We start from the raw sequence: 72,089 nt of genomic DNA on the forward strand, positions 1-72,089 counted from the left end.
TGAATGACAAGAAAAGCCAAATGATGGGATAAAAGTCAGTTCATGAATGATGATGTGGTAGCCTATATTGGGCTGCTAGCAGATTTGTATGTGAGACTTGGGCTCCAATGTATGTCTTATGTGGGCCCTAAGGACCATCTACGTGCAAGTTATTTTATGTTGTGCATTTAGGGCAGAAGCATGTATGGTACATGGCATGTTATGTTACTACATTGGCATGATAACACATGAAGTGTAAGGAAACTTCTAGTTTAGGTTTAATGCATTTCTTCTTGCACTTGCTGAGTCTTGTGACTCACCCTTGCTGCTACATTATTCCAAGTGTATGTGCAAAAAAGAGCCCAAGGGCCTAAGGGGGCTTATGTATAGGTGTTGCGTACACGACTGTGAAGATTCTGGGGATGTGTTGGACTAAGGGGTCTAATGTTGTAATCCTCACTATGAGTTTTTGATTGAAGTATGTAAGAGAGCAACCATGTTGTAATCGTTGCGCTCTTGTTATGTAAAAGAATAGTGAGGAAAATGAAAGGTATTTTGATTTAAATTTTTAGTTGCGGCCTCTCGAAAGAGAGGTCGTGACAATTCAAATCCCACAAGCTCGTAATCCTATCTAGATTCTTGCCTAAATGATGACTTAGAGAATCTCTTAAGTCTTTGGGAGACTTAGTCGCATGATGAAGGGAATCTTGAGATGTTAGATGCATTCATGAATTTGGAGGCAGAGGACCCTACTCCAGTTGCTGAGAACGTGTATTTGTCCTCTCTTTAAGTTATGGGGTTGTTGGCTGATGTTGATACTACTAACCTTTCCTCATCCTTGGTTTCTTTCAATATCCTTTCTTCGTCCTCTACGCCTCAGGTGGAGATTCCTAATAATTTTTATTTTCTTGATATATTTTTTCTTTTTGTATACATTGTGCTCCTTTATATTTATTTGTGTTTACTAGTGTTAAACCTGTGCAATGCATGGGAAATGTAATTAAAATAGATTTATAAATTTAAAAATAAAAAAATAAACTTATTATTTTAAATGACTCTAGCAGAACTGATAATTATTGTTTTTTTTTAATACTCAGCCTTTTATCAAAATTTAAGTTTAATTAATTATTCACTATTTAATGTATTAATAGAGAATATTCTTAATTCAATGTACCGCTATTCAATGTATTAAAGAATAGTCACATTTTCTCGCTTGTCCTTTCACAAGATTCTTGGCACTTAGTATTGTTTTTGTTAACAACTTGTCCAATTATATCTTTAATAAAATTGAAAAAGAATGTCAATTATAAGGGCATAAATAATTGCATAATCAATTATATACTTACCAAACAATTCATTTTCATCAAGTTTAACTGCACTCAAAATATTAACAAATGATCTAAAGATAAAATTTTGTATTAGAAAACTTTCATCCATAACATCTACAATAGTAGTCTTTGACATTAAGTTTAGCTTGTACTTGTGATTTGTAGTCTTGTATTTCATATTGTTGTATCTAAGTATAAAATTAGACATAAAATACAATTGTTCTTCACAAATCAATATTTTGAAAGATCGAACCAACTAACGCTTGATTGTTGCATGGATCCTTCCACCCTATAAATTTGATAGCAAAATCTATATAAATAATTAACAATAAATTTGTAAGGGTAAAAAAAGACATATTCATTCATGAAAATTATCTCAATGACAACGCTATAAGTTTCTAACTTATCTTCAAAGGATGGAATCTTTTACAGTCTCACGACTCGAACCTTCAAAGTCTATTGCGTTTTGCTAGCGTTGATTTAATTAACTAAATCAACATTTTCTTCCATATTTTGAAAAGTTATTTTAAATATTTTTTATTAAATTGTACAGCGTTATATAAAATAAAAAAAAATTATATGAACTTCCTATTTATATATAAAAACTATTACATTGGAACAACAAATTAATAAATATTTACATTAAATTAAAAGTAGTGATTAATTAATTGTTAAAGTAAAATCAATTATTATATTATATATTTATTTATAAATTATAAATATAAATTAAAACTCCTAAACGTAAAGAAATATAGGTTTTTCTGAAATTTTTAATTTTTACTCTTGAAAGTTAATTTCTGCAATGATAACAAAACATTGAAAATATGAATTTTGATTTATTTTTCTTTCACAATGTATTAATTTTCTTCTATAATTTTGAAATATGATATATTAAATCTTAATTAGCATTGAAAAACTCATACATTACTCTTAAAAATGTGATATCTTAAATCTTAATTAACATGAAAAAACTCATGTATTAGTCTTTCATTAAATTAAAGGTAATGATTAATTAATTATTAAAGTAAAATTATTTATTATATTATATATTTATTTATAAATTATAAATATAAATATAAATATAAATTAAAACTTCTAAACGTATAGAAACATGAATTTTTCAATGCTAATAAAAAATTTCTTAAAATTTTTAATTTCTAATTTTGAAATTTAATTTTTACAATGATAACAAAACTTTAAAAATATAGATTTTGACTTATTTTTCTTTCACTATGCATTAATTTTCTTCCATAGTTTTAAAATTGTGATATCTTAAATCCTAATTAATATTGAAAAACCCATGCATTAGTTTTAAAAATGTTATATCTTAAATCTTAATTAGTATTGAAAAATTCATGTAGTAGTCTTGTATTAAATTAAAGGTAGTGATTAATTAATTATCAAAGTAAAACTATTTATTATATTATATATTTAATTAAAAATTAGAAATATAATATAAATTAAAACTCATAAATGTGAGGAAACATGTGTTTTCTAATGCTAATAAAAAATTCTATTGAAATTTTTAATTTTTGATATTGTAATTTAATTTCTGCAATGATAACAAAACTTCAAAAATATATATTTTAACTTATAAATATAAATTAAAACTCCTAAACATGAGGAAGCATGCGTTTTCCAATGCTAACTAAAAATTCTATTAAAATTTTTAATTTCTGATCTTGAAATTTAATTTCTGCAATGATAACAAAACTTTGAAAATATGGAATTTGACTTATTTTTCTTTCACTATGCATTAATTTTCTTTCATAGTCTTGATAATGTGATTTTTAAATCTTAATTAATATTAAAAAATCCATGCATTAGTCTTGAAAATGTGATATCTTAAATCTTAATTAGTATTGAAAAACTCATGCATTAGTCTTGAAAATGGAGGAAAAACAGTTCATATTTTTAAGGCTATAGAAGAAAATTAATGCATAGTTATTGATTCATTTAACTATGAAAGTTTTCTCACGGAATTATTACCATGCAATGCATGAGTTTGTAGTAGGTTCATCAATGCTAATTAAGATATATTACATTTTCAAGACTAATGCATGGGTTTTTCAATACTAATATATTTATAAGTAAATATAATATAATAAATGATTTTATTTTTGTAATATCCCAAATTTTCTAAAGGGCTCAAGAGTAATTTTAACATGGGCCATAGGTGAAATTATCAAAAGATTAAGGACTTAAATATAATTTCTTATAGTTATAAGTACCGAATCGACTGCAGGTGATAAGTGTTTTTTATACACTTATTTTGGTCTATAAACTTAGCATTTATACATTTAATGAGCATGATTTCTACTTGATTTGGTTCTATATGTGGTTATGTAGATGTGAAGCATGTGTTGAAGATAATTAGAGAACAAAAGTGAAGAAGTTGTCACATTTTTGGAACTAAAATGGCATTAAAGGCAAGTTCAAAGGTCCACTCGAGGCTGAGGTTGATGAGGTCGCAAAGCACTGGAAGAATGGCGTCATTGGTGAAGTATTGGAAATCAAGGAGAAACGACTCACGGTGTTGTCATGCGAAGCATTGCGTGGTAGGGTCGTGGTAAGACTTACTTTCTGTGGCTCACGAGCTTACCGCGGAAAGCATTCTATGATATAGAGTCGTGGCTGAAGAAGTATTATGTGGCTCATGACCTTACCGCAAAAAGCATTCTGTGGTAGGCCCTGTGGCTCACGACCTTACCGTGGAAAGCATTTGGTGTAAGGTCGTGGTAGGGCACAGAGCATTATGAAAACAACAATATGGGCTTGTTTTCTTCCAAATCAAGTGGGGGATGGACTCTCTCAAGGGGCACGACTTTGAAGACCTAAAAAGCACTATATAAAGAAGGATTCTTGATAGATTGAGGAGCTTTTTAAGGGGGAGAAGACGGCAAGTCGAGAAAGAAGAATGAGATTTTCTTGAAGATCTTCAATTTTGGTTGTATCTTTCTATTCTTTCTTCTCTCTAACATCAAGAACTCCGTTTTTATTATTCTTTCATTGGTTGAAACTATGTTAGGCTAAGTACTTTGTGGCTAGGGTGATTGATGAAACCTAGTTCAATGATGGTTTAATTAAAGTATTTGGGTTTTATTATATTCTTATCTTTCAGGTTGATCGTTTATTATGCATTAATTCTATTTTGATGCTTAACCGCTATTATAACATGTTTGTGATTTATATTGCTTTTGAAAGATTCAATATAGATTAGAACTTGGTAATAAACAACATAAGGTTTAATAACAGGTAGAGATACCGTTATGTCTTGTGAAATCTTATTTAGATGATCAATGTGAATAAATGCATGTTTGTATATTTGCAAATTAATTAGAGATAATTGATCTCATATGTAAGCATAGATTCGATTCACCATCGATAGAGGCTTTTGATTAATTTAGGATCATCGATTTTCAGCTCAAAGCAAGAATTATAAAACCCGATCACTACAAGATTAAACCAATTGAAGAACTACGGTGGATTCATGAACCCTAGTGCATTAGATTTTTGCATTCAAAAACCCAAAGAATTATTTTATGTTTTCCATTTAGTGAGTTAGTTTTAGTTAATATAAAACTTCCAGTGAGTATTCTTCTAATTGTGTGTGGTTTATTAAAGCTAATAGTGGTTAAAGTAGGCATCAAAAGCTAATCCTCGTGGGAATGATACTTTATTCATCATTATATTACTTGTTACGATTTCATTCACTTGCGGGAAAGAATACGCGAACAAGTTTTTGGCACCATTATCGGGGATTGGTTCTTTTGATTACTACTTTAATTAAGATTAGCTTTAATACTTGTGTTGCTTCCTTTAATTTTTAACGCTAAACTATTTCAGTTTTTACTGTGTTAGGATTAAAATAGTGCATGAGGCGTTCAGAACGTCTTGATCTTATTGATTTTGATCCGGAGATTGAACAAACCTTTCATCAAAGATGTCGTGAACAAAGAGAAAAAAAGGAACAACAGCAAAGCACTATGGACGACAACGGAAATTAGCTTGTTCAAGTGGAGCGTACTGTTGAGATCAATGAGAGGGATATCCTGATTGGAGATTTCATTATGCCCCCTGTCGTTAAGAACCAGTCTAGCATAGTCTATCCTCCATATGGGCATGATAACTTCCAGTTGAGACCGGATGTGATTAATTTATTCTCTAACAACATTCTGTTCTATGGAAGAAGTGATGAAAATCCTCAGTATCACCTAGCTCGCTTTTTGGAGTATTGTGGCAATTTTAAATATCAAGGCATCAATGAAGAAGCATTGAGGATGCGACTTTTTCCTCGTACTCTGAATTTATTTTTCATTTTTTTTTTTTTTTTGCGTGAGCCACTGCCCTTTCTGCCGCTCACGCCCAAGCCGCGAAAAGCATGCCGCAGTAGTGGCATGAGCTACTACCCTCTCTGTGGCTCACGCCGAAGCTGCGACAAGCATGTCACGACAGTGGCGTGAGCCACTGCGCCCGCTGCACTGCATTAAGGGCATTCTTCCCCCCTTCCCCTTTCTAAACATCACTCTCTCTCTCTCCCTCACTCTCTCTTTTCCTCCCTGCCTCTCTATCCACAATATCAATCTAAAAACAAGAGTCTGAAGTAGTAGGAAATTTGAGTGCTTCAAACACGTTAAAAGTGATTTGCTCCTCATTCAGCCTTAACATGAGTTGTCCTTTCTACACATCAATAAGCGCTCGTCTGGTAGCTAGAAAAGGTCACCCCAAAATAAAGGGAATGTCCCTATCTTCAACCATATCCAAAATAACGAAATGTACTAGAAATATGAACTTGCCCACTTTTACCAAAATATCTTTAACAATTCCATGTGGATGTTTCACTGACCGATCTGCTAGTTGTAATGATACCCTTGTAGGCTTCACTTCGCCTAGCCCAAGCTTTTGAATGATAGAAAACGGCATCAAATTAATGCTAGCACCCAGATCGCATAAAGACCGTTCAAAATATAGGCTGCCAATGGTGCAAGGGATGGTGAAACTTCCTGGGTCTTTCAACTTTTGTGGTAATTTATTCTGTAAAATGGCACTTCATTCCTCTGTTAGCATCATAGTTTCATGCTCCTCAAGTTTCCTCTTGTTCAATAGAATCTCCTTCATAAATTTTGCATAGCTGGGCATTTGAGACAAAGCTTCAGCAAATAGTTTATTGATATGTAGCTTCTTGAATACCTCCAAAAATTTCTCAAATTGCTTATCCAACTTGTTCTTACGCAACCTTTGAGGAAACAGAATAGGTGGAACATAAGGCTTGACTGGTGATGGAACCACTTCATCTTGTTCAGCCATGTCTTCGGGCTCCTTAGTCTTAGCTATTGTCTCTTTTTCAGTATCTGTTTTCTTTTCCACACTTGGTCTTTTAACATGAATCTCTGGTAATTGCACCCCGCTCCTTGTAGTTATTGCATTTGCTTGCTCCTTGAGATTAACTTCGGTATTGCTTAGCCGTGTGCCCTGTTGCCTCTCAGTAAGAATTTTAGCTAGCTGCCAAATTTGAGTCTCTAGATTCTTGATGGCTGCATCGGTCCGTTCACTTCGTTCTTGAAGTTTTGAGATTGCTTCTTTCCATCCTCCTTTTTCCTCATGTGGTCTCCCTTGTTTTAGTGGGTTTTGAATTTCCTGATTGTTGCCATATGAAAAATTAGGATGGTTTCTCCAGCCGGGATTGTATGTTGGAGAAAATAGATTATTCTGTGGACATTGGAAATTTTGTTAACATGGAAAGTTTTACGCATAAGTAGCCTACTCTGTGAGTGAATGATACCTAGCAGTCAATGGGCATTCAGATGACAGATGGTTTGCCCCACAAGTTACACAAACTGAAAGAGATCCTTGCACCATACTAACTGATGGAGAGTATTTTAATGTTTCCATCTGTTTTGATAGAGCATCAATCATAGCCAACATCAATGTATTCATATCCACTTCATGTACTCCAATTTCTCTCCTTTGCGAACTCCTATCTAGCCACATTACAAATTGTTCACTCATTGTTTCATAAAGATCATGTAGCTCCCCAGCTGATTTGTTTCGAATGGAACCACCTACTGTAGAATCAATTATGGAACGGCTGTAAAGAGTTAACTCGGCATAGAAATAGTGATTTTGAGCTTATAAAGAGAACCCATGATTCGGACACTTCCTTAGCAACTCTTTATACAGTTCCCATGCTTCATGAAAATTCTCAGTCTCAGCTTGCTGGAAAGTCGAAATTTCATGCTTTAATTTGTTCATCTTGGCTGGTGGAAAATACTTCAAAGTGAACTTGTGAATCAAATCAACTCATGTAGTGATGCTTCCAGGTGGGAGTGAATCCAACCATTCCCGAGCTTTGTCTTTCAGAGTATGAGGAAAAAGTCGCATCCTCAGTGCTTCTTCATTGATGCCTTGATATTTAAAATTACCACAATACTCCAAAAAGCGAGCTAGGTGATACTGAGGATTTTCATCACTTCTTCCATAAAATAGAATGTTGTTAGACAATAAATTAAACACATCCAGTCTCAACTGGAAGTTATCATGCCCATATGAAGGATAGACTATGCTAGACCGGTTCTCAACGACAGGGGCATCATGAAATCTCCCATCAGGATATCCCTCACATTGATCTCAATAGTACACTTCACTTGAACAAGCTGATTTTTGTTATCGTCTATAATGCTTTTCTATTGTTCCCTTTTTGCTCTTTGTTCACGACGTCTTTGATGGAAGATTCGTTCAATCTCTGGATCAAACTAAACAAAATCAAGACGTTCTGAACGTCGCATGCACTATTTCAATCCTAACACAGCAAAAACTAAAATAGTTTAGTGTCAAAAATTAAAGGAAGCAACACAAATATTAAAGCTAATCTTAATTAAAGTAGTAATCAAAAGAACCAATCCCCAACAACAGTGCCAAAAACTTGTTCGCGTATTTTTTCCCGCAAGTGAACGGAATCGTAACAAGTAATATAATGATGAATAAAGTATCGCTCCCACGAGGATTAACTTTTGATCCTTACTTTAACCACTATTAACTTTAATAAACCACACACAATTAAAATAACACTCACTGGAAGTTTTATATTAATTAAAACTAGCTCACTAAATGGTAAACACAAAATAATTCTTTAGGTTTTTTAATGCAGAAATCTAATGTACTAGGGTTCATGAATCCACCATAGTTCTTTAATTAGTTTAATCTTGCAGTGATTGGGTTTTATAATTCTTGCTTTGAGCTGAAAATCAATGATCCTAAGTTAATCAAAAGCCTCTCTCGATGGTCAATCGAATCTATGCTTATATATGAGATTAATTATCTCTAATTAATCTGCAAATATACAAACATGCATTTATCCACAATGATCATCTAAATAAGATTTCAGAAGGCATAACAGTATCTCTACCTATTATTGAACCTTATGTTGTTTATTACAAAGTGCTAATCTATATTGAATCTCTCAAAAGAAATATAAATCACAAAAACGTTCTAATGGCGGCCAAGCATCAAAACGGAATTAGTGCATAACAAACAATCAACCTAAAAGACAAGAATATAATAAAACCCAAATACTTTTAATTAAACCATCATTGAACTAGGTTTCATCAATCATCCTAGCCACAAAGTACTTAGCCTAACATAGTTTTAACCAATGAAAGAATAATAAAAACGGAGTTCATGATGGTGGAGAGAAGAAAGAATAGAAAAATACAACCAAAACTGAAGATTTTCAAGAAAATCTCCTTCTTCTTCCTCTCTAGAAGCTCCTAAATCTATAAAGAATCATTCTTTATATAGTGTTTTTTAGGTCTTCAAAGTCATGCCCCTTGAGAGAGTTCATCCCCCACTTGATTTGGAAGAAAACGGGCCCATATTGTTGTTTTCGTAATGCTTTGTGCCCTACCATGGCCTTACCACAGAATGCTTTTCACGGTAAGGTCGTGAGCCACAAAATGTAAATTCTGTCACGGGCCTACCACATAATGCTTTCCGCAGTAAGGTCGTGAGCCACAAAATACTTCTGTAGCCATGACTTTATCACGGAATGCTTTCTGCGGTAAGGCCGTGAGCCATAGAAAGTAAGTCTTACCACGACCCTACCACGCAATGCTTTGCATGACAACATCGTGAGCCGTTTCTCCTTGATTTCCAACACATCACCAATGATGTCATTCTTCTAGTGCTTTGCGACCTCATCAACCTCGATCTCGAGTGGACCTTTGATCTTGCCTTTAATGCCATTTTAGTTCCAAAAATGTGACAACATCATCCCTTTTTGCTTCAATTATCTTCAACACATGCTCCACATCAACATAACCATATATAGAACCAAATCAAGTAGAAATCATGCTCATTGAATGTATAAATGCTAAGTTTATAAATCAAAATAAGTGTATAAAAGACACTTATTAGTAAGCTACATCAACCTCCTTTGATGTTTTTTACTAACAGACTGTGATCCCTAGTTCCAGAAATTACAATAACTTCCCTTCAATAACTCCACCAATCAACCATTAGTTAAGTGCATGGAGTATGCAATGCTAGTATACGGTTTTATGGAAATACTAAAGTTTTCTTGGAAAATTAAATAAAACTAAAGGGAAGGATCCCTTAGCCCACCAAATTTTTCTCAATAAGTCAGCACCATGGCAGCAGCATGTGGCACAACAACCACAACCCCCTCAGCCATTTCGTAGCTCTCCAGAAAAAGTTTAGGCATCAGACCACTAACACCATCAACCAACCATGCCTACCCTTTACCACTTGCCTCTGACCAAAATAACATGAACTGAAGCATTGCTGCCACCATACCCACAATTATGGCCACTAAACCAATCCCCCCAGTGGTGCCTCCTCTTTATCCGTCTATTCATCTAGTGAATATTGCCAAATCTAAGAAAATCAGACTCCTCAAGTCTATATAATGTTCAATCCTCTGAGATTGTTTCCTTGTTTGCTTTAGTTTGATCCTGTTGGTGCCTTGTAGTTTTGCAGAATAACCCATTGTATCGTGTATTTCTCTTATAAAATAGCTTTCCTACTACTAAAAAGAAAGAAAAAAAGGGGAAAAAGAAAGACTGATTAACCTTATCCCTAATTATTTTTTCAACAATAACAAGAAGAAAATTAGGGTTTAACTTTCCATAATCATAGTTTTAAACAATTTATTCTTTTCAGTGAGCATTACGATCATCAATTAATGAGGGAATTCAACTTGTCATTTCATTTGATAGAAATAGGACTTTGATTTAATTTTATAGATCTGGTAATACTAATGTTTGATGACAACACACCATGCCTTATTCCCACTAGGCGGGTTAGCTACATGGTTTCTACCTTACCAATCATTTCCATCAGTGACCATATTAATGTTTTGACTATACTGAATTAATACTACTAAGCTGAAAATCAATAAAATGAATGAACTTGGATTTGCTCTTCTCCTACATCTTAAGGTGCTTTTGGTGCTTCCCACTTTTCTCCATATGTGCTGAAAGTAAAGCAAGATCACTACAGGGCAAGCAACGTAGTTCAAAAATTTTGAACCTTACCCCAATCCCGGCGATTGGATCAACGTCGAAATTAAATCATTCACATACAAATAAAATAAATCTAACCTTTAGATTTTCAAGTCGTTCGCGGATTCGAGCCGTCCAAACGTCCGACCTCTAACTCGTGATGCGCGACACGCGTCCATTGGCAAAGAGAGCGGAATAAGAGTGCTAGCTCCTTCTCCTTTTTTCGGCTTGTGTATGGACGAAAAAAACGCTCACGTTTCAAATCGATGCCAAAAAGAAACGGGGAAGAATGAATGGCATTCGTTTTTCAACTCTTGAAAAACCACTGAACCAACCATTATTTTTGGTCAACTTATAAAGGGATATTTATAGAGAAAACATCATAGGGTTTCTTAAACCCTAGTGGATTGGGCTAGCCCATTAATCCTAGTTAAACTAGAATCTTAAGTGGGCTTATTCTAGTCCAATTAGAAATATAATTAAGTGGCTCAAATCCATTTATAAAATATTTAGCCCAAATCTAATTCAAGCCCAAATATTTATTATTTAATATTTGGTCCAAATCTAATTTAGCCCAAATATAATATTTAATATTTAGCACAAATCTAATTTAGTCCAAATATAATATTTAATTTAATATTTGGCCCAAATCTAATTCAGTCCAAATATTAACTTAAGCCCAAATATATTTTATTTCTTATTTGCCACTCTAACAAATAGAAAATTATTAAATTAGAAACTCCTTCCTAATTTAATCAATTGTCATTTTAGGAAACTCTTTCCATTATGACGACCCCTCGTCATATCGACGTCATTACATCTATTTGTTCTTTTTCCGTGAGAACCTACGACGACATAACTTCTTGTCGAAGTGTCCCACTTAACCATACGTCCGCTCTCTTGGTTTAAGCCAGGGACCGTGCCTATTGCGCATGACTCATTAGGCTTCCGAATATGTTGGTAATGTGTCGGTACAAACACATAAGACAAGATTGACCTCTAGCAAGGCATCATGCCTACCCAATTATTCAGAATGATTTATAATCCGCAAATAACCTTTCACGAGCATAGTTACCGTATAATTTGATCCTCTCGTCAATGTATCTTATGTGATCTCAAGTATGGCGATGTGTTTCTTGATAACGATCACATGAGTTTTCTTCAATCTTCCGGATATCTTCACTTAATTAGAAAGTAAATCAATAACTCCTTATTGATCTCTTTTACCATGGCCATGGATTTAAAGTGAATATCCACCAAAGGCACCTTAGATACATTATCCTCTATCGAGGGATAAAGCAGTCTCATCTTGGTTATACACCCATCTTCAGCCTCACAATATACACAATGATTGCCCACGTACAGCCTTTGTCTAGGCCCATCAAAACGATGTCAAAGCATACCGGTCTTCTTATGAGATGACCGTGACAACCTCAAGTCCAAGGATTAGTTACACCCACCTCGTATGAGAATTCCATCAACATATAACCAAAATGGATTCTCATGGCGAGCCATGTCCAGTGACATGTTCTCCAACATTGGTCACCTATGTACATGTCTAGACATCCCAATGCCTATGTGTGTGAGACCCCTATTGCTATCACATAGCACATACAAGTCTTACCACAATTGTCAATGTCCATTCTTGACATTGCTACTACTTGGGATGTTTAATGATGTCTAGAAACTGTGATTCATCATGTCACATCTTTATAGATTAATCACAGTATACATCATATGGACTTCTATCTAGTTTCATTTGGTTATTACAATAATAACAAGAAACTAATAGAATGACTTCTTGTGAATTTGAACAACTCCTTATTCAAATAATAAACATGATTACAATTGTCAGTGTACAACATGCCCAATCTGATTGGGTCTAGAGCACCTACACTAACATGTGCTTCATCCTAGTTAGCACAGCCTTTAGATCAATGCAATTTAAAGCCAACGACATTTTGTTCCCACTTTGCAGTAGGAAAATACATCCAATGCTTCTTTATCAATTAGCAAAACATGCAAGATTGACTTCATTTAGCAACCTAAATTTTAGTCTCTGGATGTTATAAATTGAAATTTAACCAATAGTCCCAATGCTTTCAAATACCGGGAGGGAGGCATGATATATTATCCATTAAGGCTCCTGAAATAAGATCACACGCATGTGTTAAGAGACAGATACCATCAGCTACAGTTTCTAGTTTTTTTTTTAGCCTAGGGTTGTGGTTAGTGCTTGTATGGCCATCATTTTAAGGTTACGTGGTGGCATGAGCACAATAATTGAGCTCTACTTCTATAAATCCAGCACCTTCCTTGGTGAAACCAAAAGGATTCCTGTAGGATTGGATAAACTGCACAAGTCAATCAGCAAGCAATCAGGGTTCCACAACCCAAAAACAATCTCCCTTTTAACGCCCCTGCCTCTATCTATTAAAGCTTGATATGTCGTATGTTGTGGTGTTGTTCGAGGAAACTCCCTTCTCAGTTAAGTATTGTTTTTTGCTCTTGGATGATTTTTTATAGGTATTAATCCCTTCAACAAGGCTCAATGTGCATCCTTTCTACAAGGTTCACCCCCTCGAAGCCATATATTTCTTATGATAAATAGATAGGGATTTAAATGGGGTCCCAATTAATCCCTTTACATACTTGTTATAATAAATTTTCAAATAAGCCTTACACCTATGCCATCATTTTTGTACTTATTTTAGTTTTAAATGGGGTTAATTGGGACCCATTTACATCCCTAGACAATATCTGCCTATCCATGAGAAAGAGAAAGACAGGGGTCCATTAGATTAATAGACTTTACCACTGAATGGATGTAGCATCTAGCATCGAGCGATAGAAATGACCATATCAACTTACCTTGATGGATCTACGCGAACTTTCTAGGGGTCACTCATCCTTGAGTTATCCTAGCTGAAGCACGCTCAACCTGGGAGTTCTTTATCCACATTCAACCCAAAAGGTATCTAGCTGGTGTTGTTTCCTTCCTTATTATCCTCAATACATATACTAGCTTTTCTAGAGTCCCTTTTTAAACCTGACATTGGGCTCTCAGGGTATTATTATGGCAGAGCATCATAGACAGCCTTTTACCTATCCCCTATAACATTTGAAAGAATCATCCCAACATATGGACATGGTCGTAGTTCTGATAAATCAAGTGAAAAGATGAAGGTATAATATCCTTTCATAATTTGGTTACTTTTAAAGATTTTTCCCTAAATCAATCGAGCATAAAAAGTGACACTACAAATTGATATGTTTCCCCCATAAGAGACAAACTCCAATTTTGGGTGGTGGGTGGGGGGTAATATAATTTCTAAATTGTATAGTACAAAACCTCAAGGGATGATGTAATTTAACCTTCACAAGGTATGGAAAGAATAAGTAGATAGGGCTGCAATTTACTATACAAGGCTAAGCTATGCGAAAACAAACTATCTGATAGGAATCAACTATAATGCAATTTACCTCATGGTAGGTATAGAAAAAGATTCCATCATGGCAATCACCAACGACAATTCTAGTAAAGTGAGCTATCAAAGTCATTATCATAAAACGTGTTCTTCCTACAGCCAATCTTCTCACCTTCTGTGAATTATCATTTGGAAAACCACAGACATAGAACTGAAGAAAATATGAGAAACCCATATAAGCAATGGCAACTCACCACTATTAAGTCTTGTAATCTTACTAGCATAAAGCAATTTGCTACTTACAGCATTACCAGCAGATGCTAAGAAATAACGATCAAGGTAAGGGCAGATAGTAAGTACCATTCCAGGCCATTTGGTTGAATAAGCCAATCTTAGATGTCATGCTTCAATTTCTTCAAGCCTAATCCCATCACAGCTACTATCATCTGGGCTACTGCAAAGACTACTGCTTGATAGCTGTTCAGCTGCATATCCCACAACTTCACGAAAAGGTGAAGTTCGTTTCGAACAAGATGTCATAAAGCACTATCTGAGTTTTGCATATGCTTAAGGCAGAGGACAATCAGACGGCCCCTACTACTACTGAAAACACAAACAATTAAGATACATGAAGAACATAATAGCTATCATGATCACCATAATAAAGTGTGTGTTTTTCACTAGCAAGGACTAAAAAAATTACCAGACATAAATTACATAGAATGAAGGCCAATGAGAAGCCATTGTTAGAGTTATGCCCCACAAGCCAATTATATTTACATGTAATTGATCATACTTTACATTTTGATTCTTTATCTTCAATCAATTGTTATTGCAAGGCATTATGTTTTTATTTATCATTGATGGTTGTCATCATTATTTATTGTAATCCATTCTTGACAAAGTTCATAGATCAAATAGGCTCATGGAATATAGTCGTGCATAGAGATGACGATCATGAAACATATTCCTTACAAGCCTTGATATTAAATGTTCCTAGTCAAAAAGTTATTAGGATAGACTAGCACATATGATGCATGCTCAATTAGGAGAATGTCTCGTTTCATGGACATTGGTGTGGGGACACTAGTGCATATATGTAGGTGCTTATTATAAGAATAAGTACACTGAACTGACCCGCTATAGAATTCCTAATAGTTATTTTTAATGTCGAATTGAAATTTCTATGTTGCAATAGTGCAGATTGATCCTTAGACTTGAGACATCATGGTAATCTTATATTTGACTGGTTACGCTTTGGTTCTTTTTGGATTCTAATAGAGTCATTAACAAATTATCACTGGGTGTAACCTTATCACATATGAAGGCTTGTGAATGTCGAAATATGATTCATCACTTATCGATAAGATGAGAAGATGTCATATGTATTCCAATGATTTTATAACTGAGGAAATCATTGGCCAAGGTGAGGTGGAAATCAAAAGGTGTTTTGATTTCACCTATCAAGTCATAAATCTGGAATGGATACATAGTTATTGAATGATTAGGGTTTCGTCATAAAACCATACCCTAAATTCAATCGAAACATAGATTGATTAAACGATTTTACTGTACAGAAATTGCAATTGAAAAAGTTCGTGTTTTTTCATCGTTGGCTAGGTATTCATGACATGTTGCTAGACGTTAACCATGACATGTAGGGTTTTAGAATTAATTTGATTAATTCTAAAACTATTAATTAAAGAGTTTAATTAAGAAGCCCATGAGATGTGTTAATTATGAAGCCCATAAGTTTAATTAAAGAGTTTAAATAATCTAATAAGTTGGGCCTTTATATAGCCGAATAGAGTTGACCCTACATCTAGCCCAATGGTGGACCTAAGGGGTCACACACTTAGGTCGAGCCTGTTCCACAATTTAAAAGAGAGATTCGGCCCAATTTGATTAAGGGCCGAGCCTAAATTGTTTAGCGGTTTTCCAAAGGCACAATTAGGGTTTTTTAACTCTATAAATATGCCACTTAAGAAGCTAAAAAAAAAAAAGAAATTCGGATCTCTCTCAAAAGGCGCCTAGGGTTGCTAGCACTACTCAAGGCATTCGTGGAAAGGGTCGATCGTGTGGACCGACTTAAAGGAGTTAACGCTTGCGACTCTACGAATTGAATAAGGCAGAATCAAAGCTTCACGATTGGCTAGTTTCTAACAGCCATAAACCTACACGAGCAACAAACCACCAATGTCACCAATTCACAGGAAACACACTAGCAGTAAGCTATCTAACTCAATTTCATCAACTTCTGAGTATAGGGATTTATAGATTGACCGAAAGTATGATTAGCTAAGTAAAATGACAGAAAAAAGGCCAACTTTACATGAAAAGAGTAAATCTGTTGTTGAAGTTATTTGAAGATAAAGAGAAGATGGGCTCTATATTAGGGCTATCAACAACAACTATTTATCAATTATCTATCACAACTAATATGTAAATTAGTATTTAAATATTGTAAAATCTATTTATAAAAAATAAGAGATAAGTAGGAGTTATTCTTGGAGATTATTTAAGAGATTTATTATATATATATTTCCTTAAACTAGTAAAACAACATACGGTGGAATAAGTTATCATTCCATACGAATTTTAGGATGATATCAGATCTTGGTACCTGTGACTTCTGAGCGTTGGAGCTCTAGTACATATCAGCCGCTTCCGATCGCAATATGGCAGAAAATCCATCAACCAGCACAGCTTCGAATCTTCTTCCGGCCACAACGAGGACCACCCAAGTTCCAACCTATCCGATGGCAACCGAGAGTCACTCGCTTCAAATCACCCAACACAAATTGTGTAACACTCAGCCTTACACGGGCGCGTCACTTATAAGGAAATTCCCAGGAATCTTTTTTTTTTAAAGTCTGTCAAACGCGGCGCCATGGAAACAATCTTCACATGCAGATGAAAAACCCCGAGAACCCCAGTCTTGCCCGTTTAACTAACAAGATCCATAGTCTCAACTAAACGAGTCATAACATACGCAGCGGAACATATTATCCAAACATAAATACCGTGGCCTACCACGATGTTCATACATTGTGAGATATGAAATACAACATAATGAAATGAAAATAACACTATCATGCGCTTGTTCGTACATATATCAAAATAAATTCCAATAACCAAAAATGATACATCAGCTAACACTCCCAACACCAATGGCCCTCAACCGGCCACATCTTTGTCCTTGTAGCAGTTCCTGGCTGGAACGTTGAATGTTCCAGGGGCATAACCCAAATTAGATGATAAAATCATCTAAGTGATGGCATGATACAGATTACCAAATGCATGAGTAACACAAGAATATGACATATAAGACAAAAATCACATGCAACATGTCTAACATGAGAAATCTCCCTGGCATACTCAACCTCCCGTGGAAAAATCCATTCCACACACCATTGGGGTTGACCTTGTCGCGACATACTTAATCCCTGAGTACCCTACCGTGTCACCCGATCACCGGGATTAACCTTGCCCCATTCTCAAGAAGACCCCATCCCGATAATAATTACACAAAATTAAAAAAAACCTCGGTGATATGAAAAGAAAAGCGTACCATGCACCAAATTTTTAAGAAATTAAACAGTCAATCCATTATTCCAATCGAACGGTATATACATAAGTAAACACCTATATGATGTATCCCAAGTTATGAAGGCGTAACTACTCACCTAAAGTTACAACCAACACATCAACACACGCTCAAACAATAGTAAGACTGGATTCGAACCTCTCACCTTAATTCAGAAAAAGCTGGTTTTTGCCTCGAAAAGCATGTTGCACCTTGAAAATCATGTAATTCCTTTCTTCTAATAGTCAAGTCGTCCCTTGATTGCCATTATGACTATAGAAATTAATATTTCTATTTTCCCATCCTTATCTCAATTTTTCTTATTTTTTTCTATTTTTTTCAAACATTTCCTTCCTTCGGAAATCAATAATAAATGCCAAACACCTATTTTCTCCAAATATTTTTGTATGAATATTCCTAAAATAATTTTACAAAAATATTAAAATTAATTTCAGAAACATACCGTGCGCCACGTGCCCTCACGCACCAAGCGAGTGGGCTGCGACTGAAGTCCGCGCGTGCTGGTCACGCGCCTCGTCTTCTCCGGCGACGGCAGTCTGCAACAACTTCAAACGGCCAAACAACTTATATGGCCTTGAAGCTCTTGAGAAGGCGATCCTAGGGGTACCCTCTATCGTTGGAAAAATCCACCGGAAAGGCCTCAAACGGCCGTTTACAGGGTCAGCTCCGGTGAAGCCCGATTTTCCAGCCAAGCTTCTGAAACCCCTTAAAACCTACACCAAAACCTCCCAAATTCTCCAGAAAAACTCCCTAGCACTCAAGGAACAAAGCCCCTTATTCCCAAGGCTCAATTCTTCCTGAAACACGACCAACCATCTTCGATTTTGTTTTGAAACCCTCGGCCATTCGAACCCTATTTATACCCGATTTCGACCGGTTCTTCAACCAATAGGAAGCTTTCCTACCTCCTAAGCTTCGAATATGATCATTAGAAGCCCCAAAATCAAACCAAATCGCGATGAAATTGCTTCGAAATTTTCGGTCAGATTCGATTTTTCTTTAAAAATTAATTCCCACCGATTTGCTATAGATCTCAGCCAATAGCTAGGTTCAATCGAACCATCATGGACTAGAGATCATTTTGATACCCTTTTCAAGTTCCAACGACGGCCGCCGCAAAGTTGGCCGGTGATTTGCAGGTTTCACACCCAACTTTCGATAATTGCACTTCCACCCCCTAAACTTTGATATTTCTCGATTTTGCCCATTTCACTCAAACCCTAGACTCCTCACCTATTCCATTAAACCCCTCAAGTTTAGAATGTGTCAATAAACCCTTAAAAGTCTAGAAAAATCCTCGTTTTGACCACCCTCCACAAATTTCTAGATTCTGCACTTTGGCCCGAATACCCCTAATTGCAAAATTTTAACCCAAAACCTTTGCAAATCCCTCGATTTTGACATCCCATAATTCTTTGAACATTTTTACCCTCCAAGTTTTGTCTTGGTTTTGTCTCTTGCCTTTTCGTTCAAGTTTTGAATATTACACATTGGTCCGAAACTTTGACCAATTTCATTTTGACCCAACAATTTCCAAAAATACGCTTAATATTAATTACTGGATATTACAAATTGGATGGAACCAACTTCAGAGAGTGATTCTAATCCTAGTTGTTGGTCATCTGCGAAAGGGGACGCGAAGGCTACCTGACAGGGGATATCCCAAAGCCCAACTCTGATGCAGCCAATTTCGGTGTGTGGGAGGCTGAGAATGCCATCATCATGGCATGGCTGATTAATTCCATGGAGCCTAACATCGGATAAACTTATTTGTTCTACAAATCAACAAGCGAGATATGGCAAGCAATTCAGGAGACTTACTCTGATTTAGAGAACACCTCCCAAAGCTTCCAAATCCGATCAAATATTCGAACCACCAAGCAAGGCTCTAATTCCATTACAGCGTACTTTAACATTCTAACAACCTTATGGCAGGAGATGGATCTCTTTTATGAGATCAAGTGGGAATGTTCAAAGGACGGCAGGAAGTATAGCGAGATGGTGGAGAAAGAGCGAGTCTTCGATTTCCTTCATGGCTTGAATCCGAAATTGGATGAAGTAAGAGGAAGATTGCTCGAGACAAAACTGTTTCCATCCCTGCGTGAGACCTTTGCTGAAGTAAGGCGTGAAGAAAGTAGGAGAAAGGTTATGTTATCAGCTTTTGTTTACTCAAACTATGAGGTAAATACTCAAAATTCTGCCCTAAACACTTATCAGATGAAGCCTACAGCATCTAAGGGTGAAATCTAGAAAGATAGGCAGTGGTGTGACCACTGCAACAAGCCCTATCATACTAGGGAAACCTGCTGAAAAATTCATGGTAAACCAGCAGGATGGAAACCAAGGAATCAAAGGCGAGGAGGACCAGCTACATATGCAACAGAGCTTGAAAAAGGGACGCCAACAAATATTTCTCTAACTGAAAACCAAATTGAAGCCTTACAACACCTACTCAATCAAACAAAAATGCAGAAAGCAGAAGATGAAAACCCCCCAGCTGTTTCCCTAACAAAAACAAGTAACAAAAGCTATTCTTTATTATCTCAAATGTCCAATTCAACCAGTTGGATTGTAGATACTGGAGCAACAGACCATATGTCAAGTTCTCTTAAACTTTTGTCTAATTTTGAACCAAGTGGTCGAGGAATAGTTGTAATTATGGTTGATGGTACAACCTCTATGGCTAAAGGAAGAGGGACTACATATATATCTGGATTAGTGTTACAATCAGTTCTATATGTCACCAATTTAACATGTAACCTACTGTCTGTGAGCAAAATAACAAGAGAAAGAGGTTGTGCATTGATTTTTTTCTCAATCTTCTTGTGTTTTTCAGGACCTATCATCAGGGAAGATGATTGGCAGTGTTGAGAAAAGCAAGGGGCTCTACCAGATCTCAAATCCTGGTCATTCTACTGGAACTAGGTCTTACTTTCAATTTTTTTTTAGCTAATTTTTCAGATTCGGACATTATGTTATAGCATCAAAGATTAGGACATCCTAGTTTTGAGTATCTTTGTTTTTTGTACCCATCAGTTTCCAACAATAAAATTCAGCATTTTAAGTGTGAGAATTCTATCCTTGCAAAACACACTAAGGGTGCATTTGATTGCAATGGTGGAATTTAAGTGGAAGAAAATGAATTCTAGGGAATTGAATTGCAGGGAAAATGAATTCCTAGAAATTGGAAGTTTAACCTGTTTGATTGGAATAATTTTTTACCTGGAAAATGATGTTATTTTCCATCTTTTAGTGTTTGATTGGTAATATTTTCCATAGAATTTGGCCATTTTTCATGCAATGGTGAAAATGTATTGAAAAATATTAAATTTTGTACAAAAAAATTAAATAATAATGTATTTTAAATTAATTAAATTATTTTCTCAAAGAAATAAAACTACAAAATTATTTTTTTTTTGTTTTCCAAAGAAATAATTTATATAAAATATTTTTTCTTTTTTCTTTTTACATATTTATATTTATTAATTATTAAAAATACAAAATATAAATAATTTGTAAACTCTCCCCACCCACCAGCCCTTCTCCCTCATCCCCCAACCGCCACCCACCCCTTATTTTCAATTGCTTAGAAAATTCCATCTCCTCCCCCCCCCCCCCCCAAGGAATTTGATTTCCATGATTTGAAGGAAAATGGCCTCACATGACCATTGCAAGGAAAATGATTTCTCTAAAAAAAAAATGGTTGTCAAACAATGCACAAGTAGGAAATTGGGTGGAAAATTTGCCTTTTCTATGGAAAAAATTGGCTATCAAACACGCCCTAAGAGTTCTCATCCGAATCACCTCTATAAACCCTCAAAACCATTTCATTTGATTCATAACGATGTGTGGGGGCCAGCTAGGGTTTCTAATCTCACTAACACTAGATGGTTCATTACATTCATAGATGACCATACTAGGGTTAGCTAGGTATTTCTCATGAAGGACAAATCCGAAGCCTACTCTTTATTCAAAAGTTTTCACCAAATGGTCCAAAATGCCTTTCAATCAGCTATACAAATCTTGCGGACTGATAATGGCTGAGAATATTTTTCAAATGAATTCAATCAATACCTCCTCGAGCATGGTATTATTCACCAAAGCTCTTGTCCATACAACCCTCAACAAAAGGGGGTAGCAGAACGAAAGAACTATCACCTCCTTGAGACAACAAGGACTTTGATGTTTACAAAATCAATTCCTTATACTTATTGGGGAGAAGCAGTTCTCACTACAACCTACCTCATTAATCGACTTCCTTCCAAAATTCTAAAATTTCAAACACCCTTGAATGTACTTCTTGAGAACTTTCCCAATCATACCATAATCTTGAACTCTCTTCCTCCTAAGATTTTTGGTTGCACTGTTTTCATACATCACAATCAACCTTAGTCAAAATTGGATCCTAAAGCCCTTAAGTGCATCTTTATTGGATACTCTCCAACACGACAAGGATATAAATGTTATCATCCTCCTACATGAAAATTCATTGTCACCTATGATGTTTCATTTGTCGAGCATCAATCATATTTCCCAAATAACCCCAAAGAGGTTAACTATAATTGCAATCCAGTCAGTCTCATACCTGCTACTCTACTTAATCTTCTGCCTAATACAGTTGATGGTTTCAGGTCTGATATATCTACCCTACACCATCAAGGGGGAGAGAAAGAAAGCACTATAGTTCCAACAACAGATCAGCCACCATTAAAAGTGTATTCACGCAAACCGCGTGATCCTCAGCATACCAAATCATCTGAACCACCGATGGTAAGTCTAGAAAACAACAATTCAATGATGTTTAAGTCCAAAATAGAGTGGAGCATGAAGAACATAATCCAGGTGATCCTGAACTACCAATTACCCTAAGGAAAGATATGAGATCCTGCACACAACACGCCATCTCTAATTTTTGGGGGTATTCAAAGTTGTCTCCAAAATTCAAATTGTTCACTACTAACCTGGATAATATAGCTATTCCAAGGGATATATATCATGCCTTACAGGATGATAGGTGGAATGCAACAGTTCTGGAAGAAATGCGGGCTTTGAAAAAAAATGGAACATAGGAAGTTGTGAACTTACCAGATGGCAAGCATACAATGGGCAGCAAATGGATATTTAGTGTAAAATACAAAGTTGATGGAAGTATTGATAGATTCAAGGCCAGACTTGTAGCTCAGGGATTCACTCAAACTCAAGGATTGGACTATGAGGAAACGTTTGCTCCTATGGCCAAGCTAAATACTATTCTGGTATTACTATCCTTGGAAGCCAACCTCGACAGGAAATTACATCAACTGGATGTAAAAAATGCATTCTTAAATGGTGAGCTAGAAGAAGAAATATACTTGAGAATACCTCCAAGCTTCGAAGAAAATTATGCTAAAGGCAAGGTATGCAAGTTGAAAAAATCAATGTATGGCCTCAAACAATCTCCTAAGGCGTGGTTCAAAAGATTCAGTGATACCTTACATCAACTAGGATACCAGCAAGGACAAGCAGATCATACTCTCTTTACAAAGGTAGAAAGTAATGGTAGAAGAACGATGTTGATAGTGTATGTTGATGACATTATCATCACTGGTGATAACCACCATGAGATAGAGAAATTGAAGCAACAACTGAGAGAAGCATTTGAAGTAAAAGATTTGGGAGAATTGAGATATTTCTTGGGCTTGGAAGTGGTGAGAAGTAAGGAAGGTAAATTTATAACTCACAAAAAATACACCTTAGATCTTTTAAAGGAAACAGGCAAAGTAGGGTGTAAACCTGCCAGCACTCCTCTAGAGCCAAATTGGAAGAATAAAGAAGGAAAAGAAGAGCATCCGGTTGATAAAGGAATGTACCAATGCTTAGTAGGGAAACTTATTTATTTATCTCATACAAGGTCAGACATTGCCTATGCTGTGAGTATTATTAGCCAATATATGCATCTCCCTACTAAGAGACATCTGGAAGCAGCTTATCACATTCTCAGGTATCTAAAATGAACACTAGGAAAAGGGCTATTCTTCAAGAAAAATCAGGATAGAAGTATTTGTGGTTTTACTGATTCTAATTGGGCATGATTTATTAAAGATAGTATATCAACATCAAGATATTGTACCAAGCTATGAGAGAACCTGGTAACTTGGAGAAGTAACAAACAACAGGTAGTTTCTCAAAGTAGTGTCGAGGCTGAATAACGTGCAATTGGTCAAAGTATTTGTGAGATAATATGGATAGAACGGTTAATGAAAGACCTATCTATGCTAGCAGCGTCTCCTAAATTTCTTTACAGTGACAGCAGATCGGCCATCAGTGTTGTGAATAATCCAGTGTAACACGATCGAATGAAGCATGTTAGGATCGATTGACACTTTGTCGAGCAAGAAATGGAACAAGGAGACATAAGACTCACATATGTACCAACAAAGAATTAAGAAGCTAATATATTAACCAAAGCCATGCAAAAATAGGGATTTGAAATACTCAGAGGCAAGCTGGGAATGATTGACATCTATCCACCAGCTTGAGGGGGAGTGTTGGAAGATAAAGAGAAGATGGGCTCTAGATAAGAGCTATCGACAACAACTATTTATCAATTATCTATCACAACTAATCTGTAAATTAGAATTTAAATATTGTAAAATATATTCCTAAAAAATAAGAGATAAGTAGGAGTTATAATTGGAGATTATTTAGGAGATTTATTGTATATATATTTCCTTAAACTAGTAAAACAACATACGATGGAATAAGTTATCATTCCATATGAATTTTAGCAGAAGTACCAACAGTGCAAAAAATTTAGAAAACAGAAAATGCTTTGTAGGAAATTATTACCTTTCAGCTTCACCACTGGGCATTATAGCTTGACCAGCAGACAGACTAGTTTCGATCACCAAAACTTGTTCATTTCCAACCCTCACTAACTCCATAGACTTTCTTGTTTCCCCAAGCTCAAGTCTAAAAGACGATAAAACTGGCCCACTCATAGGATCTATACAACATATATCAGATGAATATGAATCATGACTCAACTTAATCCTTATTACAAGCAACAATCTACTTTCACTATGGTATAAAACCTTCCGAGGAGTGCCTCCAAGATGAAACTTTTGCACCTTAAGCCTCTTAGTATGGACCATTTCCACCTAGCACACAGTTGTGGGGGGAAAAAAAAGGTCATTCAGAAATTTGCATGGAGATATATACAAAAGGAGCAGATCCATATTTGCAACAACTTAAATCCTAACAATAAAATGTTTCCTAAATGCCCCTTCCCAATCTTCAAAGCAATCCAATGGGTAGCAAAAAATGCAATTTTCTCAAGACTAGAAAGCCAGCCATCTTATTATAACACCTCAGGTTTGTAGCACAAGTATAGTCAAGTAACCTCTCAGTCTAAGACCATATTCCACTTAGCAGTTTCCTCTAATATTTGATTACGAAATATAGATATATCCTGCCAAAAAGAAAAAAGGGAAAAGAGGAACGAAAAAATAAGAAGATAAGGAAAAAAAATATCAACAAAATAAGTTTCAAAAATAAGCCATAATTAAGTGTTTGATTTAGTAAGTAAAAGAAATACCAAGTTCTTAGCAAATCATTTCTTTTCAAAATTGGCAAATTTCATAAGTCTCTCGAGAAAAAAACCCTAGAAAGGTATGTAACCATTGTATGATGTGTATCAAATAAGAAAAATGGAACAAAAAAGGAAGCAGGGGACGAGGAGTCACAAGAATAATACCCTATTAAATTACATTCATGGTACTTTATTGATCCTAACTACCTTGACTTTTTCTGTATTTATTATTCTCTTATATGTTCTCTAATGGGGGGCAAACAGCGGTGGATAATGTGTTTATCATTAATTTGAAATAAACAACCTAATAGATTGTAGTGTTTTATTGGATATCTAGTTCTTAGAAAGAATATAATTTTGGAAGTGTCTTGAATTCTTAAGTAACATATGCAAGTCTACCCCTATCTTACCACATTTTAAAACAATTGGGGGGCACCATGTTCCCCTTCTCATCTTACATTCCAAAACAATCCACTTTCCAAGCAATATATATTCCGATTAATCAAGAATGCATCAACAAAAGGGTTTGTCATCCCAATCACCAATAAAAAGAAGGAAAGAAAGAAAGGAAGCAAGAAAAGCAATTGCCAGTTCCTAAACCAGTGCTTGCATCCCTTCTTACTAATCAAATGCACCACATGCACATGTAGGAATGGCATAACAAGGTGTCAGCTTCCTCCTCTAAACTCTATCCCTCTGCAATAGCAAAGTATGCAAGCTGCATGTAAAGGAAGAAGCAACCCTCTAAACAATATCATAAATAAGATTTTGAATGCTCTCTAACTACCATATGGCAGATGACAAGGTGATTCGCTATGAGAAGCCATGTCATAACCAGACACCAGCTTGTGATAAATGTTTCTTGATCAATTATGACTTATGACAACACTAGACTAAGTGTTTATTAGTAGAAACAATCATAGGTGAATAAAAAGAAGAAATATAACATCTACAAAAACAAAATTCTTCCATGAGAAAGCATGAGGTAGTAACTAATAAGCAGAAAATAATCTTATAAACAAGATTAATATACGCCACATAACACTTCCTCACCAATGAACATAATAACCAAATTTTTCATTGTAATCAGTTGTGTTTAAACCTTATATGCTGAGCTATTTTCTAAAGGGCACCATGTCAAAGCAAGGATGTTATACAGTCATGACTCTTGACAACATCAGATTGTGTGATCATTTGGTAACAGATGCTAGGTGGAAACCACCACGTATAAAATAACAGAAACTATGAATGCAAAAAACATCTCAAAGAATGCAGAAAAAAATCAAATGTCCATGTCAAGACGCTCGACTCCTAGCAATGGAATTCTCCTCGCATGAGGGGAATTGGGGTTTAGAAAGAAAGGGAGAGAGAAGAGAACGAGAGAGAGAGAGAGAGAGAGACTGAACAGAAGAATCTAGGGAGAGAAATTGAAGAGAAAGACAAGGAATTGTATGCTTCTACAATGAATTTTGATACCTCTTTTATTGAATAGGGAAGCCTTTATATAGCCCCCTCTTCCTGCCACTCTTAACAGTCCAGTTGTTATTCTAATAATAGAACTAATGGCCCCTTTAACCATCTAACTGCCCAACAGCCTAAACCATCTAACCGTCACCTCACAGCCTAAACCAACTACTGTCACATCCTCAACCATTTTAACCATCTATTGTTACAATAACCATCTATCGTTACAACCATAGCAAGTAAAGATACAATTTTCCCCAGAAACTGTTGCGGAAAAACTCTTCAAAACAGAAAGGGTTAGTGCAATAACATCGAACCAGATTTAATCAAACATAACGACAATACACAAAGTACTGAAAACAACAACAAGAAGATGAACACAAAATACAAACTCCCTGTTTAAACACGTTCAAGGCTCAGATCTGAAGAGTCCATTCACCACTTTGGTAACGCCAATGAATAGGAACCAAAAGCCACAACGAAGCCCTCAAACCAGCCCACAAACCGAAAGCCCATAATGCCCCAATACCTCTCGACCGAACTCAACCGAAGCCCTCTCTCACCCAAACGATCAAAGCCACACACAGTAGGTTACCACAGGAGGTAGATCGGTCACAAAGACAGAGGGTAGAAAGCATAAAGCAAAGAGAAAAGCTTACTGAGAATGGATGATCGAGACCCCCTAAATGGGGCATGCAACACCAACAAATCGGCCAAGATCAACAAGGATAGATGTTATCTCTCAACATGGAAAGAAGCATCGGACTGACATGGAAACAGAGCCATCAAAGATCAGCCGCAAAAGGAAACCACGAAGGAAGCAATCAGCCAAGCAAGGAAACGAGAGAGAGAGAGAGAAAGAGAAAGAAGCTAGGGTTCGGCCGAGAGAGAAAGAGAAACACCAAGGAAAAGGGCCGCACATGGGCCTTTTATATGAGGGCTTTAGGGCTTAAAGATAATGGGCTTTTGGGCTCAGAATAGTGGGCTTCCCCCCCACTTGAGCAAATGGGCTAAGGCTCATTTCCCTCGAAAGTGGGAATAGGGCTTGTGGCCCGGCTTCTAAAATGGGCTACCTAAAAGTGGTGACGGACTTGGGTTCTTCAATCCCAAGCCAAAGCCTATGAAGATAAAATCCACCCAAAAAATCGTCACAGCCTTAGGCCTCATTAGGAAACACAAAACCAACAATCTCCACCTTGATTCCTAATGAGGCCAACACATATAGGCAACATGCAACAAATGCATAACATAGTAACAAATGCATATACTGGCAACAAAAGCACAATTTAAGCAACACATGCATGAATTAGGCACAAATGCCTAATCATGCAACAAAAGCCTAATCATCCACACAAGAAACAGCATGTAACAAATGCATAAGATATGCAACAAATGCTTAGACAAGCAACAAATGCATGAACTTGCAACAAGTGGATAATGCAACAAATGCATAAGATAGGCAACAAATGCTTAGACAAGCACCAAATGCATGAACTTGCAACAAATGCATATTATCCACATAGGAAATGCAACAAATGCATAAGATAGGCAACAAATGCTTAGACAAGCAACAAATGCTTAAACATGCAACAAATGCTTAAACATGCAACAAATGCATATAACATGAGCCAGCTCTCTCTCCATCCCACTCAGGCTAGGATTCACCTAGTCTAGGATCTACTTCATCCTCCCACATAGGGTAGGACTCTCCACCTTGCTCAAGGTGGTGGGAATAAGGATACTCAACCCTTCCCTAAAATGGAACAACAGACACATAGTCCTTGCGCACTAATTTTGCACTAGAATCTAGAAGCATGTATGCCTCACTAACCTCACTAGGGTCATAGGGGGTCACTACATTGGCTTCTTCTTTTTGTTTATCTTTCTTGGCATAACAATCCTTAATGAAATGTCCGATTTTCCCACAACCATAACACTTCTTACCCTTCCCTTGATTTTTGGATTTTGACCTACTCTTCCCTTTCTTGCTACCTTCCTCTTGATTCTTATTTCTACCCCTCATCATGTGGACCTCACCATATTTTCTCTCACTCCTTAATTCCAATTCCTTACTCCTAAGAGAATCTATGACAATTTCAGGTGTTAGTGTATCCCTACGATAGTTAATGGCATTTTTTACCTCCTTAAAGGCATCAGGAATGGCATTCAAAAGAATTACAACCTTATATTCCTCAGACACTTTTTCACCACAATTCGTGTTATCTTGAACTAACTTGTTAAAAACATCTAAGTTGTCATCTAGGTCCCGAGAGGGGTCAATCTTAAAACTAAAGAAACTTTCAAGCAAATAAAGCTTATTAGGAGTGGATTTCTTAACATATAAGTTTTCCAATTTTTCCCAAAGTTCTTTAGTTGTGTCAAGTTTTCCTACTTTCCTTAACACTGAATCAGATAGATGCAAGATTATAGAAGTACAGGCAAGTTCATCTACTTCTAATTTTCGTTCAACTGATGTAATTTTAGGATATTTGCCATCTATGGCTTTTAATACTTTTTGTTGAACTAAAATCCCTCTCATTTTCTATTGTCAAATAGAAAAATCACCCTTCCCATTGAACATCCCTATTTCAAAATGTGTAGCCATGTTCTCAAAGAATATGCTCAACACACAAATAAGTAGTGCAACCTATAAAACACTAATTTTTTTTCACACTGAATCCTAAACAATAGATTCAATCAAGGGTAGATTTTAAACAGGGATAATACTGATATACTAGGCACAATTTTTAAAGCATTAAGCAGTTAAAACAGTCACAAGTAAATCACACATAGAATATCAAAACAAACACTGGATATCCACTAAGAGTATAAAAAAATAGATATGCAACCTAAGGAGATTTTAAAAGAAAAACACAAAGTTTTAATTTAAACAAAACTTAGGTAGCAGATTCACAAAGAATCAAAAATCGATTAGAAATAGATTTTTAAGCACTTATAAATTCCAGTAATCACACAAATTAGCACAGGTAATCACAATTCTAGTAAAAAGCAATGGTTACCACCACAGGATAACCCCCAAAACCTAATGGCCACCCCCACACGATGACCTGCTAGATGCTGGAAAAGAAAATTATAGAATTTAAAACCACAGAGGTTACCAGTACAGATCTCAAGACTGAGATCTGTGAGTGATGCAGGATCATATCTGGAATAGAAGAAGGGCACCTCGGCCCCCACGCACTGCCTCACGCGCTGCTGGCCGGCAGGCGAGTGAGAAGCCACGTGCTGCTCGGGGAGATGACCCACGACTTGCTGGATCCGAATCTGGGGTCCTTTCAACCCAACTCATAACCTGAAAAGAATAATCAAACCGAGATCATATCTGATATGGAACGAACTCATCGTGAAATCAGATTTGAAAACGATAGGGTTTTTTCAGATCTGATTCGAACAAGCACTACCCAAGAGCCACACAAGGCTCTGATACCATTTGTTGCTGAAAAACTCTTCAAAATAGAAAGAGTTACTGCAATAACATCGAACCAGATTTAATTGAACATAACGATAATACACAAAGTACTGAAAACAGCAACAAGAAGATGAACACGAAGTACAAACTCCCTATTTAAACACATTCAAGGCTCAGATCTGAAGAGTCTGTTCACCACTTTGGTAACACTAACGAATAGGAACCACAAGCCACAACGAAACCCTCAAACCAGCCCACAAACCGAAAGCCCATAATGCCCCAATACCTCTCGACCGAACTCAACCGAAGCCCTCTCTCACTCAAATGATCAAAGCCACACACAGTAGGTTACCACGGGAGGTAGATCGGTCACAAAGACATAGGGTAGAAAGCACAAAGCAAAAAGAAAAGCTTATTGAGAATGGATGATCAAGACCCCCTAAATAAGGCATGCAACACCAACAAATCGGCCAAGATCAACAAGGATAGATGTTGTCCCTCAACATGGAAAGAAGCATCGGACCGACATAGAAATAGCGACATCAAAGATCAGCCGCAAAAGGAAACCACAAAGGAAGCAATCAACCAAGCAAGGAAACGAGAGAGAGAGAGAGAGAGAGAGAGAGAGAAGCTAGGGTTCGGTCGAAATAGAGAAAGAAACACCAAGGAAAAGGGCCGCACACTGGCCTTTTATATGAGGGCTTTAAGGCTTAAAGATAATGAGCTTTGGGGCTCAGAATAGTGGGCTTCCGCCCTACTTGAGCAAATGGGCTAAGGCCCATTTCTCCTCTAAAGTGGGAATAGGGCTTGTGACCCGGCTTCTGAAATTGGTTGCCTAAAAGTGGTGACGAACTTGGGTTCTTCAATCCCGGGCCGAAGCCTATGAAGATAAAACCCACCCGAAAAATCGTCACGGCCTTGGGCTTCATTAGGAAACACAAAACCAACAGAAACCCATAGGGTCCTTACAGTCCACCACTTGAAACCCTAGAACAGATAACAACAAAATTAATAGATAGTACACAATCCCATTAACATGCAGACCACGTGATACTTCCGGATAATAAACATAAACAACAAAAGTTACCTTCACATGTTCTATAACAAATGAGAAATCCCTAAGACACAATTAATGAGCCTAGTAACCAGAATGGTTATACAATGTACTCTGCACGCAACAAACTTAACTGGAGACATTGATTTTGGAAAAAGGACACATATTCTTACTAGAAAACTGAATTTAACAATGTAAAATTTTTTATTTCCATGTAGTTCATTTCTCATTTGATAGTTAGTTTTCTTTCTTGGAGTGAGGGAAAGAACTAACTAGCATCCAGATCAGAATATCAATAGGCAAGGTAAGAATGGTCTGGTGGTTTTCAACACAAGAAGTTTTTCCACATAAATGACTACTTCACAGCCTTAGAACTAAGTTTTACTGTTCATCTTATTAACAAGAATAACCCTGCTGATTATGACAATGTTATTGAACCCCAATTATGGTTTTTGGCAAGCCTACACTGCTACACCATGATGCTACGTTCATATTTGTAGATCTCATGCTCTTATTACCATTCCTCACAAAAAAGCAAGCAATGGATAAGATGGGAGTATTAAATTTTAAATTAGCCATCTATTATCCATTCTTCTTGAGCAGAAGCATAAAAGATGCGACATTGGGAAAACCAGATGCATAAAATATGTACCAACTATATGATTTCTATATACATCACTAAAGACACAATAGCATGCACACTAATTACAATTTTAAAGAAGTCACTTTGAAATTCAATACTAGTTTCAACACCCACACATCATCATATTTCCACCATCTAAACCGCTTTACACCAGTAATGTGCAAGAATCAACACCAACCCCCTCCTTAAGAACTATAATACATATTTCTTGAGGGACTGAAAAAAGAGCATAGTATTGTATATCATAATGGAATCTGAAATAGGAAGGTCTATTTACATTTTTTTAATATACTAGTCTTACTCCCGCTAGATGGTAGTCGGTTACATGGATTCTATCCTATCAATCATTTCTATCCTTTCTAAGGCCATTATATCCCATGAATATATATTTTCAAATGTTATGCAACAAATATATCCATGTTGTCCATGGACAAGATTCATATTCAAGGGAAAAAGCATCCTTAGGAGGTGATGAAAATCTACTAAGCCAGATAAGCAAGAGATGATACTCTTACCAAATGAAGATTGTTTTCTACAACAAATAAAATTCCTTTAGGACATTCAGCAGAACAAACAAGAGTTGCATGTGTTGAAGGTCAAAAGGAGATGGAAGTATATGAAAGGCTATGCTTAGCTATTTGCAGTAACCATGGCCTATCACTGAGAGCAATCCTATTAGCATCAGGTGAATCACTCAATGGAATCAGGAAAGTAGAAGTAATTCCAATCCGGCGTATTGCATCTAATTGAAGATAAACAGGATTGCCCTTGGACTTCTCAGATGAATCAAAAGTAAAATTTTAGGGCTCTGTAGCTTTTAATAAGTAAGTATCCAAGTTTACCAAACAGGAATTGCTACAAGGCCTTTGGCTGAGAGATATTGAAGTGGACATTGACAAGGCAAGCCACTCAAACCGAAGCAGCATTCCATTCCTCAATCCTGATAGAACATAAAGCCGATCAACTGAGACAAGCCTAACATCTTGAGGAACACAGCCACTAACAGTAGTTCCCATAGTGTTGGTTAAAGAAATAGTCCCTACTGCTAGAAACCTTAGACCTTTGTCAAGCAAAAAAGATAAAATTTCCACTGAAGGTTTATGAGTACCAATAACAAAGGTAATACCACTGTCAACTCCCTCAAGAAGGGTATGTACAGGATTTTTAACTGCCAAATTTCAAGTGGAAGGTTTGTGCTCAAAATTCTTCAAAGGGATAGAAATACACGATAACTCATACTGCAATTTCACATGCTGCATCTCACATATTTCATAGTTGCCTGCTGACAGATATCTGACCATAAGAATAAACAAAAAATTGGACTTGAAGTTGTAACAACTATCAAATTATGCCCAATTTCCCCAAGACTGATATTGATGTTATCAGGGAACCATGATGTACAAATTGGTAATAATGAAGGAAGACCTTCTGGATGGGGCAGCAATAGGCAAACAGAGTCTAATTGCATTTTGGTATATCTGGACCAGTAAACCATCACTGGCAAGGCCACATGCTAACGTGCAGACGTCAAGCTGGAAACCAACAATATCGGTCACATTTGTAAAGCTTAAGCCAACTGATAGAACCCTTGTTTGTTCAACAAATGATAACACTAGGAAGGAATGATAAGAATCAATGAATTTCATTTTGATTGTTCAAGTGCCCGTTATGCCTCGATAAATGGGGGCAGTTCTCAACAGCTTTTGTACGCTGATGCCACTTTGAATAATCCTCAAAGATCCCTCTGGTGCCATCCCAAAGCAAGCAAACATCTGATCATGTATCTCATCATGGTAATCCACTACTGACATATCCAAAATTGGGGCAATATTTTGTATTGGACTTCTGTAAAGTAGCCTTCCATCTCCCATCTCAACAAGAGCAGACAAGAATCCACCTTCTGACCATAAAAGTGTTTTGCAAGGCAGACCTTTGTAGAGACATTCAGATAGATCAACTTTAATACCATCAGAATCTGAAGAAATTTCAATCATAAAAAGTTCTCCACTATCTATACAGAAAATCATCCTTGGATTTTTTTCATTTCCTGGTTCCTAGCTCTATGAGCACGCATGTTTTGAATTTGAATTGATATTTCCACTGTCTCCATCAATACTCATGGGATCATCATCTTTAAGGATGTCTTTTAGCTCCAGTAAAGTAGACGCAACAACATCATAAAGACTTTGTTGGAGAGTCCTAGGATCCAAGGGAACCACAAGGTAGAAAAAAGTCCAAAGCAAAGAAGAAGACTGTAGGAGATGTGGGGTTCGGTTGTGGGCTAGCGCATCAAGATAAAGGAGAAGAAATAAAAGATAAAAAAAAAAAAAAAAGATAAGACTCCTAATCCAGTAGGAGAAATTATAGGAATAGATTTGTAAATTATCTTGTAAATATTTTCAATTATGTTGCTTATCATCTGCTAGAAGTTAGGAATTGATAGCATAGAAAGCTGTATATAATTCTTATTTCATGAGAAATCAAGTATGGTTTGATTTCCACCAAATCATTTTCTTGTTTTCAAGTTCCATACTTTAGGAACCAAGTTTGTTCATGGTATCAGAGCTCGGCTCTTCTTAGTCCAAAGATCCGAATCAGATGGAGCCTCAAGATCGTGAGAATGCAGCCCCAACTGCAGTGGAGTCTTTCTTGAGTTCGGATCTTCAACAACCAGCGACTTCAACTGCTAGAGCGCCTAACAACACTCTCTCACTGGATAGCCATACTTTGCATATCACCCAACATAGGTTGAATGGAAGAAACTTTAGAGAATGGTTTCAATCCGTAACCTTGGTGATTAAAGGTAAAGGGAAATACGGCTACCTCACGGGTACAATCCAAACTCCACCAGAAAATTCAGTAGAATATCAAAGATGGGAGATAGAAAATTCAATTTTGATGGCTTGGATTATCAATTCAATGGAACCCAAGATAGGCCTACCCTACCTATTTTACAAAACAACAAGAGAGAATTTTTTATTTTCTCCAAGGGCTTAATCCAGATTTAGATGAGGTAAGAGGAAGATTATTAAGTACCAAGCCTTTACCATCTCTCTGGGAGGTGTTTGCTAAGGTAAGATGGGAGGAAAGCCGAAAAAAGGTTATGCTGCCAACAACCGAACCTAATTTAGGATCAGGCCTTACTGCTGCAAGAAAGGAAGACATTCCAAGGGATAAGCAATGGTGTGAACATTGCAATCAGCCTTATCACACCAAGAGTACATGCTGGAAGTTGCATGGGAAACCCCCAAACTGGAAACCAAGACCAAAGAAGGAGAAGGATAGATCCGCTTATGCAGCAGCAAGTGTACCCACTAGTGAAAAAGGAACAAGTATGGGATTAACTAGTGATCAAATTGACTTCTTAAAGAAACTGTTACAAAGCTCGTATATTGCAAAGGAATCAGATGAGGCAGCACCAAATTATTCATCATCTATGGCACAAAAAGGTCAGTTTCTTTCTTTGGTTTCTAGGAGAATGAATAAGAGTCATTGGGTAGTAGATACCGGGGCATCCGACCACATGACCGGATCTATTACTACGCTTGATAATTTTTAGATAGGAGATAAGGATCTAACTGTTTTGATGGCTAATGGGACACAATCATTGGTGAAAGGAAAGGGAAGTATTTGTGTTGTTGATTTATTACTTGAATCAGTATTACATGTGCCAAACCTAAGTTATAATCTGTTATCAATAAGCAAACTAACGAGAGACTTGGATTGTATTGTAACATTATTTCCTTCATATTGCATTTTTCAGGACTGATCCTCGGGGAAGGTGATTGGCAGTGCTGAGAAGGATGGACTTTACTAGCTTTCTGATAATAAGGAGTCTCTTAGTCAAGTTTCTCATAGGTTTTCTCTTATGGTTAGTTCAGATTTTGATATTTTGTTATGGCATAAACGCCTTGGTCATCCTAGTTTTTCCTATTTGAAACACTTGTACCCTAACTTATTTATCAATAAAGAAAAAATGGTACTTAAGTGTGATCATTGCATCCTTGCTAAACAAACTCATAATACTTATCAATCAGTCCCCTATACTCCTTCTAAACCTTTCTATTTGATCCATGGTGATATATGGGGACCAGATAGAGTACCAAACCTAAATGGGGTAAGGTGGTTTATAACCTTTATTGATGACCACACAAGAGTTTGTTGGGTATACTTGATGAAAGAAAAATCTGAGGCATGTGCAATCTTTCAAACTTTCCATAAACTCATTTTAAATGTCTTCCAGTCCTCTATTTGTATCCTTAGGACTGACAATGGCCGAGAACACTTCTCTCACTCGTTTACCCAATATCTTACTACCAATAGGATCTTCCATCAAAGCACTTGTCCCTATACCCCTCAACAAAATGGAATAGCTGAAAGGAAAAATCGACACTTACTTGAGGTGGCTAGATCTCTTATGTTCACAAGTTTTATGTCTAATAGATATTGGGGGGAGGCAGTCCTAACAGCTGCCTATCTAATTAATAGACTATCTTCCAAAGTCTTGAAGTACAAAGTCCCACTGCATAATCTCACTTCTATCTTTCCCCATGCTCGTATTCTAAATACTCTTCCTCCCAAAGTACTTGGATGTGTGGTGTATGTCCATCAAACTAGTCCAAATCATCATAAACTTGAACCAAGAGCATTAAAGTGTATATTCATTGGGTATTCTCCTACCCAAAAGGGTTATAAATGTTTCTGCCCTACATCACAAAAATTCTTTATCTCTTGTGATGTAACATTTAGGGAGAGTGAGTCCTATTACTCAAATACCTCTCTATAGTTGAAAGCTAATCATTGGGATCCAACAGTACCTATACCTATTTCATTACCTATACCTCAGCTTAACCCAAATAATGGTCTTAATCAAACTGCTGCAACTGATCCTTTTCAGCCAGCATGTTCTAAACCTAATTACCCGAGCCTATCATCTCCTCAAGAACCCCAAATCCTAGCTGAATCTATGGAAACTGATTTAGGGGATAACTTGAATCTAGAAAAGCCAATACAAGTCTACTCAAGAAGAGGTAAACATCCAGCTCCTCAAAATAGCCAACTGCTAGAACCGAGGGAAAGTCCAGTGAATGAGGAAGAAGTTACAGCAGTTGACAGTGACTTGCATCTCCCTATTCCTATTAGAAAAGGGGTAGATCATGTGTGAAGCATCCTATTTCAAATTACTTGACATATTCCAAGTTATCTCTCGAATTCAAGGCTTTCACCACTAATTTAGATACAGTGGCTATACCTCAGAATATTCAAGAAGCATTAAATGATCCCAAGTGGAAAGAGGCAGTAATGGAAGAGATGAGGGCACCAAAAGGCAACCACACATGGGAAGTTGTTGACTTTTCGAAAAACAAGAAGACTATAGGCTATAAATAGGTATTCACCATCAAATACAAATCAAATGGGAGTGTGAACAGATACAAGGCCAGGTTGGTTGCCCAAGGTTTCTCTCAAACCTATGGGATAGATTATGAGGAGACATTCGCACCAGTCGCAAAACTAAATTCTATAAGAGTGTTGTTATCTATTGCTATAAATATGGATTGGAAATTGTTCCAATTTGACATAAAAAATGCTTTCTTGAATGGGGAGTTAGAAGAAGAAGTATATATGAGGATTCCACCTAGTTTTGATAACGAAGAAAGTGGAAAGGTGTGCAAATTACAGAAATCTCTCTATGGATTGAAACAGTCTCTAAGGGCATGGTTAAAAAAAATTCAGGTCTACTCTCATTAAATTTGGATACAAACAAGGTGATGCCGACCATACTCTCTTTGTTAAACATGCTGCTAATGGAAAAAAGTGTATCTTAATTGTGTACGTAGATGATATAATTATTATAGGAGATGATATTCATGAGATAGCAACCTTGAAACAGAAGTTGAAAGAAGAATTTAAAGTCAAAGATTTGGGTGAAATGAAGTACTTTCTTAGAATGGAAGTAGCAAAGAGCAAACTAGGTATAATTATCTCCCAACGAAAATACACACTTGATCTCCTAAAAGAAACTTGAATGTTGGGATACAAACCTAGGTATACTCCACTAGAAAGAAATTGGAAATATGTGAAAAAGGATGATGACTTGGTGGTTGATAGAGATAGATATCAAAAACTCATAGGGAGGTTAATTTATCTCTCCCTAACTCGCCCAAATATAGCATATGCAGTAAGTATTGTTATCCAGTATATGCACGCTCCAACTCAACAACATATGAGAACTATGTATCACATATTGAGATACTTAAAAGGAACTCCGGGTAAGGGACTGTTGTTTCAAAAGAGTGATGAAAGAGGGGCTGAAGGGTTCTTTAATGCAGATTGGGCTGAATCAGTAATAGATAGTCGGTCAATATCTAGATTTTGCACTAAATTATGGAGAAACCTAGTTACATGGAGAAGCAAAAAATAATCAGTAGTGGCAAGAAGCAGTGCAGAAGCAGAATTTAGGACAATAGCTCAAGGCATATGTGAGCTTATTTGGCTGGTAAGGCTTATGGAGGACTTACAAATACCTCTGACTCAACTAATAAGACTATATAGTGACAGCAAGTCAGCCATATGCATTGTTAATAACCCTGTACAACATGATAGAATGAAACACGTCAGGATTGACTGCAATTTCATCCAAAGAGAAATTAATGAAGGAAGCATAAATCTGCTTTATATTCCTACAACAGAGCAGGTAGCAAATGTGTTGACTAAAGCCATGTCAAAACCTGGTTTTGAGACCCTTATCGACAAGCTAAGAATGAGAGATATCTATTCCTTAACTTGAGGGGAGGTGTTGGAGAGTCCTAGGATCCAAGGGAACCTCAAGGTAGAAAATAGTCCAAAGCAAAGAAGAAGACTGCAGGAGATGTGGGCTTCGATTGTGGGCTGGCGCATCAAGATAAAGGAGAAGAAATAAAAGATAAAATCCAAGATAAGACTCCTAATCAAGTAGGAGAAATTATAGGAATAGATTTGTAAATTATCCTGTAAATATTTTCAATTATGTTGCTTATCATCTACTAGAAGTTAGGAATTGATAGCATAGAAAGCTGTATATAATTCTTATTTCATGAGAAATCAAATATGGTTTGATTTCCACCAAATCAGTCTTTCGTTTTCAGGTTCCATACTTTAGGAACCAAGTTTGTTCAGACTTTCCTCATCAACATCATTTACTCTACAAGAGTCATCAATAAAAGCCTGCTCCTCTACGGCAGTAGGCAAAAAATTTAAGTTCATTCTATATACATAACACGGGTTGTGAGCCTCCCTTAAATCCATTAAGAGAACATCACCAATCCTGAACAGAAGGGCAAATCCATATGAATGAGGAACTTCAACCACACTGTGTGCTAGCGGTCCAGGTTCAGCAAACTCAGAAATTACATGAACAGCATGTTCCCTAATACTCCATTCAATAGCTAAAGCTCATTTATGAAAGATCCCCTCCTGCAGCATCCACAAGCAGCCTTCTATGCATCCACAAAAAATTAGCAAGCACACTAAGATAACTTCAAGAAACCACAACTCAAAACAAAGCACAGACAACCAAAAACAGACGAAGTAGGAACTCCAAATATAAATGAGCAAGCACCTATCTCACAGAAATTTAAAGGATGGACCCCAAAAAAATTGCATAGAAGGATCATAATACCTATTCAGAAGAATGGCTAACATAGGATTCTGCTCCTTATTTGGGTGGCAAAAATCTCTGGAAATAAAACACATGCTCCATATAGTCCCACAAATATTGGTCAGACCACTGTCTGTACTTGGGTCCCCTTCATTTTCAGAAGGATAAGATATTCTCTGAAGTAAATAAATGAGGCAAAAAAGTTAAAAACTTATAACTAAAAGCTTTATATTTTATATGGAAAAAAATGCTTGTCATTAATCATTATCATTGTGAACTAAATATATCACATGCACAGCTGTTCAGCATTCATAAAGACATTAGTTTCTAAAAGGGAGGAAACAAAAATAAGCATTTCAACCTTATCAATGATATCAGTGGCTGCAGAGATTGAAACTGAGAACATAGCCAATTGATCCTCATATGCACTAGCAGCAATGAGGCATCCACTGCAAAGGTAATGGATGAAAGAATCTATATCAATATGAATTCTAGGTGCTCATCCTGATGATCAGTAAGTACACAATACTACCAGCCTTTGAAAATTTTTAATGTCATAAAAGCAATCCAATCAGTTCGAGCACACAATAGAGAAGAGATAGTAGCAGATTTATCGTTTTGTTTGAATTCCCTAGGGTTTGAGGAGGGAGAATGAATGCTAGAGCAGTAGGTGATCACATTATCAATGATTCGATTATCAGTGCCCATTAAAAAATTTAAATATTGATCGGTGCGTCTTAGCAAGAAAAGCAACTTACAAGGAATCAACAGCTAACATCCTTCCCACCTGATGCCTTGAGTTGCCAGGAGCAGAAAGTTGAATTTGGGTCAATGGAAAAAACCTATTCCAGAAGCAAATGCAAAATAAACACAGAGCAAACCAAAATAAATGTAACCTTTACTTCAAAAGATAATCCTTATTATTTATTTACTAGCAAGTGGCATGGGAGCACATGCTAGTGTTTCAGAAAACAATATAAAGCAATAAGACTAAAGAGAAAAAATTTACACTGGCACATATAATTTTTTTTTTTTTTTTGGAATATTTTTATTCATTTTAAATTACAAACTAGATATTTATCTTTTTGCTTAGATTTAGCCTACATTTGGCAAAATTATTACAGCCTTCAAATCATTCTCAAGGGTTTAGAGAGTCATTTATTTTATACTAAGGGAAACAACATCACTTCCCTTTAATCTTGGTTTCCCACGATTCCAATTATTTCTTTGAAGCCTTTTTCCCTTTCAGTTGATGAGCTATTTTTGTAGATTGTGCTTTTTTCATCTCCTTTTAATATTTTTTTCCTTCTTTTCTTTTAGATTCTTATTTTTTCTTTGAAGCCTTTTTTTCCTTTCAGTTCAATCCATTGTTTAGGGATCACATAGATTGATTATAAGTATTCTTCTCATTCTACATCCATTATTTGATTATACTAAAACGAATAACTTAATAGCAAAAAAGGAAAAAGAAAACCCACGACTAATAGAGATCCCCCCAAGGAAGTTAAATATTTACTTGGTAGCAACATTCAAATTAAAGTGGTTTCTCATAGATCACTTCATCACCATTTAACTACTACAATTTGTTGAACTCAAGAATCAAGATAAAGCTCTTCAAAATAAGAGCAGTTTAAATTTTATTATTTTTATTTAACTCAACCTCCTGCTTCCATTAACTCCAACCACACATATTCATTTTTGCAGTTGACAATGTGATTTTCCCAATGTAGCAACACTTGACACTATTACCATCGTATAGCTTCAATATCAAAAATTACCTTTTGTTATATTAGTTCACAGATCTTAGATACATTACACTGAAATATTTTTATGGCATTTGCCTTCAGACAAATGTTTAATCAAACAAAGGAAATGTAGTATTTTTTCTTTTTATTTTTTATCCATGTATTTTGAATTTCAGTTTGAAGATGTCTCAGTATAAGGGATTGCTTGCAATTTATGAAGCACTGACACGGCAACATGGGGACACCAGACACAAGACACAGGAACACAACATTTTTCAAGAAAGTAGGATAAGACATGGTTGAGATATGTTAATAAATAAAATAATTTTTATATTTTTAAAGCATAATAAACTATCAAAACTATAATACAACTCAAACATATGCATTTAAAACTCATAAGTCAAAATTTCAAATGAATAACTCTAATCTAATTAGCAATCAATTCATAGTCCAATAGTTTTCATCCCTTACAATCCAGTTGATGTTTAAAGAGCTAGATAATAGAAGCATGAAGCGTATGAAAACTGAATAGTCATCCAATCAAAACATGCAATTACCAAGTCATAAAACTAAAGGACATGCATGTCATACAACTGTCCGCATAGGGGAGATATGTGTCATATGTGTGTCCCTCCCATAGCCTTTTAACAAATTATAAGAAAGTGGCAAACATGCCATGTGGACATGTCTCATAGGTGTCAAGCAAGCCAGCAACACCGGTATGACAACTCCTAGGAAGTGTTCGTGCTTTATAGCTTATGTTGGAATAAAGGGAAATAAAAGGCTTACTCTGGTTGGATAATTGGCTCACTAAGGAATGCAGAAGATTATGTTTCGTAATGTAAATATAAAATGTACAATCAGTTGTTTAATTAGTTTCCTAATTGTTTATGTTTCCTAATTGCTTATGATTCTGTAATAGTTAGTTTCCTTAGAGGATAGATTGATAGTTTCCTTAGAAGTTAGATTGAAAGTTTCCTTATGATGGTGATAAGACTCACCTTAAATATGACCATAAATATGTGCTGAAAGAATAAGAATTCAATGAATTCCTTCATGGTATCAGAGCCATCTTTCTAAGGCATTTTTCCAAAACTCAATGCTTCTCTCATTTCCAATCTTCTTTGTCTCTCTGACCTTCATTGTCATCTTGTTGTTCTACCTTTATCACAGCCTTTCCTAATCATTCTACTTTTTTTCATCACAATATATCAACCACTTCTCAAGATTCTATCTCAACTGCTATGGAGGAGATATTGGTTGCACCTACAACTATCACTACAGCAAGAACTAGACAGGATTTCCAAAATATAAATCCTCTATACCGGCTTGATGGAACTAACTACCTACAGCGAAGTCAGGTAGTTAGGACTTTTCTGAAAGGAAGAGGAAAGGTAAGCCATCTTACTGACCCCAATCCAAAAGAAATAGATCAAGGATTCAAGGCATGGGATGAAGAAGATTTAGTGATTATTGTCATATTCCTAGGTTACCTAGGGTTGAGACTGGAATTAAGGGGGAAATCAAAATGGGAGAATCGAAGGAAGGAGAGAGAAATTAGCAGAAAGGGAGGGAGAAATTAGAGAAAACTGAGAGAGGAATAGAGAGAACTAGAAATGAAGGATTTTAATATCATTTCACATTTCATATCCCATCCGCTTATAAGTAGCCCTTTTATAGGCATAGCTAGTTGCTAACTGAATTCATAACAGCACCCATGTGCTCCTAACAAATTGCAAAATATCTCCTACCAAACTATTATTAACCCTATTATAATATTACCCATCTATTCCTCCTAAGGTTATGATAATTCCCCCCTCCTTGAGAGGTTTCTTGTTCTCAAGAAACTTATTAGTGCTAGCTGCTATTTCTTCATCCACTTCCTATTTTCACTATTTGTTTAATCTCTTTTTCTCTCTTTCTCCTTCTAGATTCATTCCTCTTTGCTTTTATTTTCCTTCTCTTTTGCTTTTCCAGCACTTGTAAAAAGTTTTCGCAAATCTCCATGCAAAGGTTCTCTTTTCCCACTGATCTGCAAGTCCCAGCAATGTCTTGGGTCTTCATACATGAACTATGCCAGTACATGGTAGCAATTAGTAATCTAATAGCAACCTTTTCTTTCAACATCTTCCCAACTACAACAACCCAATTCACAAAGGGTAATTGTAGCTCATGGACAAGCTCAATCTTGTCTCCTCCATGAATCAAAAGTTTGATAGGACTCCTATTTAGCTGTGGAGAATCTCCCATCAACCTCATAGGTATTATCTCCAAATGCTTAGTGCAATGTTGTCTAATTACCTCCACTGCTATTGCGACAACCTAGGCCTAGACCTTTGTAACATCCCATATCGAGCGATAGGAAGGACCGAAATAACTTACCCTGATAGGCTTACGCGAAATTCCCAGGGGGTCACCCATCCTTGAGCTTCCCCATCTCAAGCACGCTTAACCCGAGAGTTCTTTGCCTACATTCAACCCAAAAGGTATCCAGCTATTATTGTTTCCTTACTTACTTATCCTCGATATATACTACCCTTCTCTGGGCTCTTGGGGTATTACATTCTCTCCCTCCTTGAGCACATGATGTTCTCGCCATGCAACCTTACAACTGGTCTCAAATCTCCTCCGCTCAGTGTTCCTGGTCCAGTACCCCCAGCCTTGGGCTAGTACACAGTCCCCAGTCCAGTACCCCCAGCCTTTAGCTAGTACACTGTCCCAACATAAGGCCCAAGTTAGCTCTAATACCACCTGTAACATCCTGCATCGAGCGATAGGAAAGATCGGAACAATTAACCTTGATGGGCCTACGCAAACTTCCCAAGGGGTCACCCATCCTTGAGCTTCCCCAATTCAAGCACACTTAACCCATAAGTTCTTTGCCTACATTCGGCCCAAAAAGTGTCCAGCTGGTGTTGTTTCCTTCCTTACTATTCCTCGATATATACTACCCTTCTCTGGGCTCTTGGGTATTACAACCTTAGTGTCAAAATCTCCGTATTGGATTGGGAAAGTATCTTTTCTAGCCAAAACTAATATTTTGATATTCTCATGGTGGTCTTTGATGCTCAGAATCTCCTTATTCAATATACCATTCACAACCTTATCATAATGACTAGGGTATTCCAAATTATGCATTGTTTGCAGCATATTGTCTAACAATTCATATTCCATTCACAGAGGCAAAGCATGTTGGAGTAGTTCAACGGCAAGTAGAAGATCTATAGGACTTGGGGACATTAAGCGTTGTAATAAGAATACCGGATCTGAAAATTCAGCAACCCATGCTGGAGGAAGTTCACCTATCTGTTTAAGTTCAAAAAGAATAATATGCCTCTCCATAGCTGTTCCAAATGGTTGCCACAGCTCCAAGAAGACAACCCTTAAGCTATGCATGTCAGCCTTTTCATCGATCTTTGGCTGCCACCTCTCAATTTCTGATGTAGTGTAAAAATAGGTAAGAACTTGGCTAGTACGATCTAAAGAAACTCCAACCATTTCGGTAGGGTCGAGACCCTAGACCAACTCATCTTCAACCTAATCTTTAGCCAACAGCACAAATGAATCAATGTTTTGTTCCCATGCTACTTCATCATGATTTATTGGTTATCCTTGGGATTTCTTAACAATTGTAACATGATTCATTTCAACGTCTTTCTCCTCCATTGGAGCCTCAATAATTCCTCCAGTAGCTACCCTTCCTCCCTTGTCATCTTGAATGACCAAATCTATTTCAAGTCTTTCCTCACTTCTTGCAACAACCAATCTGAATCTTAGGGCCTCAATAGTCTTAGGAATATCTCCAATTTGTTGGCTACTCTTAGTATTATTGAATCACAAAGAAATATATCTGTATGGTAATATGCGTACGTGTGGAGGCAATAGATATCTTTAGATTTCTTCCTAATCTAGGATAAGAAGTTTCCTAAGTCAAACTTAGGAAACTTTCCTAATGGTGTAAATATGTATCCTTTAGGTATCTCTTCCTTATGCAGTATTTCTTGTAGAATGAAGATTTATATATGTATTTTCCCTTCTCTATAAGAAGATCTCATCGTGTACATTACGATTACAATGAAATATTATTATTTAGTTTCTTCTACATGGTATCAGAGCCAGCGATTCCGGCCTAATCCACCTAGAACCCTAGTGTGCCTTCATCGCACAATTTTTCCTCTAATCCCTCTAAAGCCTTCATTGCTTCTTCCTTGTACAACCAATCTGTCAAGTGAACAAGTCGAAACTCTCAGAGGCTGCTCCCACCTTGACAACTAGAGAATCAACTTCAGTTGAACAGCCCACTGGAACTAGAGATTTGGCTAAAGTGCATCAGTCCTACAGTCTAGGTAGTAGGAACCAGTTACAGTGGGCTCAACTCATTAGGACCTTCCTCGAAGGCCAAAGGAAGATTAGCCACTTAACTGGACCTCCACCAAAAGAGTCGGATCCTATTTTCACAACATGGGATGCATGTCTTTCTTGTGGAGTGCAATGCAGCCTGAAGTTAGTAAGAACTTCATGTTTTTAAGTACAGCAAATGAGATCTAGGAAACGATGAGGCAGACCTACTCAAAGGTTCAAGATACCTTGGTGATCTTTGAGATCAAGACCAAGATTGGCTCTACTAGGCAAGGTTAGTTAACTATTATAGAATATTATAATAGAATAAAGGGATTATGGTTGGAGCTTGATCATTATCAAGACATAAAAATGGTGTGCAGTGAGGACGCTGCCACACTCAATCAAATTTTCGTAAGAGATAGGATTGTTGAGTTTCTAACAGGCCTAAGTCCAGAATTTAATCAAGTAAGAATTTAGGTTCTTGGTAGAGATAAACTCCTTACTCTTAATGAAGTGTTTTCCATTGTTAGGAGTGAGGAAAACAGAAGAGGTTCCATGCTCAATGAGCATAGCCCTAAAAGTTCAACCTTGATGACCAACAACAAAGAGGGAGCAAGATTTAAAGTGGGAAAGTCAGAAGCTCAAACCAAGAACTCAGGTCGTGAAGGGCAGTTGTGTACCTACTGCAAGAAACCCCAGCATACTAGGGATACGTGCTTTAAACTACATGGGAAGAAGGCCATTTTGAATAAGATAGAAGGATTAAAGAACATAAAGCACCAAGTTTATCTCTCAAACAAAGAGTTGAATGCAGAGGAGTAACAAGCTGAAATCCTTTCTAAGGACAATCCAAGATGGAGCATCTTGTTCTCTTGCACAGCAAGGTAAATACCTAAACTTAGGTTCTTTTTCAACCTCCAAAATTGATAGCAATAACATGAGAATCCTTGATTCGGGAGTCACTGATCACATGACCCCTAACCTTCATGTTTTTGAGACTTCTAAGCCTCTTGAAACCACCAAACATATTACTATTGCCAATGGAACCTCTGTTCCCATCATAAGACAGAGCAAGGTCAACCTTAGCCATCTTTTATCTGTTAACTGGGTACTTTATGTACCTAATTTGGTTACCAATCTTATTTCCATTCATCAGCTTATTAAAAACCTAAATTGCCATGTTATTTTTTCTCCACATATGTGTAAATTTCAAGCCATGAACACAGGAAAGATGATTGGTGTGGCTAAGGAACAAAATGAATTGTATGTCCTAAAAGGGGAGAGTGATTGTCCTAAAAGGAATCAGTTGAGGATTGCTTATTGTTGGATGATTCATGAGATTGAACGAATTAGAGGAGAAGGATAGTGAACTGCCTTTCCTAAAATCAAGACAGATCTTCTCCAAGATTAGGAAACTGATCCTGATTTGATATGTTTCCTAATCTATGTTTGTATATTTAGTTTCCTTGTATATTGTATAACATATTTAGTTTTCCTTCTCTATAACTTCCCTATTAAAAGGGAATGTACTTGGTGCCTAATGTATGATTAAACGATTCTTTTGGTGTTCTTCCTATCCAATCTATACCAATTTCTACATGGTATCAAAGCCAACCTAAGGAAGATTTATATTTGTTTGTTTCTCAGCCTTCATTGCCTCGATAGTTTCTTGCCCTTCTCTTCTAATAGTCAACCCATAGAATGTCAAAGATTGCAAAAACAACTTCTCCCATGTCAATGAGAGAAGCAAGTTTAATTGAGCCCTCAACCGAAAGTATCTCTTCCGGTGAGTTACCTGGTATGCACCAATCATACAGATTTGATGGTAGCAACTACCTCCAATGATCCCAATTGGTGAGGACGTTTTTGAAGGGACGGGGGAAGATCTCTCACCTCACTGGACCAATCCCCAAGATCTTTGATCCCACATTTGCTACTTGGGACATGGTCCTGTGGAGGACTCTATGTTGATGTTATGGCGATGGAGTTCCATGTAACCCGAGGTGAGTAAAAAATACATGTTTCTATCTACGGCTAAGGAAATATGGGAGACAATTAAGAGAACATATTCAAAGGTGCAAAATGCATCTGTTGTTTATGAGATTAAGACTAAAATCAGTAGCACAAAACAAGGGTTCATGTCTATGACTGATTATTACAATAAGATGAATGGTTTTTGGCTTGAATTAGACCACTATCAAGATATTAAGATGGTATGTAGTGAAGATAGGGATAAAATAGTAGAGTTTTTGCTCTGGCTTAATCCCGAATTTGATCATGTTAAGAGCATAGATCCTTAACCGAGAAAAAATGCCATCTTTGAATGAGGTTTACTTCATAGTTCGAAGTGAGGAGCATAGAATGGTAGCAATGTTTAATGTTCATCATGTAGAAGGTTCTACTATGATTTCTAATAGAGTAAGGGGACATGGTTAAAATCATCACACGAAAGGGATCAGCCGTCCCTGAAGCAAAATAAGGAAGGAGTGTGGTGTTCGTACTACAAAAAGCCTAGGCACACACGCGAAACCTGCTTCAAATTGCACAGGTAAAGAAGTTATCTATTAGAATGTTGTCTTGAGAAATCCAAAATATAGGAGTTTAAGTTTTGTGTAATGTTCTATATTACATTCTTATTTAAAAGTGATGCTTAAGATATGTGCAAAGGTGAATTTGAATACATAAATAGGGTCCATGTGAGTTTTCTTGCAGTAAAGTAAAGTTAAAAAAATATAAGAAAGTTGTTTTCGGTGATTCTTGCTAATTAAATCAAAAGATATTGAGAAATTTATAGCCATTGAACTGAGCAATTTGGGATCGCTTGTGAACTTTGCGAGCCTCATTCTTGCGTTTGCGCTCGAAGTGGTCATGGCGATAGCCATGCCTCTTCCTATGAAAGTCTATGTAATCTCCTTGAGGCTTAACACGTCATTCATCAAACCCAAGAACAATCAATTATTGACCATTCACAAAATATCGACATCAACAACAACAACAAAATGGAGATTGAGCAAAAAAGAGAAGCCTTAAGATAAAAGCATCAGTTGAGAAACGAACCATGGTACGCGATGACGATCCGAAGTCTTTACTAGAGAAGAAGAAAGAAACCCTAGCTTTTAATTATGGTGCCAAGGGTTTTAAAAGTTGGTGGATTGGGTTTTTACCTGGTATCCAATCCAAATAGGCATCGAACTGACCCGCCAGCCTTCCTTGTGAGATTTTTGTCATATGATGATTCACAAGGACCACTCATGTAATTTAGTGTTTGACTTTACAAAAAATGTTTTTTATATGTATTTGGTCAATAATTGGCAAAATTAATTTTATTAATAATAACATTATTGGAAAGTATTTTTGTAATTAATATTATTTAATGAGTGTAATATTTATAATTTTAATATAAATAATTTTATCTAAAATAATTTTTTTTTTGTTTTCAAAGTAAAAACCTTTAAATTTCTATTTTAGATTCATAGCAAAAACAAAACAAAAAAAGCCTTTTGACTTTGATAAAAATACTTTTACAATTTTAACAAAATATAATAAAAAAAAGCTCACAAAAGTGTTTTGATTCAAAAAAAAAAAACACATTATTAAGGATAAGGAAAAAAAAACTAATCAATCAAATCGTGATTTCTTAAAAGTAGTAGTTGGTTGTGCTAGTTAGTTATAATTTTAATATTGATTGGTGTAATTTTATCTAAAATAATTTTTTTTTTGTTTTCAAAGTAAAAATATTTAAATTTCTATTTTAGATTCACAGCAAAAACAAAACAAAAAAGTAAAGGCTGTGTATTTTTCTCCCTCTCGAGCTTCTCGATCTCGGCCTCGAGGGACACTTTCACCGCGTCAAGATGCCCCCAAAAATCTTCATGCTTCCCCTTAATCTTTATGGCAGCAAGGGAGAGCTGTAAAACAAGAAGAGTTAGCTAAAAAACAAAAGTTGAGAAGCCAAGAAAGTAAAGGCAAAACTTACCACGAGACTATGCCGAGCCATGAAATCGTAAAGGGCCGGGCCCTTCATCCCTTCATTATCTAGTTGTTTGGCACCTGAGCCTAAGAGTGTGGGCATATAGTCCAGGAGAGCAGTGAAATAGGTCTCTCCCAGCAAGGTCTCCAAGGTCAGCTCCTTCTCGCGGACTTTAGCTTTCTTCCCCCTATCATCCTCCCGCTACCGGTTTAATGTCCTTTTTAACCTAGCAACGGGAGCGCTAGAAGCCTCCCTTGCAACCTCCTTCCCGCGGACTCCGTCGGAATCACAATCATGAGGAGTAGAAGCTCATTGCTCCTGTCACGGTTGGGACCATTTTTCCTGTGGTGGTTTTTGTTGTTGCTACCGCGATTTGGACCCTTACTATTGTTGTTGTTGTTGTTGCTGAGGTCGAGGCCACGGTGGTGGTTGCTCCGACCTCCCTCCTCATGAGCTTGAGCTCATAGTTGCAAAAGAAATGGCACTCGATCTGGTCCCAGACTTCTTTTGCATGGTTAGGCTCAGGTTCACCATGTCTGCTCGCTCTTCTTCCCTATTATTGCTTGTCCCAGGGATTTGAAAGGCGAACGGAAGGACCTTCGCACCCAGAACCCCGATGTGATTCCCTTTTATAACCCTGTCGTCAAGAGAGGGCACAAGCTCGTGTTCTTTGAGCAGCTCATCGGTAAGTTCGAAATCTTCAGAGCTAGACCCCGCGGCAACTAGGTTGTTGAGAATGCAGAGTTCGTCTCCGGATAAGCTTAGCCTCCCGCCTCCCAAATCTACACAACATAATGAGGAAGTCAGGATATGCATAAAACATAAAAAAGAGAGCCTGTGCGAACTGAGATGCCCTTACCAGGGGTTAGTGCGAAGATAAGGGTTTTGAGCCATAAAAGCGAAGGGTAAGAAACGAAGAACCAACTGGACTTATAGTCGCCCATGTTGGACTTCCCCTTCGCTCTACCCTGAGGAATGATGGCTTTATATTGAGAGGAATGAGCTTCCAGGTAATACAGTCCGTCCTTGGCATTCTTAAAAGAAAAAAGAAACCTAATCAGTTTTGGAGAAGATGGGGAAAGTTTATTCACAAGGAACAAAAGGGTTAAAGAAGTGAGTTGGGTATAAGAGTTTGGGGTCAACTGAAAAGGCGCAAACTTTAGGTCATTCAAAAGTTTGAGAAGATAAGGTGCAACAGGGAGCCTAAACCCAGACTCGAGGTGCTGGGGGCTTATGGCTGCAAATCCGGTTGGGGGGTATGTCGCATGATAGTTCTAAGTGGGGATTTACACTCGATAGCCCGCTGGAAGGCGGAACTCTTGAGCGTAAGTCGCCACGTCATGGGGTTCAGCTTTGGAGGGGAACCTCTTGAAAACCTCTCGCCCCTGACGCCCTTCAGGAACCTCCTCGAATCGCGAGCTCACTTCCTCAATGTTTGGTGTCTTCATCACGAAGCAATCTTCAAAATTTGAGGTATCATCTTCTCCTATGATATGGTTGCAGTGCTTTTCACTTGAGATCTCGCAAGCAATATCGGTTATTTATAGGGGAAGAAAAGAACAGTTAGGCCACAGCTCGAGGACCAAACCTGTAGAACCGGGAAGAACCCTAAAGGTGCTCCCTACTTAACGGGTCACGCGCTTTGCAACAGGGTGTCGCCTAAGGAAGAAGGGCTTGGACTGCAAGCCCAGTATTCCATAGAAAGCTAATCCTAAGGTCTTTGGGCCCGAAGACTCGGTGGACGCCTAATAAACCAATTCAAATCGATGCACCAGAAAATGGGAAGCACCACCGACAGAATTAGGGAGACCAAAGGACCATCAACAGTTAGCTAATGATGGACAGCTAATAAAAGGAAAATGATGGAAAGGGATTACCTATCGGTGAACCCTTTGCTATTGTGGTAACCAAGAACAAGCTTCGGACAATGATGGATGCTTGAGCAACTGTGGTTAAAAAAAACTTCGTCGCAGAAAGTGCTTCAAAGGTGAAGAAGGAAAGAGCGGAAAAAATTTCAAAGTTGCGTGAAAAGGGAAACAGTAAAGCCTCTCTATTATTTATACTTTCAACTAGAATGATCAACACTGTCAAATCAAAACGACTTATGGCATGCTCCGCGTCCATCGGCCTCACGATGGTCTATGGGCCCCTCAGCGTAATAATGCATTGTACTAGGGAACGTGCTCAATAAATGTTCCCCAAATAAGACGTGCGGCATGAAACGGCATGATTTGAAGCGATTTGGCAGATATTTGAAAGGTGAATTAACAACTGGGGTAAACCAGCAAAGCATCAGCTCCCTGTCCGAAGATCGCACAACGAGTTGGGAGGGCTTGTGTTACAAGTATTTCTCGCACTACTCCTTATGGGTTAAACTCGGCTCACCATGCATGCCCAATCGCCTAAAGAAGCCCGATGAGCCCTAGCTGAGCCCGTCGAAGAGAGTTCGCACGTCGCTAGAGCCCGAGCTAAGATCACTAGATCAGGCGAGCTCCCGACCATATTTCCAGTGAGCTCCAGGTGACGCTTACAATAATACTTCCAGCGAGCTCCAGGTGACGCTCACAATAATGCTTCTAGTGAGTTCCTAGCGTCTCTCCCAGCTCGCTATCTTATTTGGTCAACTCGCATGCCCATAAAGCCACAAAGTAATCAGTGAACAGTATTGGCTGGGAGTTATTCTGTTTGGGTTGCCAAGGCCCAATCTAGCCCATCTTCTCGGCCCATTCTCTTGGCCCACGTCGGTCCCATCCTGGCCCTTGCAACAACAAAATTGTGATCGCTTATGGGCTTTCGTACCCTTGCCTCAAATCCCATCCTCATTAATGGCGAATCTCATCCACATTAATGAGGGTCTCGTCAACACCATGTCGCCGTTTGAGCACCTCAGCCGGCGCCGAATATTCTGTCCCATCATCTATAGATGTATAGCACATGCATAAGGACATCTTCTCCTCCTATATATCAGTCAACTCTCTTCAGAGCCATGGTATGCTTTTTCTGCCAACTTGCCAATACTCTGCATCTTTTCATTCGCTTACTGACTTGAGTGTTGGAGTATTTACAGGGGCCAACTGGCCGACAGAGCATCAAACCAAATTTTCCCATACTCCTCTTCTCCCTTTCGAATTCATTACATTAGTGAGGGCCAATGGATCACAGTCAACCAATTCTGAATGTCGACAAAAAGATATCCAACCGGTGTTGTTTCTTTCCTTATTATCCTCGATATATATACTAGCTTCTCTAGAGTCCCTTCTTAGATCCGACCTTGAGCTCTCGGGGTATTACATTCTCCCCCCTTGGGCACATGACATCCTCGTCATGTAACCTTACAACTAGTCCCAGATCTTCTCCCCTTTGGGGGCTGCCATCCTAGAAACCTACCAGGAGTCACTCCTTGTTTAGGCCATCACTCCCCGATGCCATTCCCCTCCCTCATCGGACCGCCTTCTCCAAGGGTCAGCTCTGATACCACCTGTAACATCTCACATCGAGCGATAGGAAGTACTGGATCAACTTACCCTGATGGGCCTAGGCAAACTTCCCAGGAGTCACCCATCCTTGAGTTACCCTAACTCAATCAAGCTTAACCCGGGAGTTTTTTATCCACATTCAGCCCAAAAGATATTCAACTAGTGTTGTTTCCTTCCTTACTATTCTCGATATATATATACTAGTTTCTCTAGAGTCCCTTCTTAGACCTGACCTTGGGCTCTAGAGAGATTACAATTATGGAGATGAAGACGATAACTGAGATTGATTTATCATGTGTTGCTTGAGATGATTTTGGACCTGGATTTGCTTAATGTATTGCTTGTGTGGAAAAAATCGATTAATTAGATATCCATTCTTACAAATTTTGCATTTTGTGTGTCTATAAATAAAATTAAATACATTTATATCTTAATTAGGTTCGTGTTATCTATTCTATTATATAAGCAAATACCTCATTTTAGTTTTTTAAATCCTATCAATAAAACAAATAAGCTCTTAATCAGAATAAATTTGAAAATAATATTACATTCCAGTGAGTTTTCATTTAGAATCTTCAATTTCCATCCTCAAGACTACAAAGCCCTTAAAGACTTCAAATTTTATTTATGCTGCCTCTGTTTGTTCTCCTTTTAATCTTTGGCATACTCATCTTCCATTAGATTATATCTCTTATCAATTAGCAAAACAGATTATTTTATCTTTTTCTATTAACAATGATGTGGTTTTTGTTCCTTTTTATTTAATTTATTCAAGTATTTTAAGTCATGTTTCTACTTCTAATATGTTGAGCGAATCACACACAACATAATATATAAACCAAGAATCATTGTACATGCACAATCATGTACAATCAACGCCAAATATTTTTGCATGAAAAACTATCTCAATGTGAGAAGTAAAAATTACGGGCATAAACTATTAAAAAAAAATTAACAACATGGAAAGCATGAATGATAGGTAATTACTTTTCCAATCAACCTCAATGTGTGGAAAATTTATTTTTGAGTAATTAATATTGTAATACCCAGAAATGATTTAAGGTCATAAATAATATTTGGTGAAGGGTACAAGTGGAATTACCAAAAGAATAGGGCTTTAGGACACACTGTGGCAGTCTTAAAAGACCGAAGTGGCTCGAGGGAGTACCCCGAACCTCAGATAGCCAAGGAAAATGATATAATATCTACAAGTGACACGAATCATGATTTTTAGTAATAAAAGAAATTTGATCGGGAACAATTTTCGGTACAGCTGTTGACCGGACTGAGAAAACCGAATCGACGTAGGAAACGTCCAAAAAGTCAACGAAGCATGTCAGGGACTAATATTTTATGTATAGAACAACCCTTAAGTGATTTCGGGTTGAATCGAATGGATTTAAGGTCAAATCGACTAGCCGGGCCTAAGTGTAATTTTCTAAATTTGCCCGAGGGAGGTCAAAACAGTAATTTTTTGAAAGTTTCAAGGATGAAATGAATAATACAAGACTTGTGGGCCTTGGTGATATATTTGGAAAGATCAGGGGTGTCTTGGTAAGGGCTAAAATGAGATTAGATAAAAACATGGGGTGAAAGTGCAATAAAACAAAACTTTGCAATGTGAACGCAAGGGAGAAGACGGCCGCCGCACTGCCACCGCACTTGGCTGCCGTTTCTGGCGATGGGACGGGCGAGGCTTGCTTGGGGAAGGTCGTAGCCAGCGGTAAGAGGCTTGGGGACCAAGCCATGGTCGGTTATTGGCCAGAAGAAGCTCGGATTTTTGATATAAATAGAGGCCGCGAGTTCGAGCTTTTGAAGCGTAAATCGACTGAGTTTTTGAATGATTTTGAGCGAGTGATTAAGGGGCTTTTGGTCGTGAGGCATCAAGGATCACTTTGGGCTCGATTTGAAGCATTTTGATGCATGTTTGAGGGCTATTCGAAATCGGCCGAGGGTTAGAGGCGGACCGCGCAAGCCGGACCTGTAAATCGATTTTTGAAGGCCTTAACGATGTTGTTTCGGCCTGATTTTGGTGCCATTGGGATCGATTCTTCAAGAGCTTCAAGGGGGTACTGGTTTTGCAGCCATCGGAGCAACCGCCGGTGACCGGTCTTGAGGAAAAAGACGACGTGCGTGGCTGCACGCGCCAGCTTCCACGCGCAGACACGCGCCAGGTGCGTGAGGGCGCGTGTGATAGGGGCATTTTGGTATTTTTCTTCCAGTATTTTTGTTAATTTATTTTAGGAATTATTGTGTTGAAATATTTTGGAAAATAGCTAAGGAAATAATTATTTTTGATTTATCAAGGTGAAAAATGGGAGAAAAATATGAAAAATTGAGGAAAATGGATTTTAACACTTCCTTAATTAAATATGGTGTTTAGAAAGTGTTGTGGCTCGAGGTTGCATATAAGTTCAAATATTTGGGATTTGTCACGCAAACCGAGGCGTTGCACGAGGATCAAGGCGATCTGAATACATTCGAGGTGAGTGGTTTGATTCCAGCTTTTCCTTGTCTTGGAAGTGTTTTTAGGTGCTTGTGGTGGGTTCTAGTGAGCGGTTATACCCTCCTAGACATAGATTGTTTTACAAGGCTTTTACTTAAGATCATTGTGTCGATATTTGCTACATTGCATTAACTGTTTATTTAAAAATGTTGGTGCATGGCGTGTAAATTTTCATATCATTTGGGGTCAAGTTTAATTGCATCGTTGGGTCCGTATGGGGCGGGATGGGGTTTACTTGAGATTGGGACAATCTTAATCCAGGTGAACGGGTGTCACACTGGGGCACTCGAGGGAATAATGTTAAACCAGGTGAACGGGTGTCACGACGGTGCACTCGAGGGATTAACGTTGGACCAGGTGAACGTGTGCCACAATGGGGCATTCGAGGGATTAAGTATGTCAAGGTGATATCTCGAGTTAGACGTGTCCTGCATATTTACGTTTGTCTGGAAATGCCATGCTCGTGTGTCTCTCATGCATTATATAATCTGTTTCTATGCTGTCACTTAGATGTTTATCATCTAACCTGGGCTATGCCCCTGGAACGTGTAATGTTCTAGCCAGGGTCTGCTGCGAAGGCAAGGATGTGGCCGGTTGAGGGCCAATGGTGCTTAGTTTGTTAGTCGTTGTAACGTTTGGAGGCTTTAGTATGTATTTCAGGTTGTAAATGAACAGTTGTATAATAGCGATTTTATCATTTGATCTATATTAAGTATTTTGCTATGGAAATACAATGTAAGAACTATGGTGTTTTGGTATTAGTGTATCCGCTGCATTGTATTAAGACTCGTTTAGTTTAAGATTATTGATCTTGATAGTTAAACGGGCAAGACTGGAGTTCGCGGGGTTTTGTTTCTGCATGTGAAGATTGTTCTTGAAACACCGCGCGTGTTTAACTTAAAGAAAAAAAAGAAATCCTGGGAATACCCTTATAGTGACACGCCTGGCGAGACGAGATATTACAAATATAGTTTTATATTTTTTGTAACTTTTTTTATAATTTTTTTTAATAATTTAATATTTTTCCACCAAAGAGGAAAATAGAGAAGGAAATTATCCATCTCTCTAATTTAGAGATAGATTATTTCCGTCCCTATTTTGAATGGAGAGGGAATTAGAGATGGATCTTATTCCTTCTCTAATGCAAATATATATATACATCTTTGCAATTTCTTCTCTCCCATTTACTTCACACCAAATCCTAGTCATTGGTTATTGATGCCCAAAGTCATGTCTTAAAATCTCCAAGATCATAGCCCAAAATCCCATCTTAATTTGAATTGTCCTTGAAAAAATTTCTAGTTTGGTTAATATTAATCTGCCTAGTCTGATCAACTAAACTAGTCTAGTATGTTGGGTTGAATTCTTTTGTCTTAGTTTAGTCTTCAAATGAATAAGTTTGATTAACCAAACGGGTCTGGTGAACAAGACCAATTTTTTTCCTCCCAATTTAGTCAACCAAAATTCCTAGGCTTCCATCTTTAGTCGACTGAAAGAGCCTTTCATAGTATTTTTAGTAATTTAACATTTTTTCATCAAGGGAAATAGAGAAGGAAATTATCCATCTCTCGGATTTAGAGACAAATTATTTCCGCCTCTATTTTGAATAGAGTAAAAATTAGAGATGGATCGTATCCCTCTCTAATGCCAATATATATACATCTTACAACTTCTTCTCCTTTATTTACTTCACACCAAACCCTAGCCATTGGTTATTGATGCCCAAAGTCATATCTTAAAATCTCCAAGATCATAGCCTAAAATCCCGCCTTAATTTGAATCGTTTGTAAAAAAAATTTACTAGCTTGATTAATATTAATCTGCCTAATCTAATCAACTAAACTAGTCTAGTATGTTGCGTTGAATTCGTCTACCTTAGTTTAGTCTTCAAATGGATAAGTTTGGTTAATCAAAACTAGTCTGGTGAACAAGACCAATTTTTTTCTCCCAATTTAGTTAATCAAAACTCCTAAGCTTCCATCTTTAGTTGACTTAAGGGCCCTTTCATAATAATTTTACCCTCTTTCGTCTTCATTTGCTTCCTTACTCCATCAATGATCTTCTTTGCCTTCTTAGTCATGAATTTCCTCCCCACAATTAGTCCATTTAAAATCCTATCGAGTCCTTGATTTAATTTGATCAAGTCTTGCCCAACTAGGCTTAAATATCCAATTTCTCTCAAAATTTTCAATTCATAGGTTTAATTAATTATTGCAAAAATATGGGTAGTTGAAAATTAAAGAGTGATTCTTGCAATTATGTCAAATTTTAAAAGTGGTTATTATAAATTTCTCTAATAATAATAATAATAATGGCCTATGCTCCAGAAGTAATAATAATTAAGGGTTTGACACATGCACGCACAATTTTAAACATATACTTATAGTTAAAATTTACATTTTTAAGTTTTTTTTTTTTAGACGACATACACATTAATATTAGTTTTGGTGTATTAATTTAGGGTTAATTTTATGTTAGATATGAAAGGTCATAAGTTCAAATATTATTTACATAATAAATTTTTGTTTTTAAGTAAAATATTTAAAAGGCATTTTGAAGAATCATTTATTGACAGCACCATATAACACCAAAAAAGGTTTATATAAGTAATTCTCAAAATATCCTTCAATATATTATTTAAGAAAAAATTAAAATATACTAAAATCCAATTTTATTTAAAAAATAAAAACTAAACTGCAATAATCAAATTTTCGATGAATATCTATTTATTTTTTATTTACATGTATTTAACTACAAAGACAATTTATGTATAACAAAATAAGAAAAATACTACTTATACATACAACTTGATTATTGAAACAATGATTTGAAGGAGTCAAAATTTAAAAATATTTTCACCTAATTTACCGCTACCGTCTCTAGATAAAGTATCGGGCTTCATTCGGTCAGGCTTCATGATTGATGATGAAGTCTGATTGAATTTCACCATCGAATAAAGTTCAATTTAATTATTAGATTTGTACATTTCATCAATACATGTAACATTATTCATAACAATGAGCAACAATTATTTTCAACAAAAGTAATAAAAAATATGCTTTCAAATCACTTTTTGCAAGCAGAGTGTATGACAGCCGATTAATGGGTTATGATGATGGGTTTAGGAATATATCTTTGGGAAGAAAGAACCCTGCATCTTATGCTTGGGGGATTCAACTGAGTGCAATTTTGTGGACTCCATTTTAACGGGTAACGTGATTCTCGTTAATTTGTGCCAATTTGTGTGTGTGGGTGGGGGGGGGGGGGGGGGGGGGGGGGAGGCAAGGCAATAAGACAGCAAAAGGGGAGAGAGGATACAGCAACTAGGGGAAAGATGACGACAGGACAAAGACAACAAGAGTAAGAAAAGAGGAGAAAGGAAATGGAAAAAAGGGTGAATTTTTAAAAAAAGAAACCGCTAAAATAACTTTTTTACCCTCAAAATTGACAGGATCGCATTACTCCCATTAAAAGGCGTGCAAAATTGTAATTCAACTGGATCTGGATTTTTCAAAGAAATGGTTTGGAATTATTTTTGTAATTAAATATTGAGAAACTTTCACGCTATAATCAGCTGTCAACCTCTCACCAATCATACTGTCATCGACAAAGTAATTATTTTCACAAATTAGAGTTAGTTATTTTTTAGACCCTTGATAAAATTAGTGGAATCCAAAAGGATAGGTGGATGGGAGCATTGAATTCTGTTTAGTTACAAGAAGACTCTTGGTATTGAAATGAGATGGTAATTAGATTAATGATCCCTGAAGGTGGCAGTGGTCGACCATCGCCGGCCACCATATGTATCTTGATTGAAAAAAGAAACAAATGACAGAAGCAAAGACCAGTCTATCACATGACATACCCACACACACATGTATGTAACAAAAAATCTCCCAATATAATACTCCCTGCTGTTTTTGTCTTTTGGTTATATGTTAAGAGACATTCAAAAATTACGGGCCTGCTCGGCCTGGCGTTGAGTTTGAGAAGTGGCTGCGAGACATCCTCTTGAATAAAGAACCTAAACCCATGAATGCGTACTTAGGTATCTAAATAAATAGGCTTGTTCATACAAAATGTAATCCATTGATGCAGGGCCAAAATTGAGATGTGCCATCTGTTTTTGCTACCCTTTCTAGACGAGGAGAACGGCATTTATGCAACCATCATTTTCTGGATTATTTGTCACTTGGGCGTACTTCCCTGCATTATCCAAAATATACGGGTAAATGAGGTCTACACTAAACAACTTAAAAAAAAAATGCCTTCTCAAGGGAAAAAAAGAAAAAAGGATGCCAGTTAGCATCTTCTTACCCCACACCACTTTTCCGGCTGGTGTGACGAGACCTAGTTCACTTACATTCACCTGAAAGAGGCAATGTTACTAATCAAGTACCCACATAATGGAATTCGAATCATGTCCGCTAACAATACTAAAAGCAACTTACGGTCAGCATAAGGTTGGAGATCCAACAAACAATACCTTTCTAAGTGCATAAAATTTACCTCAATAATGGTTCCTTTAGTCACAACCCCAAGGGAGGTGTACATTTGCCCGTTTGGATTTTTCTTCACTCCGATGATCTCAAGATTGAAAGTGCATTTCAATTCAGGATGTGTCACATGGGCTTTAGTGAAACGCAATCCTGTAGGGCGGATGAAACGCTCATACTTTGGAGGCTTCCTTGTAAAACCAGGTCCTACAAATGTGACTTTGGTGACCATCCTCTTCCACTGCTTGGCTGTAAAAAGACCAAACATAAGCAGCAGGAGCATTGGCACGACCATGGAGCATCTGTCATCTTATAGCCTCACAAGGCATGTACAAGACCAATTTTGAGAAATATACATATTGCAATTGTATTAAAACATCTGTTTGCGGGTGTCAACTCACTTTTAGGAATGGTTAAAACCTATTCCAATGAACTATCTTGGCATTACTGTGCCCCTAATACACAAAATAGGCTAACTGGTTGTGTTTTTAGAAAATGTAGTGCACTACAAAGTCTCATTGATGTCGGGCCAAGAGGGTTGTTGCATGCAGCCAGCCTTTTCAGCATATGTATAGAGAGATCATAAAAGCACATCTAAATAGATTGCTTCAGTATTCCGAAACCATGAAACCCTAGTTTTAATGGAGTTACTTTCTCACTACACCAAGGATCACTCACATTGAAATCGAACATTAGTAGGTAGAAATCTAAAAATAAATCACTTCTTGGCTGGTACTAGCTATTCACATTAAAACCTAAAATAAATCATATCCAACAAAACACTATCCAGCCAACTTTACAAGACATCTAACCAGTAACAACAAAAATGATCGGGACAAAGAATGTGCAGACTATCAAGTATACATCAGTGAAGAGACTTTAGTGGCATAATTCATGTTAAAAAATTAAAACCAGAAAGAGCAAAGCCAACACAAAAGCACTTACTTTTTCGTTTACCGGTTCTGATCACTCTAAACATTTCGTCTTCTGCCACAGGCCTGACCTGAAGGAGTAGGAAAAAAAACACTCAACAATTGTCATCAGCATGCTGCCATGCCCTTTATCGAAAATACAACATTTGATAACATGCAAATACACAAACATTAAACCTATCTAACAAAAAGAAGTTGACAAAAAAGGAAATAAATTCATTTTTATTTTTATAGACTTGGAGAAACCCCCTGTGATATGATTCACTAATGACATTCTTTGGAAAACCAACACCTATGCAATTATTACACCATATCCATACAAAGAAGTTCTACAATCAGGATAAATGGGACCCAAAACAAAATAAACAGAATGTAACATTAGCAAAATCAGAACAATAACTCAGGAAGTAGTGAAGATCAAAAGCAAATATATTAAAGAAACACATTATTTTTCTTGACTATTCAAATTTTACAAATAAAACAGATTCCAGAGCCCAAACAAACAATTGCCAGGTAGCAGGATATGCCATTCTACAAGAAGTCAGTGTGAAGTCTGGACAAGTGTGATCAGAACTAAATTATGTTCAGTACTTGGTTGAATAAAGAGACACCAACCGCTGATCCTTACAATTCAGTTGATTTACATGTGAAATTTACATTTTTTGGTGCAGGTCTGGTCATAAACAACTACATATCATCTTCCGTACTTGCAATATGTAATAGCTTATAAACAACTGCATATCATCTTCCCATGACAATAAAGTAAATGCAAGAAAAAGCACTCAAAAAAGCTATTATCCGCTGAGAAAATCCTACCTTTGGTAGAGGAACGTCCCATTTCCCAGCTTTCTCTTTTCTCTTTTGCTTTACAGTATTGCTGAGAACCTGCAGACAGGATTAAAAGGTTCTAAGTTACTTTACAGGGTCAATCTCAGCCAAATTGCATAAATTCAAGAATTTGGTTAAAGAACTATCATCTAAGCTACAAGTAGGCATACCTTTGCTCTTGTAGTTGTTTCACGATCAAGTAGATAAGCAGGAACAGCTCCTTCATGAACATTATCATCCACTTTTCGCCTGGTTGATGATTCTTCATGCATAGCCAACCTGTATAAACACATACCATATGAACCAAAAGAATTGCAATCTTTTTTTTTTTTTTTTTTTTGGGGGGGGGGGGGGGGGGAGGGGTCAGTCACAATCTACAATGAAAACAGAAATAAAATACACTATATATGTACAGATATTATGAAAATAAAGCAAAATCATAGGATAACTAAGATCAGAACACGATGGACTCCTCTAGAGACAGTTTTTGGGTCAAGGACATGACAGTTCTCAATTTCTTTTTAAAATTGAAATTATAGCTTGCCTCATGTTAAAATGTGTATTCCTCAATTCTTAACTAACCATTCCACTCTGAAATCCTAGATTAAAACAGGTTGTAAAGGCATTTATACTTTTTGGATGAGTTAGTAAACAATTTTGCTTACATGTCTACTTAGTGTACACACTTGTATAGCTGCACCAAATTCACGAGGAATAAAATCATTAATAATTTAACCCTATAATGAGAAGGGTTTAGGGTTTATCAAACTGGTTGCAGTTTCTGCCCCGCCTTCTCAAAGGCTTCTACTCTATCTTATTGATACCAACAAAAGGCTAGGTATTCATTTTTTTTATTCCCAAAACAAGAAAAAGAAAAAGAGGCACCAGCATCACAGGAAAAATAATATTGCTTGATCAACACATGTATGCACCAAAAATATCAATTTCTTACCACTAACATTTTGAAAATTAAACCTTTCTTTTAGTTAGAAACATTCCTATGTATGCTAACTTGATATATATTCCAGCTCGATTTCAAATTTGACTGCAACAAAATATCCCATTATCCCCCCACACTCTTTTTCCCCATGTTAACCAAAAATATGTAGCTTGCTCTTTAAAATCATGCAAAAGCAGCTCGACCCACAAAAAAAAAAAAAAGAAAATATTTAATCTCCAACATATGAGCTCTCAAACCCTTACAAAGAACTTATTGAGTTAGGCATAAATCTTATTCAGAGAGATCAGATGATTTAATGTCATTCCTTCCCTCTGAATATGGCCTCAGGAGATTATCCAAAGATAACAGTTTCACAAGCCAAGAGAACTAGAAGCTCAGTGTTTTCCAGAAAACACAAATAAGTAACAAAGTTCAAAGTTTAACCAATTTATGAACTTAATTGATAATCTTTTAATTAAGAATTCAGTTACCCAGGCGAAAAAACAATGAGAACCCAAGTAAACAGAAAGAAATACACTCACGTCTTCTTCATTTGGGCCTTTTCAGCATAGCGTTTCTTAGCAAACATCTTTCCCTTGATACCAAGAGCCTGCACAATTTCAAATTGAGAAATTTCAGATAAATGTAGCAAATACTTAAGAGCAATATGGGGAAATCAAACCTTCTGAGCAATTTGGGATCGCTTGTGAACTTCGCGAGCCTCCTTCTTGCGCTTGCGCTCGAAGTGGTCATGGCGATAGCCATGCCTCTTCCTGTGAAGGTCTATGTAATCTCCTTGAGGCTTAACGCGCCATTCATCAAACACAAGAACAATCAATCAGTAACCATTCACAAAAGATCGACATCAACAACAACAACAAAAAGGAGATTGAGCGAAAGAGAGAAGCCCTAAGATAGAAGCATCAGTTGAGAAACGAACCATGGTAGGCGAGGACAATCCAAAGTCTTTACTGTTGATTTACTGTTGTTAAAAAGTTGTACTGACGGAAATTTTGAAGTATCTTTCCCACTCTAGCAAAGAAAGGATTTCATTACCACCTAGTAATCTTTGGCTGGGAGAGTTTAAACTAACTTCCAAAATCACAAATAGGCAAATAATAAAAGCCGCAGCATTTTTCATATTTTTGAATATCAAACTAGAAACATGATGACATTGGTCAATAAATCCATACATAATACGCGTGCACAGTGCACATACTATCGAGTGGGCACAGGTCTGCACATGCGCTTGCACGTGTACCAATATTTTGCAATCCAATAGGTCAAGACTCTACAATGCAAACTTGTGCACTTAATAAATATCTTCAGAAGAACTGATAATACATAGTGATTTCAAGTTATTATGAATAGATCCTTCTCATTATTATTACTAAGTATTTGAAAGATTTTAAATTTCAGAAATACCAACTGAATTTTTCCTTCAGGACATCAACCAGCTGAATGAATATATAACATCTCATGGTTAAGTTAAAAAGGACAATGAATATGATATACTCAGTACACGTACATAGTACTATATATACATAATCACGCTCACTTAGCTAAATCCGTTCTTCTCTGTATCTCTTCAAGTTAGCATTAGATCGAAAGAAACAATCACAGGAAGATACAAAATTAATAGCTAGGGGATGAATATCACCGAAAAAGGTGAAAGATTTTGAAATAGCTAAACCCAACAACTGATTTCAAGAATGAAAAAGAAGTAATACAGAGAAGAATAGGGAGAATCTAAAACCAAATAAATATAATCACAAAAAGAGGAATGGGCTTCTGAAGTTACTGGAGGCGGCAGCGGCGTTGAATCAACGAGGACGCGACGGCGGCGACGGATCTTGAGGCGACGACGGCATAGAGGCGGCGATGGATCTGGAGGCGGCGGCGGCGTTGAGCTAGAAAAGGCTTCGGAAACGGCAGGCTGAGAGCAGTACGAGAGGGGGAGATGGTTGAGAGAGGGAGTATGAGAAGGGGAGATGAAGGCAAGGGATTTAGGGATTTGGCCAGGAGGCTGGGCATCTCCCGCCATCATTTTTGGGTTTTTTTAATTTTTTTTTTGGGTTAAAATATTTTTTTGTTAAATAAAAAATAAAATAATTTATAATTATGATAAATAAAATAATAATTTAGGATGATAATCTAAAATATGATAATAAAATAATTTAAGTTATTGTATCAAATTAATATTTTTTAAATATAATTATATTATAAATCTAATAATTATAATAAATTAGATTGATATATTTTATTCTTTTTAATATGTTTATAATTTTTTAATATATTATATTATTAATAAATAATTAATGCTCAATTTTATTCTCTTAATAATTATATTCATGTATTTACATAATATATAATTATATTAAGGATTATATAATTGTTAGATAAATCTTAATATTTATTATTTCATGGTTAGAATTAAAAATTTTAATCAACAACAATAATGTAGTAGAATTTCAGCAAAATTTAAGAAAATAAAATCTCCAATCGAAGAGAAATAGGATTGAGTCCACGATAATATAGGACCTCACAATATATTTAAGAAGGAAAATAATTCTCCCCAAATTTCAAAAGCATTTTCCTATGCAAGCGCAATGTTGCGCCCGGTGGAGTAGCTTGTCCCTCTTGTTGTTTCTAAAATTAATTTCAAATTGAATTGACTTAACAAGGAAGAAGAAGACGCTGGAAATCGGGTCTACATGCATCGCTTCTACTGTCTTTTTCTTTTAATATATAAATTAATCAACTTTAAATTTAATTTTATTAGTTAATTATATATTAATTAAAAATATATCACATAAATATAATTGATAATTTTATAGTTAATATTTGTATTTATTGATAAAAAAATTATTGAATCTGAATTGGAGGTAGCTTATCCTTGCAATTGGAGAGAGGTCTTATCAATTTATAGTCATAAACTCGCTACTTCAAAAATTGAGAAAATTATACTACATTTTTTTTATTTTTTTATTTTTTATTTTTAATTTTAAATTTTAGAATTTTTTTTTAGTTTTCTATTTTGGCAGACTGTTTTTAGAAAATTGAAAACGTATTTTCTTTATCATTTTGAAAAACTATTTCTCAAAATAGAAAATTATAAAACATGTTCTTTTTAAAATTTTGAAAATAATTTTTAATGATATTTTATTTAATAAATTTGATTATTCAATAAATTAGAAATATTTAATTTTAATATATTATTAAAAATATATACACATTTTAAAGTTAATGAATTTCGTAATATTTTTTCTCATTACAATAATAAAATATGAATAAATAAATAAATAAATATGTTTTGAGTTTAGAGTTTGTTTTAAATTAAAATACTTAAAATATTTTTTTTTTGTTTTGAGTTTTTTTTATTTTCAAAAATACGTTTTTAAAAACAGTAAAGAGAACCTGTTTTCATTATTTTAAAAAATTAAAAACTAGAAATGACTTGAAAACAATAAAAAAAACATAGTTTAATCTTTTTAGTGATGAGACAAGTGTACTCTTTAAATAAAAAGAAAATTAATATAAATATAAAAAATATTATTTCAATACTTATTTTTAATATTTTTAATAATGTTGTATATGGATGTATTGTGTATTTATATTAATATATAAATATGATTAAAAATACCAAAATATATATTTAAATAGCATTTTCAATATACATAGCTCTAAGCATAAAAATGGCTCGTAGACATCATTTCAATGTTTCTAAACTGTTTTTTATTTTGAAAATAGTAAAAACGACTCAAAATGCTTTTTGGAACATTTATATAATTTGCAAAATATTTCTAAAGTATTTCACAAATAACAAAAATAATTATAAAAAATGACTAGTTATAAGAAATGAACTATATAATGGTTCTCTCTCTATATATATACACTTACAAACATGGATCTGAACCCAAATTTAGATATCTCTCTCTCAATATATACACACACACGCAATGATAATGGATGAAGAAGGAAATGGCTTTTTCTAGATAGAGAGAGAATTTTTTATGAATTTTTGTATGTTTAAGAAAATAAAGAAATATAATTCTATCATTTTTTTTAAATTGAGCATAGATTAGGAAAGTCAACACCATTTCCAGTTTAAATTATTCTATAAGTTACCACAATCTTAAATTATTTTATTTTATTTTTATCAATTAAGTAATTATTAATATTATTTTTATAAATTATTTTATTTTTTATTTAACAACAAAATATCAATTATTAAAAATAAAAAAAAATAATGGCAGGAGATGCCCCACCTCTTCCCTTGGCCATATCCCTAAATCCCCCTATTCCCTTCAGCTCCTTCTCCCTCGTCGTCTCGCTGCCCTCTCAAACTTGCTAATCTTTCGGGACTCTAGAGCATATCGGGCCAATGCAACAAACTCGGCCTCATACTGAGCAACAGTCATGCTCCCCTGTTGTAACTCTATGAACTCATAAACCCTCTGCTCTTGAACCCACTCAAAAATGTAGGTCTCACGAAACAGAGCCTCAAACTCAGTCCAAGAAGGCACCCTATCTCCAAACTGATGTCTAGTAGTCTCCCACTAGCACCCCACGTCACCTTTCAAGAGAAAAGTCCCTAATTGCACCTTCTGGTCCTCTGCGCAACTCATGGACCGCATATGTTTTTCCATCTCCAAGAGCCAATTCTCAGCCTCAACTACATCTGCACCCCCTCAGAACTCATGTGGACACAAAGACATGAAATTCTTAAGAAGCGCACCCCTAAAGTTGCCCTCAAGACTCGGTGCCCCTGAATGAGATACTCGAACACAATCCGGATCATGCTGCCCCTACCTCAATTGTGTGGCAGCCAACACATCCACTGCCTGCAAAATGCCTACCAAGGTATCCTGCATATCTGGAGTCACCTACGATCGTGCTCCATTTGCATCACTTAGCACCTCAAGTGGGGGAATATCTTGCCTACGATCCACATGAGGCGGTCTTTCTCGCCCTCGACCACTGCAAGTATTCATATTCCTACAGAAACAACTAGATTTAGAAACAAAATTTAACCATGGATATTAATCCAACACTTAAACATCCTAACTCTACCTGACAGCCTAAGTGTACAGGGACAATTGATCCTAAATAACTCCAAACACACTCTGATACCAAAAGATGTGAGACCCCCGTCCCGGATACCCCGGCCAAGCCGAAGAACCCGAGTGAGAGCCCGCACGAGGGATAAAGAAACAGAATAAAAACCACCCTAACCTGCCATGCATGCTCAACTAGGATCATCCATACACATACATAAGAAATAACAACGAAAGCATAATACATCCTAGGCATGCATACAAAGATAACCGGTCACAGGGTTACATCACATATAGATGCACATATACAAAATCGTGCCAAACACTCAAAGGCTGAATGCCTATGGCACAATACTACAAGATACACACACACCGAAATAGGATCTACTAAGACTGTCATGTACACCACTTATCGACAAAGCTCAAAAACCGCTAGCCTCGCCCCCATACTTAGCCTTACCCTTACCTGGAATGAAAAGAAGCAAAAGTGAGTCACAAGACTCAGCAAACATATAAGAAATGAAAGACTGATAAGAGTAAGGGAGCTAATAGATTAACCCGCACCCAAGTGCAAAACTCATCCATAGCATGACAGCCAACCATGCATCACATGTTCATGAATCACATGACAGGTATATAAAAATGCCGCATAATAAAATATGCAAATACTGGTCCTTGGGGCCCACATAAGACACTCGGCACCCAAGTCCCTACTACAAACCTATCATTGCCCTGAAAGCCAATGTAAGAATCTCTAGAGCCGAAGCTTTCTCGGGCTGGCACTACCGAACTCGGATCAACACGTACAAATCTGAAAATGTAAGCTGCAGCCGTAAATTAGGCACGCCAGCCGGGACTGCAAGAATCGAGCCAAAGCTCGCTTGACACGCTAGAACATTCGAAAAACATCACAACACACACACACAGCGCCAGTAATCATGCAATGCATAGATATAATGCAGTGGCATAATGAGCATAAACGATAATATATAGCCCCCATAAGCCGTGCATCAAGCCCTGCTTGCCCATATAGGAAATCACATACCATGTAGTGCTCGTGTAATGCAAAGGCATCCTGAGCATAAACGATGATACATAGCCCCCATAAACCATGCATCAAGCCCTGCTCGCCCCGAAAGGAAGACACAGATAAAGCAATATGCCCGTGGCCAAGCACACAAATCTCATGGAAACCCCCAAATGCATATCCCTTGCCCGGCAAGCATTAAAATATTAAATACAGTGTAAACTCAATAATCTCTAACGTGAGACCCACAAGCTGAAACCTACCCCATATGTAGCCTTAGCTTCATTCCACAAAAGAATAGGAGAGGAAACTAACTCTCCATTGAAACAAGAACAAGACTCAATTTACTATTCACGACTCGGTTACTGTTCATTGAAACTTATCCCGACCGATCGTGGTTTTAACCGTACTACTATTAATTACATAGAAATACATATTACTAATATTATTTACTATTGTTATTTACAAATAATAACAACAATAGTGGTAATATATGAAATAATAACATATAAGACTAACAACTCAACATTTAATACTAAGTATGGAAATATATATATATATATACACTCTAGTTTACAATTTTTATATAAGAACATACACATCACAGTGAGCAATTCACTCCTCCCACTCACGGCCAAAGGCCACTTAGCTTTGCTCACACACACACACACTCAAACACTGACTGCACCTGCACATATATACACTTACGCATGGTGATATACACACACGCGGACACAGTAAGCTCCTCAACCAAAGGCCATTTCTTTAATTGGAGCACACACACACAACACTTTCTTTAGCTTTAAACACACTCAGAACACTCAAAACACTCACTGCCCCTATACATATATTCACTTACACACAGCGATGCACCTATACACACCCGCACAATGAGCTTCTCGGCCAACACAGCTCACCCATGCACACAGCAACTCTCGGCCCAAATGCCCAATACACACACTCACTGTGCTCAATATATATATATATACGTATATGCGATAACAGAATTTACATGGAATGCACAGCTCGCAACTCGCATATTCACTGGAAAATAATAGCGACCTAAGGAGAAGAAAAGGAGGAGGGAAGCTTGCAAATACTCGGTCGACGCTGCTCACACACATTTATACATATATATATCTATATGCAGCGAACTACACGGTTGCACAGGGACACCCACACGGGCCACACACTGCTAGATTGATTACAAATAATCAAGGAGAAGAGGGGGGGAAAGGGAGGCTTGCCTGATTCACGAAGAAGAAGACCCAAAAGCTGCCAAACTCTTCTCCTTCTTCCTCTGTTTTCTTCTTCCTCCCAGCTCTCAGCAACTCTCTGAAAATTCTCTGTCAATTCCTCACATTCTCTCTGCTACTCTCTCACCATATATATTGGCAAAGCAAGAGACAACGATTAATGGCCTAGACGCATGCCCCGACCACATCAAAATTCTCTACCACCACATCAAAATCAAGATAATGGTCTCTGAACTTGCTCCCAGAAATGCATTCTGTCGGATCTAAGAAAATACCTGAATGGCCCGACCCGGATCCGGATTTGAGAGGGTTTAATGAAAAACGGATGTTTCTGAACAGATTCAACACGCTTTTGAATTTTGGGCATAACTCACTCATCCGAGATCCGATTGAGCTGATTCAAAATGGTATGGAAATCCAAGAGACAGATTTATAACTTTTATGATTTAAGTTTTGAGAGAATCGGGCTTAATCATAGTCAAAATTTAGAATGAATGAGGAGACAGAATGCTAGAATGCATGACTTACAAAATTCTGGATAGCTCCGACATATCATACTAATTTGGCCATAACTCTCTCATATGAGCTCTAATTTGGATGATTCAAGATGATATGGAAAGATAAGAGAAATGGCTACAACTTTCATGCTTTGGGTTTTCAAAGATTTAGGTTGAATCAGGATCAAAGTCGGGTTGCAATACAAACATTGTACACTGAAAAAATAAGCCATCCAAATCACACACTATCATATTCAATTACCAATTAAATTTATTTCGATACTCCAAACGTATATGCAACATTTAATTAACAAAATTTGGATCATTACATTCCGTGTTGTTAATTTTTTTTTTATAGTTTATGCCCGTAATTTTTACTTCTCACACTGAGATAGTTTTTCATGCAAAAATATTTGGTGTTGATTGTGTATGTACAATTGTTGGGAACTAATAACAAAAACCTTAGGGTTTTTCACAACTTTTCAATCACAGACGCTTGGTGAACAAAACTGGAAGCAAAATAAACAAACACAAAACAAAAACGAAAACAAAGAAGGAGGCACGAGAGTTTTTACCGTGGTTCACCTCAAAACGAGGCTACGTCCACGTTGAGCTCTGGTGAGAAGAGCTCACTGAACTATGAATAGAATCAGAGATTACACCCACATGCAAACCCTCTCAATCAGTCTGTACAAACTATGGTTCGAGAAACAAAACTTTGCCCAATAATCACTTAATACAGATTAAAGGCAACCCCTATCGAACCATATAACATAATCTATACAAACCATTTATAGAAAAAGAAACAGAGAGCAAACTAGAGAACCCTAGCCCGAAGACGAGAGCCTTCAACCAAAATGCCCAGATCTTTATTTTTCTTTCTTTTTCCTTCTTCTCACATTTTTTGAATTTTCGTCTCATCTGTTCACATCCCGAGGTAAGATTAAAAGTAATGATGAATGGCTAGGATCGAGCCTCATAAAGCACATATGGATGGCTAAGATCAAATCATGCAAGCACGATTGATTATTCCAACAGAAATGGCAGGCGAGCAAGAAATAAGATCGAGCAAGAGAGAGCAATCGGGCGCCATCATGGAGCTGCTGATGGTTGCCACATGCTGCCATCCAGCAGTTGCCAAATGGCAAGCTGCGATTGCAGTATGTGGCCCTCCAACCAGCTAAATACAACGATGTCGTTTGATGCTTCATATCCAACGATCTCCACCTTGAAGCAGCAAATAGAAGGTAAATCCCATAGATTCTTTCAAGTTCAACATGCTACAACCCTCACCTTCATAGCTTTGGCTGAGCTGATCAACCAATACCCACATGCAACAGGTTCAAGCAATGCTTGAACTT

The 72,089-nt window shown here is 36.7% G+C and overlaps 1 protein-coding gene and 1 pseudogene across 1 annotated transcript; both read right to left on the reverse strand.

Annotated features, from left to right (window-relative positions):
- Nucleotides 1-6,356: 6,356 nt before the first annotated feature.
- Nucleotides 6,357-51,161, reverse strand: LOC127809326 (uncharacterized; annotated as a pseudogene).
- Nucleotides 51,162-59,421: 8,260 nt separating this feature from the next.
- Nucleotides 59,422-64,860, reverse strand: LOC127809116 (uncharacterized). Its single transcript, XM_052347806.1, has 10 exons — nt 64,693-64,860; nt 63,832-63,923; nt 63,574-63,693; nt 63,434-63,501; nt 62,122-62,230; nt 61,940-62,008; nt 61,137-61,194; nt 60,205-60,440; nt 60,013-60,064; nt 59,422-59,901 (listed from the first exon to the last, which is right to left on the reverse strand). Exons 2-10 carry the CDS (start codon nt 63,832-63,834, stop codon nt 59,834-59,836), a joined length of 783 nt encoding a protein of 260 aa, XP_052203766.1. The 5' UTR covers nt 63,835-63,923; nt 64,693-64,860; the 3' UTR covers nt 59,422-59,833.
- Between the last annotated feature and the right edge of the window lie 7,229 nt (nt 64,861-72,089).

This window comes from Diospyros lotus, chromosome 9 (assembly GCF_014633365.1).
Source record: "Diospyros lotus cultivar Yz01 chromosome 9, ASM1463336v1, whole genome shotgun sequence".
Lineage (NCBI taxonomy): Eukaryota > Viridiplantae > Streptophyta > Magnoliopsida > Ericales > Ebenaceae > Diospyros > Diospyros lotus.

Bases quoted from the DNA above. Each gene is read 5' to 3' on its own strand.
- LOC127809116 (XM_052347806.1), bottom strand. The intron at 63,502-63,573 runs GTTTGATTTCCC...GAAATTGTGCAG, and splicing joins GATCCCAAATTGCTCAGAAG to GCTCTTGGTATCAAGGGAAA. The intron at 60,065-60,204 runs GTAAATTTTATG...TGCCTCTTTCAG, and splicing joins CTAAAGGAACCATTATTGAG to GTGAATGTAAGTGAACTAGG.